This window comes from Apaloderma vittatum, unplaced genomic scaffold (assembly GCF_000703405.1).
Source record: "Apaloderma vittatum isolate BGI_N311 unplaced genomic scaffold, ASM70340v1 scaffold33379, whole genome shotgun sequence".
NCBI lineage: Eukaryota > Metazoa > Chordata > Aves > Trogoniformes > Trogonidae > Apaloderma > Apaloderma vittatum.
The window spans coordinates 1-69,409 of record NW_009735204.1 but is presented as its reverse complement, the minus strand read 5'-3'; the positions used below and the strand labels follow the sequence as shown (position 1 = coordinate 69,409).

Here is a 69,409-nt window from a genome sequence, read left to right as displayed (position 1 = left end):
GGTTCGGGTGTAACACAGGTGTTCGTCCTGGTGTTCCCACCGCTTGTTTGTTTGGGGCTCGTTATTGCAAAACAAAAGATTTTGCTGGGCAAGAAATACGAAGGTAAATTTTCGCTGTAAAACCTTTATTGTGCTTGTGATCGAAACATTCCCCTAATAAACTTTGGTTTTCTTCTTCATCCTGGAGCTGCTGATAGTTATACTGGTTTTTTTAATTCTCTCTAGTTCTACCTTTACAGATAAGATGAAACCAAGATTTCTTTCATTATGAGCATCCCTTTGCCCTCTCGCCCTTTTTTTTAATTGTTAACAAACTTTTTTTTCTTGGAGTACAATATGCCGTAAATTATGATTTAATGTGGTATGTGTTATACGTAAATCATGGGTTTCCCATATTGGGTTTTGCCTCATTCAAGTTCTGTTTGAGTGGTTAGTGGAAAATAAATAATTCAAAGCACTTATTCCATTCTGGTGGTTCCATAATAAATTTAGTTCTTTGCTGCAGAGGTTTTGCATGCAATGCCTATCTTGCGTGCAGTACCGAGTGGTGCTATTTCAAATTGTAAAATATCCAGCTTAGTCAGGTTGAAAATTAATTAATATTAAAAAAATATTTTTTTCAACTATCTTAGATATGTTTATAAAAGCATCACATGACTTAGAGCCACAGTGTTCATCCTGAGGTTTTCATAAGAAAATATTTGCCATATTACAGCAATGATGAGCAAACTCCAGAGTCCCTGTTAAGGCCCTTCAGGAGCTATTCTGTTACAATCTTTAAACAAACCACCCAAGCCCTGACTTCATTACATTCAAGTTCAGGGATGAAACTTTGTTTCTTGGAGCCCAGCTACACCATGTGATTTATGAAGGTTGTATGTTTGCAGTAGTCGTAAAACTGCATAATAACTAGTAGGGTTTGCCAGTTGCTTATTGAGGAGTAGAGTGTTATTTTCTCCTCATTATCCTAAAGGGACCCTGATTAAGGTGCCTTGCCAGTCATAACACTTTGGAAAAGAGAGGGTGCTCTGGTGGAGCCTGTAGAGCATTGACTAGTGTGCGTATCACTTTCCCAAACATCTCATATGTGGTGTGATGTGTGCTAAATCCACCTGAAAGAGTTTGGTGTCCTGTTTTTCTAAACCGACAGCCTTTAGAGATGGAGGGAGGAAAGCACGAAAACATGCACAAAAGGCGGCAGAGAAACTGAGCAAATGTAAATCATACTAATAAATAATCGTCTAATCATGAGATATTTAAAAGAAGCTGAGAATCTGGCACTCTCAAGTTCATAGGCACTGCTCTCAGCAACAGAGGGCATCGTGTCATTTTGTGTAGTTGTTTTAAAATTTGGTATATTTTTTATCATCGTCCTACTTTAAGATTTCAGTTACTGTAATTTCTAACTTACTTTAGCTGAGATTTTGCCTAAATGCGCTGTTGGTTTTCTAACTGCTCACAAAACAGTGCCCTAAATTCCCTTTTTTAAACAGAATCAGGGGTAATCTTCCTGAAATGGCCAACTGCCCATCACAGCTGTGCCTGGTATGCTTCACTTGCATTAAGACCAAGCTTCATTTCTTTGGAGGGATTGAAGGGCATTATTTTTATGTGGCTTCTCAATCATATCAGAAAGATACAAATCAGCAAAGATAATAGTTCCTGAAAGCAAACAGAAATTCTCTTTAACCTTTTTAGAAACAGAGCCTCTACCTGTTTCAGGTAACGTCATATTCAGACTTGCTTGCTGAAGAGAAGTGACTTTTAAGATGGGAGACAGAGCGGGCTAGAGAGCGTTTTATTTCTTCACCTGCTCTGAGCACTGTGTTCTAACTGAGAAGACAAGTAGTGGCTTTGGTACCAAAGCTTGAAAGAATAGAACCAAGTTCTTCAGTCTCTTGGGTGTCTAGGCATCTTCAAGAGGGAGGAGAAAAGAGAAGAAAAACATTTATATCCCAAGGATTTGTCTCTGATTAGAGTTTAGGTTTTCCCTTTTTTTCTTTTTCTTTCTTTTTTCTTTCTTGACAGAGTTGAGGGGGTGTTCACAGTAGGAGGCTGCCGTTATAATGTGCCGCCATGGTTTTGTCTTGCTCTCTGTTCAGATTGTGTATGCAGAGTGAAGCCCTCAGCTTTCAAAAGCTTCAGTTAGAGCTCAACGTAGTGTTATAAAAAGACACTGAGAGTTTTGAAAAAACAAATCTCATTCTTCTTCATCCCCACAAATTTTGTTCTACTTGTACCCGAAGGTATGCCTATCAAAAAGAGCATTGTCCTTGAGGTAGATTAATCTGTCTCTGCACAGTAGTGTGTTAGATCTGTTGAGCCATCTGTATAGTATTTTGTGGCTATTTTTAACCTCTGCTGTGACAGAAACTGCTTTTTCTGAAATTACCTTCCTCAGTAATTTTCTTAAAGATTTTTTTCTGCCTTTATACTTTTTAAGCTTTCAAAAGGTGAGGCAACCTATGGCCTCTGAAGCATTATGTCAGAGGGAAATGGAAGAAATGTTTCTTATTTACTGTTTTTTTTTCTCAACCATCCTTCAGACAAGAAAAATCTCTATCCTCAGACAAGAAAAATCTCTGTGCTCACACATTAATGTACAGTTTTGCTTAAAACTACTAAGTAATAAATAATTATTAAGGAGGGAGAAATAAGGATGAGATAATGTTGATGAGAACAAAGATAATTTCCATAGTTAATTTGTATCTTAGTAATTCCAGGGAATTACTATCATTGGGTTTTGGTTACTACCATTAGGATTTGGTGTTTGATCTCAACTACAGTTGAATAACGATCTTTTAAATGCAGGACATAGAAGTACATGGTAGTTTTATGGTAGACTTTGTGTTTTCTGTAGTGGGTAGGGGACTGCGGGCAAAGCAATTGCTTGTTTTAGCGGAGAGCTCTATTGAAAAAGTATATCCTTTGGAAGGAAAGGCAATCGAATTTGCATGAGGCTCTTCTTTTAACAGGTACTTTTGATGATGAGTAGGTTTGGTTGTTTCTGGCCTAACAGGAGGTAAAACCTGCATTTAGGGTGCAGGTCAAGGCAGTCATAATGCTTAATCTGGGGCTTTGGTCCTAGTGTACAGACTGCAATTTCCTGCATACTCTGCTGGATGCTTTGATTGACTATTGTTCTTTTTAATAAGCCTGTAGAAGCTTATTAATGAAAGAGTTCAGGGCTGGGAGAAGAGAAGGTGTTTGTGCCTCAGAATTGAGTTGCTTTTAGCATGGTATATGAGTTTTGAGAACATGGACTGGAGATGAAAATCCAGTGGCTAACTTGGGGTGCTTCTCATGCTTCAAGGTGTGTGACAGGACAGGAAGGAGTTCAGTATGCATTATGTCTTTGGGGGTGCTGCTTCAGCTTCTGAAGGAGTTTATCTTGAAATTGTGTGAGTTCTGAATAAATCAGATATCTCCATAGAAGACTTATTACTAGAGCAGAACAACTGATTAGTGCCAAATATTTTGTTTTGTTTTATGTATTAGCCATCTGAAGATGTAGTGCAATTTAAATGGATTGATGGTTGGGTTAAGAATCTCTAAAAAGCTACAGTTGTTCTCACTTCATGGGGGCACTTGTTACTTCATTAATTGATCTTGTTAAATCACTTTGAGCTACTCAGAGGACCATTGCTGCTGTATACGAGAGCTTTTTTGTTATTGTTGTTTTACTCTAATTTTAAGATCATCATGACCTGCATTCTTTATAAAACAACTTGTGAAATTAATTTGCATTTTAACTTGTGAATTTAAAGGAGGGTTCCTAAAGATCACATTTTTTTATATTGCTCCAGAGTTTTCAGTATTCAGAAACTTGGATTTGTAATTGAGATTCTCATGGAGAATTCTCCAAGGATGTTTGATACTTCAGTGGCACCAGTCAACCTAGTAAACTTAATAATCCAGAGAGACTGCTGAAATTACTGGAAGATGCAATTCTGTTTATGCAAAAATTATTGTGACTCTTTGCTGTTGATCTCCAAAGCATAAAGACCAGGTTTCCATGTTAGCATGAGTAAAGGGATTTTTCATCTTTCATTTGCATTCCAAGGAGCACTTGCATGTACAGAAAATTCCAACGCTATCCTCATCTTGACTCTGAAAGCTGAGAGCAATGCAGCTATTAATATACTCACTTAAAATGATGCTATATTTGAATAGTGTGATTTATAATGCTCTTCAGGACACTGAAAAGCAAGGCCCAACTTTGATGAGGTTTACCTGGCTGTATTTGCTCTTACTTTTGTTGCCTGTTACGACTGCAGAACTTGAGATGCGCTTCACCTTCTTCAATCAGACATCTTAGAAAGGCTCATAATATGTCTTTTTATTCCAGCTTGTACTGTTGGGCGTTGTAACTTCAGTAAAATATAGAGCTTCTTTGAAAATAATCATTAAATATGACATATTAAATGCTATTTTATGCAGGTGCATGAGTGCTGTAGAAGTAAGCTAAACATTGTTTCTATCATTTTTTCACTGAATGAATGTTTTAAATGAGAAAGCTAAGGAAATCGGGAGTTTTTGGTTTGTTGCATAACTCGGCTGACTACAGATGAAGATGCTGTGGTAAGATGTCTGGGCATTAGCTTCCTACGTTCTGATTTAGGTATAGCTTGATATAGTATTATCTGTGGGAAAACCTTGCGCCTATTCCAAAGCTTTTCAAAACTTCCTCAGTAAGGACCTGTTAAACTAGGCAACCCCTCCCAATGCTGATTTTCTTTAGAACTCTTGTTTTACCATTTATATTTCATTGAGTATCATCACAAAATTGCAAGTTCCAGTTCTGTCTTCATATTTTGGTTGGTTTATTCTGCTTTTTGTCATTTTTGAAATCAGCTAAATGAGGATGATAGATTAAACAACTCTGCCAGTGTAAATGCTGTTGAATGTTTGCAATAGTAGTTTCAATATACTGGGTTTTGTTTAAAAGTTTTGCAACAGAATTAGCTGTTGTCAGTGCATGAGTAAGGTATTTTAGAGTTCCAACAACTGTAAGAAATTGAAATATCACCTTAACTAACAGTGTTAAGAGCCATCTTTTCCTGGCAATACAGCCTGCTAGGTAGCAACTGGAAAAGTAATGATGCCTTTTTTTTTTTTTTTCTCCTCTGAAAAATGAGGAGAGAAATAGCCATTCATATTTTAGTGACAGCCGAAATCAGCTGTGCTAGATTCAGAAGCTTGCTGAGCAACATGAAGATATCTTGTTTTCTGCTTGGGCTTGTCTAAGCTGAAGAGAGTCTCTGTGCTGTCTTGAGCCAGACATGCAGTGAGGTTTCCAGAAAGCATCATGCTCGGGGTGACTCAGGTTGCAGATCTTAAATTCTCTTTAAGCAAGCCCGTTCTAGGATTTGCTCAGTTCTGTATCTCTTAAAGCATGTGTTACTGTACTCCAAGCGACGGCGTGCAGCAATATGTTTTAACAACTCTGAGCCTCAATGAATGCACATTCATCACTGTTTTCTCAGAATGAGATTCTGAGTCTGCCTCAATTTGGGTTATCATCCAGCATTTGTGAGGGCTTGAAGCCAGTGCGATTACTGAAGTGAGGAATTGTTCATTTGTCTGACTAGTGAGGTCACACTTGGCTTCCCAATCCCTTTGATTATTTTAAATGGGGCTTCCGAGAAGCTGGTATGTTAGTTATCCTTTTGAGTCAGGCAAATAGTAACATTTGCCTGCTGCAAATAGTAACATTTAGGCAAACTTCAGGCAACTAGAAACATTTCTGATACAATGCTTAGATCTGCTTAAGGTAGGGTCTCTTGAGGGACTAAAGCAGAAACCATGAAAGCATGCTGAATAAGATTCCATCTGTGCAACTCAGGAGAAGGAAGTGTAGTTTGAAGAGCATCCCACGTGAAGAGTATCTGCAGAAATCCCCTTGGAACTGCGTGTTGCCACTGTTCATACGGTTTTGGTTTGTTTCGGTAGCAACAGCATAGGAGAACATGACCCATGGGTTTTTCTTGCTCTTTGCTGTGATTCTTACTGGATTTCTGTGTAGTGCTAGTAGCTCAAGAAGGATACACAAACAAAGGAAACTAGAGCTCTCTCAAATCTATGTTGAAAAATTCATAAGTACATCGCAGTTACTGAAGAGCTGTAGCTAATCACGTATGCTCCAGATAACTACAGTGATGATGGCAAGCTCTGGAGTCAGAAAATGTTTGAAATGCCGTATTCTATTCATCGCTGGTCTGATTCAGTAGAATTACTCTTGCTTAAAAAAAACTCCTTACTCCTCACTGTGTGTTTGTTTAGTAACTACCAATAGTACGCCTTTCTAAGCAAGAAAGTCTGGTGTATAGTATCTGCACTGTTATCTTTCTATTTCATTAAACTGGACTGTTATTCATTTTTTTTTTTTTTTGGCAGGGGAACACCCTTTTTATTTTTGGACTATTTTGTGGCAGTCCATTAGCTTCCTTTTCTGTGTGGTTATTCTAGAAGTAACTTCATAGTATGAGAAAATAACAACAAAGGAGTAAAGGGGATTAGACAGTGAGGAGAAGAAGGCAATCCTAAGAATTTCCAAAACCTATGAATGAGTTGAGGGAAGAATTTCTGAAAGGAGTTAAAAACCAGTATAGAAAGGTGAGTATTGTTGCAGAGACACCGAAATGGTAGGTGAGTGGGGAGACAGAGAAAAGTAGTGAAAGCAGATGGAGCATGTTGAGCAGTCTGTCTGTGTGAGCAGTGCTCCTGAGCTGGGTGTGCTGAAGTAGGGCTGTGCTCCGGGGATTTGCAGATATCTCACACAGAAGCCTCTCCACATAAAGCTGTGTCAGCAGCACCAGCTTCAGCACTGAGTATTGATTTCAAAGTCACTTGCTAAGAGAAAGGGGACAAAGTAACTTGTAGAGACAGATAATATTCACATTTCAAAGGAAGTGGCACTGGGAGCGCGTGAAAAATAACGCACATAAATGTGCACAGAGCCAAATGCTTCAGAAGAGAAATTCAGGTGCCACCTGAATGCAAAATCTGTATCCGAATACTCTGCAGAGGCTGGATCTTTCAGCCTAGAGGAAAACGTAAGACCTATGCACTACCATTTACTCTCACATAAAAAGTTTATTGTTTTGTATAGACATCTTACTGGGACCTGAAACAGGGTAAAATGCTTTGCTGGATTTTTGAATTATCTCAAGTGAGAGGCCTGGAGGCCTAAATTCCTTTTGTGTGGAAAACTTCTCTTTTGTTGATAATTTAAACATAGATATGAGATATACATATTTATATGTTTTAAAAAATAATTCTGATATACATTAAGCATTCAATAAACACATATACATCTCTGAAGATTGGTCTTCTGCAGAGAAAGGTTGTAATTTTAAAGCCGTTTAGGTGAAATTCTGCTGCACACTGTCACACCTGAGGGGCTTTGAATCACAATGAGATTTTTTTTTTTTTTTAAGATTTTTCAAAGATGCAGGCAGGTTACTCTGTCACGGTTTTTAATAGCGCTTGGATACCTGACAGTGCAGTAATTGTTAGGAGTTATTCACGTACTGCTGTTTGCAAGGTGTTGGAATTCAATGCACTCCAATACTTAAAAAAGCCAACCCTAAACCTCCAAAACTTTTTTTAAACAAATCTATGTTGACCAGAAAACTCAATTCCTTCTTAAATATGAATTTGGACATGAATTGCTGTTCCTGGTAGCTCTTCTATAGATGCGTTCATTATGGTGTAGCTACAGCTACACCCAGCGTGAGCCTGGAATTCTGACTTAGGCTCCACCATGAGTGGTCCGGCCTGCTGAGTACAACTGGTAGCTCGTGTGTGTGTGACATTGAAACGACTGCAAACTAAAGAAGGTGTAAAAGCCCTGGATCCCTGGCAGCAGCTCCCTGCAGCACATCGCAGGCTGAGGAGCCCCTGCCTAGGGATATGGGAGACATCGTGGGACGCAGGGGGAGAGCATTTGAGGACTGTACAAGGTTTGTTAGGGCAGGAACCAAAGCAAGGAAAGAGGAATCAACATGCTTTAGGACTGACATTTTGCAATCCCTACAAAACCTTTTTCTAATATGTGAAAACAAGTATTTTTCAGACAAAATGTTTTGTGCTGCAGTTTGCTTATATTACAATATTATAAGCAGGTGCTGTTATCTATTCAGCGGCCACTAATGCATTTCTCTTGGTATTGTGAAGTGCCTTGGTTTATGGGGTTCAGTGAAAAGGAGGAGAAAGGATTTTCAGAAACACAAATATTCTGTAGGAATAAATGAATAATGCACAGGAGCTTCACCATGTTGCTATTAATAATTCACACTATAAAGAAATGTAGGACTTTGAAGTTGCCGTTTTAGAAATCCAGCATCTAAATAAAAAGGGAAAACTGAGTGCAATAACAACCTGTCATAAGAAAATGATTATTACTGCTATCCTTCCTGAAACATGATTGGGCTCAAAGGTATTTCATGATGATTGATTTGGTAATTATCCCAAGCATACTTGAACATAAATAAAACTTTGCTTTATGGATGCAGTCAATACAGAAGCCTCATATACTCTCAGGGATAACAATGGGATTTCAGTGGCTGTACCTGAGATTTTGATTGGATTTGCTTGTATAGGTTTAGCTATGCGTAAAAAGTGGTGTGTCCTGTGTCTCAGTATCTCGCATAAGTAGTGGATGAAGAGGAATGAAGAAGATTATAAAAATTATAAGAACAACAGGCTAATGAGGCAAGAACAATACTTCAGATTTTGTCCTCATTTAAAGAGGAGTTCCCTGATCTTTATGTCCTGGACTGTTAGAGGCTTTTCCATGTCTAAGGCATGAAGCAATTTCTTTTTAGTATATTACTCTGAATTAAATATAATGTCCTCTTAGGGAAAGTCTCCAAGTTTCTATTATTTTATATCATAGGAAATGTGGAAATAAACATGAGATTGACTTGTATTCAATCTGAGGAATAAACAAAGTATTTTGAAATTGGCATTCACAACTGCTTGTATTTTAAGGGAAAGATTTTCTTCAGAGAGAAAAATGATGCTTCATACCGTGATGAAAAGCCTTTGAATCTGTTTGTCAGTCTGACTGGGCTGGTATTTTACCTACTAGTTGTTTTTTTGCCTACTAGTGCCATCATCTAGTTCATATATAATCTCTTAAAAATTATTAATTTCATACCTCTAGCCATCCACAGGTATTTGCTGTCAGACTTTTTTGCCTATGCAGGAGGAATCCAAGTTTCTTGATGGGCTGGAATAAGAACGAGGCAAGCCATCAAGAAATTGATTAAACTCACTATTCAGCATTTTTTTTTCCCCTTTAACAAGGAAAAAAGAGAAGGAGACAAATGCCTTCAAAACAACTATTCCTTTGGCTTACAAAAGCATTTTTACCAGTGCTGAATTCTGGCTGAGGTTAACAAACACCACTCCAATCCTGCCGTTGTTTTAAATTTTTTTGAGAGTAACCTTGGGTCACTCTGAAAGCCTTGTAATGTGAGCAAAAGAAGAATGAATGTCTTTAGTATGGATGTTAATGAAAACTAGAGTCAGTAAAAGTATTAGACATGACTTCTTGACAAAATCTTATGTATAAGTACAGGAAAAAGAGATTTGGGAAAAGAGAATCACCTGGAAACCAGGTGTTTTAAGATGAATATTACAAGTAGTTTGTTCTCTGCTCACCAGATTTGATGTTACAAATGTATAATGACTGTGTCCCCTTAAAATGGACAGTCTTCTTCATAGTACACTAAGCAGTATAGAAAATATTTTTTCCAAACATTGAATTTTTTTTTTTATGTGTCAGTGCTTTTTTTTGTTCAGTTCTTTACTGTCTCCAGGCAGGTGTTCCCATATGCACATAAGTTTCAAAAAAAAAAAAAAAAAAAAAAAAAAGAGCACTGGGATGCTTCAGAGCACATCAATGGGACATGCTTCTCCCCTCCCCACATTCTGTGAAAAAAAAAAAAAGAGGAAATAACACTTCTTTCTTTTCCAACTTTTAATTGTGAACACTTTTCTGTTCACTCAGAGGCTCCCAGGAGAAATGAATTTTAAGACATCAACTCAAAGTGCTGTGCAGAGGTGGAATAATTAGAATAGCATGATTTTAATTCTTCTTTTTTTTTTGTAATTATTCACTTGTTTCTACTGTCAGTCACTTTCTTTTTACTGGAATTTTAATAGGCTGTTTTGAAAGCTTCATTAGTATGACTGGTTAGAAGAGTTGATAAAATTTCAAGAAAATTCTGGCTGGACTTGATGTTCTAGAGTTCCTGTTTTGAGCTTTTCTGGTCAGTTCTGTTGGTTGGTATTACCAGCTTGTGACGAGGTAGCTAAAAAGAGCGAAGTTACAGGAGGATCACAAGGTTACCTCACTTTGCGTCTTATGAACTGAAGGTTTAAGAAGTCCTCTCGCTCTTGGTCTCTGAATGCTTGGACAATCTAATCTCGTAACACTGGAGGTGTTGAGAGAAATACCAGATACAACATATAGAGAAGAGTCAAGAGAAAATTAGTGGGTTTATTCTGCTACCTCTACTGAGGCCCAAAATGGGTCGGTGTTTGAAGCGATAGAACGTGCTACACCACTCCACCCAGGGTGAGACTTCATTGATAGATTTCCCTACTGGGCAAATAGCTGGTTTTGCGTTTTTGTAATTAGGTCATTCTTTGTCAGCACAGCCTTCATGTATAATTTGTTCTTTTGTAAGAGCTCAAGCCATGCCCTTCCTCCCTTCCTATTCCAGCTTTCGGGTAGTAGAGGACAAAAGGCTTTCCAGTTTCTCTTTCAACTTTCCAGTACTTTGTGTAGAAGACTATGCTATTAGGAAGAATGTATGAGAGGTATCTGTTATGCTGTGCTTCTCAGAGCCCTTTAATGGCTTCTAGAGAGACAGGGAGAGAATAAGCTGCTGGAAAGAAGCTGAAGCTTTGGTAGCTCGCGGTTGAATATCTAAAGCTGTTTCTTCCTCTGCACTCATCTGGGGATCCTTGAGTGACATTGGGGCCTTGGAATAGCCCATTTCTACATGGTTATGAGATTTGAGTTCATTTCCAGCATGCTTGTTAAGCTGCCAAATGTACATTTATATTTTATATGTCCGGTGTATATGTCCATACCTCAGAGAAAGGAAGCAGCTCTCAGTGAGATGCCAGCCTCTTAAGCCATCACTCTTACATTAATTATGTGAGCATTAGTACACCACGAGGAAGCAAACGATGACAGCTGAGTTCAAACCAGCAGCATCTCTGGCCAGAAGGTTTCGTAGATTTTGTCAAGAATATCCTCAAAATGTATACTCTCATGTAAAATATATTTTAATTTAGAGATTTTAGCCTTTTAGTCTACTTTAGCTTCTTTTAGCTTCATTAGGGTATTTTTGTCTTTCTTCCTCTCTTCATCTGAAGTTTGCTGTTTTCAGTAGATGAAGAGCTGGAGGGGAAAGGAGCAACACTCCATTTTTTTGTTGCTGCTACTAAGTTTTTAGTCCTCTTGTTTTTTAGATGTTTATTTAATACAGTTTGCACTAGAAAGCACACATTAATGTGGTTTTGATTTTGTGTTTTCTTTCCCATGCTGTTTCACTTTTCATTTCGTGTGTTTGTTTTTCTTGTAGTGATCTGTCTTTTGGAAACACAAGGTTTTCCTCACTTGTTCTATTGAAATTTGATTTCATACTTGCTAAATACCTGAGTGCTGCGACCACTCTAAAATGCTCCAGCCTATATTTTATATTACACAGTAATTGCTGGGTTACCAACTTCGTGATTTTTTTTTTGTTTATTTAAATTTGTTTTAATGCTTACTGAAACTCAGGTGGCAGATGCACATCTACGTTTGCAAGCTTTCTCACAAGTAATTCTGGCTGATGCTGGACGCATGAGGTTCTAGATGTAAATAAGCAGTTAAGACTTCATTTTAATTTTTTTATTTCTTGCCTAAGAACTGGCATTTAGATGCTAAAAAGATTCTAACTGTGTATGACATCCTTCTATGCTATGAAGCGAACCAAAGGAATAAATTTGACGAGAACTGCATCTATCAACAGCACAGTATAGCTCTAGGGTGCTGATAGCAGATTGCCTGTTGTTTTGCTTGCAGATTGTCTGAGTTTTATAATAACACAGCACCGATGGTCCCATTTTCTTCAGATTTGTAGATATGGTTTTATTTTTCATTTTCTCAGGAAAACATAGCTAAGAACTTGACCAAAAATTACAAATCATTCATTGATAGTGCTAAAAAAAAAAGTCTAAAGATACTTATTAATCTCTGCTTTGTAAACTTCTTATAAAATTGTGCTGGACGTTAGGTTTTACATGAATTTTAGTTCATGAAAAGGGGATCTTGAGGACAGTAGCAGGAAATGTGTGGCGACTGCTGAAGGAGTAGAGCTGTTTCACAGTCTCAGAATTGTAGGCGCTTAAGGAATATATGATGCGAAGTCAATTTTTCACAAATAGTATTTTTCTCAATTCAGGAAGTCATGCAAAAACTCCTTCTGTAATAGTGGGAAACTGGCTGTCCGGAATTACAGCTTAACTATGTCTTCTCTTTCTGGGTAAGCAGATGGATTTTACACAGAGTTGTCATCTTGCTCTCTTTGGAAGCTGTTGTTTCATTGAGAAGAGTTGCACCTAGAGTATTGCAGGCTTCTGTAACTACAGAGTTTAGGCAACTTTGGCTATGGCCAAGTTCTCAAAAATCTGTATTTTTAATGAAAAAGTGCACGAAAAACACCACAGTTATCAACAGATCACTTAGGTAAGCCTAGGATTATAGAGAAAGTACTCAGAATGTCCACTTCTTTGATTTTACAAAATCTTTATATTTTTGGCAGTGCTCTAAACAAAACATGGTAAAATGGCATGCTTATCTTTAAAATACATTTGCACAAATACTACAAAAGTCAAGAATGAGATAATTGAACAGTATAATAACCCTTACAAACATCAGTATAAAGACATGTAGTTTGGTGGGTCCATATCACCCTGAAGTATTAATCTTACAGATACAGGAAGTAAAGCTTTGTATTTTGATAGATGAATGTTGATAGCCACTTTGAATTTTCTGGATGTCTGACTAAGAAACACAAGTTCCTTTCAGGAAATTCTTTAAAAGTGGATAGAGTTGTGTCAATAGACATCTCTACTCTTTTGCATCTATTTCTTGCCTTATTCCTTTCTCTGTTAGTTTGCAGAACTCCAAAGATTCTTCTTAACTGGCTGGTTTCAACTTCTTATTGCCTCTTCTGTTACTATATTTTGAACCCTCATCAGTTCCACTTACAAAAATTTAAAATCTTTTGTCTTCATTCTTCTATAGTTGCTCTATTAACTCTTTCTGCAGGCTTTTTTTTTTTCTTTGCTCTGAGGAAAAGCATCCAGAACTGTATGAGAAATTAGGTCAGAAGCTGTCTCTGGAGGCATCTAGTCTAAAACTCCTGCTCCGAGCATCCTGACTTCAAAGCTAGGTCAGGTTGCTCAGAGCCTCATCCGGTGAGGGTTAGAAAATCTTCCACAGCCTGCTCCCTCTCGCTCTTGCTGGGATGAATTGTTTCCTTATGACCAATTACAATTTTCAATATCTCATGGCTGATCTCTTGTCTTTTTGCTGGGCACCTCTGTCTGTCTATCTTCTCTCTGCAACTCCCATTTTTATATGCAAAGAGTGGCCTGGATGCACAGGTAAGCTGCCCCTTACACTTCTCTGGGGAAGGATTGTTTCACCAGCTGCTCTTCCTGTGCCTTCGGCACTCCGGCTTCATCACTGTCTTAGTAACCCTCGATTGGACTGTCTCCGTCACGCTGAGGTCTCCTGTACACAAAGGCCCCAAAATGGGGCACCATTCAAGATGTGGCCTCAGGATGGTCAACTACAGCAGAATGATCCTCCTGGCTTCACACTTGTCAAAGTAGCTCAACAAGGAATCAGCCTTCGGTTCTGCAAGAGCTCTCTGCTGGCTCCACTGGGAGTCAATGTTTTGAGAGCTGCACTGCCCATTGTTACAGCCACTAGTCACGACCACGAATTTCTAAATTAAATTGTTTTGTTCATTTCAGCTACCATTAGGCTTTCACCAACAAAGGGAGCAGGAAAGTATTCTAAAGAATCATGCATGGCTCTGTCGTTTGATGTGAATGAGGAATGATTTGGCTGCTGGAGTGGCTGATGTTTGTCTTGAGAAGTAGAAGCTTGTGAAGTATTTGAATAAGTAGCAGGTCATATATAAAACTTTGATTTCAAGGTTCCAAATACTGAATGCCTTCTCATTTAAAGTCCAGGCTGTAGCTGGAAGCTCTCACAGGCATTAATGACTCATGGAAGGGCAGGTCACCAACTATAGACGAGCTCTGCTATTTTTATTTACTTTTGCCCAATGCACCAAATGGATTTGGCCTCAAAAGCTGCCATCAAAAAGATAGCTGTAATAAAGTTGTATCATACCAGTAGCAAAACAAAAAGTGCAAAAACCCCTCGCCGTCCCCAAAACAACCCTTGTGGGATTTTTTGTGAAAAGTGAAGAAAAGCCCCATTAATTGGGAGACTTCCCATCAGTTTGTCAATTTGCCAGTCAGAAATAAGACTCTAGCAGCAATCTGAGTACTTAAGAAAACTTGAGTTCTTTCGGAAAGCGATCCACCCTTCTGGAGGAAAATGCAGAAGTGCACACCGTTTACCCGTAGAGCTTTGCAAAAAATTGAAGGCAATTGAATGCACTTAAGAGAGATATACCCCATATGTAACATTTTTACCATTATGCAGAAGCCACTTCTATATGGCTTTAGAACAGAAAGCTGATATTTTTCTGTCAGCCTCACTAATTTTTTTTATGAATATTAAAGGAAAGCATCATGCTTTTAGTTTGCTTCAAGAAGATATTCCTTGAAGCTTTATTTTTCAGAAAAAACAGGTAATATTTATTTTCATTATCATCAATATGTCTCTGTGCTTCAGTAACTAGTCCAGCAAGTACAAAAATGCAGAGCTGTAGTGCTAAATTGCTTCTAATGATAATGTGCAAAGGTTTTCTATCAACAAAATGTATTTCCTGTAGTATCTGGAAGCAACTTTTGAAATCAAAGGCTGAAGGACTGTGGAGTCAGACAGCTGGAGTCACTGCATCAGAAAATGTTTAATCTTTTGACTTTCCTGCAAATACCGAGTAACATGATTTTTCATTTTATCTGAAATTGAATCTAAGCAGTTGGTCAGGTATAGTATTACGGTATTAATTCCACAGAAAGGCTGAAAATCCTTTTGGTGAATCTGGTTCATTTGGGAAATTTTGGTTTTCTTTTTATTGTAGAAGTAGAAATGTAGTTCTAGTGAGAACTAATGAGAAGCCAGTTTTACTTTTGTAAAGGCTGGCCAGATTTCATATAGTAAGGCAAAATAATTGCTCTTACGTAAAAGCAAAAAAGAGAATAGAGTTGAGATTCCACTTTTTCTTTTTTTAGAATGTATTAGTATTTTGTTTGCTATTTAACCTGGGGGAATATAAAAGCAGAATACAGGGTACAGCTGCAGAGCTTTCAGTCGAAGCCAAGGAAGAATACAGAAAATTTACTGTATTAAAGGAAAGTTTCTGTTGAATTGCTCCAGAACAAAAATTGTATAAGAAGGTGATTTTGCTCTTGTTTATGGCAGTTAAAATCCAAACCAGTTTTTAAAACAGTGAATACGTAAAAGTTACTCCCTAAACCTCTGTCTTTTGTCATCCTTTTATTTCTCCCTTGTCTCTTTTTTCCCCCCCACCTGTTTTCTTTAGGCAAGGAGTAAAACTTAACCAAATGTCTTAGGCATAAAAAATAATCACTCCTTAAAACCATTTGCTGAATGATGTTTTCTTTTTTAATTGACTGCCATTTGATTTTGGCTTATTGATATGTGGCTCTCGTTATCTTTTATGTTAAAAGTTTCCCTTATGTCCTTTCCATTGTTTTATTCATGCAACACTAGTTGAAATTCTCTTTTACAACTGAAGCCCTGAAATCATCATTATGTGTCCTTGTCTCCCTCTTCACCATTCAGAAACAGAGTCAAATCTTTGCGATGTTCAGAGAAGTTGTATTCTATTTGTGTTTAGCAAATCATTAGTGCAATTCCAAGTGTGTGAGGATTTTGTTTACTCAAATTTATTGTGTGTATTTGTTAGGGCAAATAAATAGAAAAAAGGATTTGTTGTCTCACGTTTCTTCACACTGTTCCCAAATGTTATGACTATAGATCAAAATATTAGTTCTGGACAATGTGGCTAAAAAATGAAAGGAAATCTTAGCAGAATTTTATTCATTTATGAGAAGGAGCTGCTTTCTCATCTGACACTTTCATTATCAGAAACTCTGAGCAATTTCATAAAGATGCCTTAATTTGTGGATACTCCTTCCTAGTGAAATCCTCTTTATAGGTTGCTTCTAGAAAATAAAATACATCCTGTCCCTATACATAATTTTTTGGTTCCACGTAAACTTACTTGTATTGAAACAGTACAAAGATGCTTCACACAGAGAGAAGGGTTTAATTTTCTCAAAGGTGAAGCTGTGCTATGCCCCAGTAATGAAATCTATATGCCCTGCCTGAACCATGCTAGGTCATGACTCCTCTGTACCTTTCTCTAAGTTTGGTTTAGTTCAGAGACACATTCAGAATTATCAGTGATTATAAAATTTTATTAGTGTGATATTACATGTTTCATTTGATACCTCTAATAAGTGGGATCATTTGGGATGTACATCTTAAAATTCTCAGTCAAAACAGGACGATGACAAATTTCTTTACTGGGAGAATGGTCAAACAGTGGAAGAGGCTTCCTAGAGAGGTCTGTGCACTGAGCCTGGCTGTGTTTAAAAGGCATTTGGACAGTGCCCTCAACAGCAGGCTTGAACTGGTGGTCAGGCAGTTGGACTGGATGGTCGTTGGAAGTCCCTTCCAACTGCAGTTCATCAATTCTTCTGTTGCAAATTTCTTTTTCTTCTAATGAGACTAGAAAGCTCTTCCCTGCCTGTTTCTTTCTGTCAGTGACAGTCGTCTAGGTGTTAAAGCTTATAATGTGAACCAGTTTCCATAATCCCCAGGGCATTTCACTTGCTCCTAATACAGAAGCAGAGTGTGCAAATGAGCTGTCATCTTTAAACTGCTTTTACTTCGCTGGAGTCCTGGGCAGCCCCAGGGCTCGAGGTTCCCACGTGGTACTTTTGACAGCCTTGGAAAATCACTGGCTCATGCAAAGACCCAGCTCTGCAGCTGCCTTCTTGTTAGTCTTCCTTTTGCCTTCCTCTCCCTGAAAATGCCTCTGTCCCCTGTGAAAGGCCTTGGAAGGATACAGGCTTGGTGCCTTCTGTAATGACCTGACTGGGACAGTTTTTCAGAATGGGACATGGAAACCTGTTCAAAGGCAGGCTGCTGCTGCTGTGGGTGGCAGGACAGAAGAAGCAGGAGGGTCCATAGCTACCTTTTTAGTAGCCTAGCCAGGACTGTGTCCTGACAATTAATTAAAAAAAAATCTTCCACGTATGAAAAAAATTTGAGGGTGACTTCACTGGTTTTTTTGGAAGATAGTTGCTTTCTTACATTTGAAATGTTCTGCCTGGCACATGAAGTGAAAGGAGGCATCTATAAATATAACTTATTAGAAAATAATTTTCAGGTTTGGTAAACCAGGGTTTGTCATTGCTTTGTGTGCTGATGCTTAGAAATGGCTGTCAGCTGAACATTGCTGCCTTCACAATTAACATATCATCCAGCTTTTTGTTGAAGTGCTCTTGAAAAGAGCCTTTGTGCATTTTTGCTCTTTCTCTTTCTTTAGGGATATGTTTCTTTCAAACAGATTATCAGCCCTGGCAGTTTATTTGGGAGTTCTGTTTCTGTTCCTTCTATTTTCTTTATTTTACACTAATCTATTATTTGTGACAGGAAACAAGGCTGCACAGAAAGAGGAGGCACTGGGACATGGTCTTTCTACTTATGTTAATTTCATAGTAATTTCCTTTCTGTATAAAACTATAAACTATATATTATAACCTCCAGAAGAACAAGAGGAGTTTTTAAGTGAACCTCAAATGCCCAGTAAATTGTGTGCATGTGTATATATATATAACATAACTATTTTCATATCTTACATAAGGTTTTGTGAAAGTATTTTGGACAAAATATACTTAAATTTAGAGGTGTTCAGCCCCTTTATCTTCAAGGAAGATAACTAATTTGTTATGGTGATATCAGTAGGAGCTATGATTATTTAGCCTAGGTGGGGAACTAAGCAATATAAATTCAGAAGAGATAAAATTTTGGACTCAATTTTATTGTCTTAGCAAGTTGTGATAGAAAGGCAGGATTTGGCCGTCAGGTTGATGAAGGAAAGAGCGAACAGTGAGCAATGGAGTCCTGTTAGCGCTCCATCTCCTCATGTCTTCTGCATCGTGACCCCTTCTTATGGATAGCTGTCAGGGTGGCAGCTTGCTGGCTGGGATGGCTGGAATTATAGGAATATGAAGTAGAGTTCTATGCTGGACGTTTTGGCTGAGGATTGATATTCAGCAAAAAAATAAGGGAAACAAAACCTTTAGGCAGCAAATCTCAAGGACTGAAGTATCCTCACTTTTGAAGTTCTGTTACGGTTGATCCATCTACTGCATGTAAATATCTTGACTAGTCTGATGTTTAGTGAAGAATTTCTTGTCAGCATCGTTCTTCCACCTTTTGGTTTTGGTCCCTGGGTCCACATGCCGTGCGGGGTTCTTTGAATGGGCTTTTTAGTCACATTTCTCTCTTCTGAACTCTGCTTCAGCCAAATTGGCTGGCATTCATGTTGATTTATACTAACAAAATGAGAAAATCTTGAAGATGGTGGAAGTTAATTCCCCTCTTACTGCAAGACTCCTAATTTCATGCTGTGATCCATGGCTGCATGTAACGCCAAGGAAATTGCCGCGTTGTTTGCCGGGAGCACACCACGAGCTTTTCTGGATAGGCTTAGGATCATTCTTCTTGGTGGGTCTGAGCTACAGGGACAATATTATGTTAAACAAATATCATTTTTTATGATATAATTGCATATCTTATTTCCAACTCTGTCTTTAACACAAGTAGGAAAAATTGAAAAAAATAAACTCCAGTATGTATATGAGTCTTCATGTTGAGTAAAATGAGTTAATTGTGATGTGTGAATTTTGCAGTCTCACTAGTGCCAGCTGCTCATACTATTACAGTCACCTTTTTTCACTTACTTAAATATTAAAGCATTTTTTCCTTCTTTTTTTTTGCACTGAGATATATAGAAATGGTTTCCAAATCCCCAAATGGAAGGAGCAATTTTTAAAAAGCCAATAATTACCCAGAGAAAAACTTTCCATGGATTTAACTTACACTCTGGGTTTGTGCTGAATATGACTTCTCTGCATTTAATTGCACAGAATACATAATAATATTAATAATTCTAAAGGCAGTGCTCTAATGAGGCGAGTTTTGCAGTGGTAGAGAAAATATCTTTTATTAGCTAGCATAATTAAAAAAGTTAGCCAAGCTTCTAAGCATGTAAGAACTTTTTGTAAGTCTGAAATGAAGCCTGCAAACATCACATGTAAATTAAGCAATTATTAATAGATGAATAGCATCTATTAAGGATAATCCACTGTCTTTTCTTTCAGGTGATCTAATTGATTTAACTGAATTTTGAATTATTCAGGGTTGTCTTGGTATTTGATAACTGTTATTCCACTGTGGTGAGAAATAGTTACAATTTTACACTGTGATATTACAGAGCTAGACATGCACACTTGTTTTATTATAGGAAAATTTGATGTTAATGAGCGTAATTTACTCAATATTGGTTGGATACCTCTTGAATGTCTCTTAACTTTGAGCAAATGAGTGGTCCTCTCAGATCCTGCGTGGGACTACATGTTACTGTGTTGAGTGCCTGTGCGTTGCCCTGTAAGAGTTACTGTGATAAATGCCAACCTTAAAGTTAGGTTGAAACTCTTTGAGGTTGTGTCTCTCCATTTCTAGCTACGAAATCAAACAGTTGTGGGCTAGTGAAAGTATTGACTTATGATTTGAATGGTTTCAAAGTATGTTTCTCTTTCAGAATATCTTCTGTTAGATTGACTGGAACTCTAACTGCAGTGTCTGCTGAGAGCTGTTCCTTGAACAGTGCACAGAAACTACTTGTTGATGCATTTTTGAATTTAATATCTGTGAATTATTCTGCCTATCCTGTACTCCAGGATGTTCCCAGAGGCAACTTCTCTTTCTTGTTAAAAGTCATTTTTCCCTTCTCTGCCCTACCATCATCTTCACCTGTTGTAAATTAATGTGTTCTCCGTTATTGAATATTTTAACTAATAGATAAATAGTATAGTAGCATCAACTGTGATTATTTTTTTCTTTTAGTCTTAGGTAATTTTATAGCCACAGGGCAAAAAAAAAAGCTTATTTCCTCAGGTATTTGGCATGGTGTGACATTTCAGCCATTTTGCCGTGCTCTCATCTTGTTATAAACCAGTTTCAGTGACAGCAATATACTCCATTTAAATGCGTTTAATTCAAAAATTGCCAAGCAATGAGAGGAACATAAACTTTTATTTTTAGACTGTACTCCAAATTCTTTTCAGGAGTCAAATGTATTTTCTTGGTCTTTCTGATGTCTTCACTATCCATAGGCTCCTGATCTTTAGCTATTATCTTTTTTTTTTCTATCTTTAACTTTATCCTGATCCTGTACTGTTAAATTTTTTGTGGGATGCTAAAAATACAGAACTTTGAAAGTATGTTGAGACTAAATTTTGAGTGCTTTCCTGGTCCCCAATTTGTATATGACTCTGTATTAATAAGATGATTAAATACAGTCTGTGATACTGATTCTTGTGAGATTCTGCAATCTACTTGAAAAATACATCTATGTTTAACTTGATGGTATTTGTATCTCCAAGTTAAAAAAATAATTGCAAGTTCTCCAGGTGTTCGAAATTGGATAATGAGGCAAGTCCTTACTGAAACATTGTGTTTAGTAAGAGAAACTGCACATTTATTTTGAATTTATGCTTTGTAGTGGCCATAATTTTAGTTTATGTAATGTAAAATCAATGAAGCTAATACTCTTCAGCCGGTAGTGATTGTGGAAAGCATGTTTTAAGAGACATTTTCCAGCCCTTCTTCCTATAATAAATGAGCTTGTGGCATACTTCAAACCAGCCTTGCTGCCCTGCAGACTGTAGTGACTCCCATCTCTGTGGCTTTCAAGGTGATCCTTTAGCTTCTTGCTGTGCAACTTCTTTGCTGCCCAGCAAGGGTGGAATTCATTTGTGTGACCGGTTATATGACCTGTGCTAAGTGGGAGGTCAGACTGTGGCCTTTTCTAACGAAGAACAAAATCTGTGTCTTGGTATGCTCGATGGGTTCAGCAAGGTGCTTCATTTGCAGTTAGAACACGGCAGCAGAGATCCCTCTTTCCAGCTGGATCCAGTTATGATGTTTCCGATGGAAAGGCTTTATCATAAGAGACCTTTTTTTGTTCTGATTTACGTGTGTGTGTCCTAAGACACATATACTGCAGGATGCACAGCTCTGCAGCCTCTCCTGAACCTGTTACAAATTACATCTTCTACCACGGACACCGAGTGGGTTGGATGGATGTTCCAGTTTTCAATAAGAGGGGATGCAGTGAGTATTGTGAGAAGTAACAAGATAATGGTTAAAATGTAATTGCATTTGGATTTGAAAAAGAAAAATAAAAACTATGTTCTATGTGAGCAATTCTGCACTTTCATAAAGTTATAAAATATTAATAAAAGACATTATTCTTGATCTGTTGAAGGAGAGGATACATGAAAAGAAAAAAATACCTTGCAGTAATATTGAAATCTAAATCAGGTGCAAAGATGAATATAGAAGAGTTGCACAGTTCTGTACATTTTGCTTAATTATGTTTGTTGAAAGGATATCATTTTCTTTTTGAATCGTAGGCTTTGAAAGAGCACTGGTAATTTTTTTCAGATATTTAACCTTTAGAGTTTTTAAGTGCTTTAGTACGGATCTCAACTTTTCCCCTGTAATTTAGGAAAATTATAAAATTATGGCTTTTTAAAATAGCTCTGTACACCTCCACAGCATGTCTCAAGACACACTGAGCTGTCTACGTGGGCCTAATGTGCAGGTAGCTGACTTCAGTTTCATACACAGGTTGCTGCAGGAGGCTCAAGAAAGCCATCTAATTAACAGGCTTCTCATTGTACCTTGCTCTGAGCACCCTTCGTCACATTCTAAATCTCATCAGGCACTGAAAGCTAACGGAGCTATACTGCAGTTGGGAGAGAAAAAAAAAATCAGCATCACCAACTGTGGTGATCCGCAGAGAAATTCCAGGCGAGCCATAATTGCCCAGCGAGGAACTGCCAACACATGATGAATATGGATTTCGTGTGGCCTATGAGCATCAAAATCGCATCTCAGTTTGTTTCAGTGTGTGCAAACAAATGTGTGAGAATAAAAACTGAATTTCACTTTGACAGGGGCAAACCAGCAGCTGGTTAAGGAGAATATTCTTCTGGGTGTCGCATCTCGTTGATTCGTCTGGTTCTCTTACCCACTTACTGTGTGCCACTGGTCAGCCTTTTTGTGTTCGTCAGTCTGTAACCCCAGGCACGAAGACATCCATTTCTGTATCTAATCCAAAAGCATTTAGGAGAGAAATGTGTGTAACTGCTTTTAAATAGTGCGATATTCGCTTTTGGTTCGGTTATCAGTGTTGACTTTATGCAACTAATGTGTCATTTATGAAGGTTCCATTTTGAAGATCTTGGGAGTTACACTAAATTTTCACAATGAAAAGTAGACCTGTTTAATAAGGAAATGAAAAAAAAAATCTCAGGGCTTCTGAGCTTGCTTCATCCTGTAAAGATTTAGAACAATCAAAAGTCTTCATCTCGGTCCATATGGAGCTACAGTCTATTTAGTGTAACACAGACAGTGTGTTTAGCACTATCGAGCTGGAATTTCTGTTCCTTTTCTTTTTCAAAGCAGTTCATACATGACAGTGGTGTTACCCATACTGAATGGAGAAGAGATTTGTCTTCTGACTGCAGAAGTATTGCACTTAAGACACAGTAATTGGAGTCAGAAACTTTATTGTCTTCCTGAAATGCCAAAGGTTGTAACTTTTTTCCCAGAATTTTTAAAACTATTAATGATTTTGAGCATTCAGGAATGCAAGTGCTATGTAAATATCAGCATTCCAGTGTCCAAACATAATATTCTTTTAAACAATAGCATTAGTAGTCAGTATTGCTTTGGTTTAAATGCTTGTGAAATTAAATGGTGATGATCCTGTCACGCAGAAGGGCTATATTGTGGGTGTTAGTTGCTCACGCAGAAAAGCTGAGCAGTGCTGTTTGTTTCTTGTTTGTTTTTTTTTATTTATATTGTATCATGTGGATGATTATCTCAGCTCCCTGCATGCAGAGAGTACATTTCAAAGTGAGAGATGCTATGATAATGCTGCAGGGATCCTGGCTATTTTCTTTTTGTATGCTGGATTTGAGAAAATGTGGCTCTTCCTTGCAAGCGTATGGGCAAGCTTCCGTATTTCTTCAGCGCCTCGTAGTATTTGGAAGTCACTGCTGCAGTTCTGCAGCTTTTCCTTTCTTCTCACACTGTGATGTTGACGTGAGCCTCGGGTGCCTGATGAGAGTACTACCTTCCATGGCAATGTGTACATGGTATATAAGACACCAAATGCAGGTTGCAGTCAAATACATTTATTTTAAAATTCTTGTTCCAATCTAGCTAATGTTTAATGAAATGTTGTAGTAGTACTGTATCCCCTAAACAGATAATAGCAATAATTTATAATACCTCATTACACATCTCATGCATGACATATTTTATCTAATTTCTTGCAAAAACCATGTACCAGCAAAGTAGGAAGTGTCAATGATTTAGTTTTGAGCACCATCTAATATGGCATCTGAGACAGATGTATCTTATTTTACTCAGAAGTGTGCTTTGCATACAAAGTATTCCTTCCCAGACATCAGGCAGCAGTCTGTCACTGCTTTAAATCTAAGTACATATGGGAATTATATGGGAGGGCAGGTATAATCATTTGTACAGGTACTGAGGAATCTGAACAGAACTGCTTCAATCTAAGATACAAGAAAATGCAAGAGGAGAATGAGTTACATAATAGCAGCTATAAGTCAGAGTAAAGGAAAAGTCTCCTCAGGGGTGATGTTAACGTTTACAAGACTAAGAGCAGAGTTTAAAGACACTCAGGCAGAGTGCCAGTCACCAGCTCCCATTGTCTTTCTCAGAAAGCATGGGCACAGACCTGTGTTCCAAACAAGAGAACTTGAAAAATGCTTGTATAATTGATTTTAAAAGCCATCCAGAATATATTTCCTTTCCACGTGGAAATGGAGACACGGTGGAGTAAATGAGATAAAGGGATATATCCAGCCTTTAAAATTTAACCCAGACATTTCTCCTTTCTGAGTATTCTTCTGGGCATACTCTTCCTCCATCTATCACCTCAGCAGTAATAAAACAAAAATAATAATGCTGGAACTCACTGAACCTGGAAATTCATGAATAATAAGAAATGTTTGCTTAAACAATTGCGTTGGCTTCTCTTGCAATTGTGCGTTTTTCCCAGTGAACGCCCCGTTATAGTGTAGTCTTCACCCTCAGTGCCAACAGCTGAAGACAGCTGTATGCTGAGACTTCTTCAGGTTTTGAATTGCTTTTTCCAGTCCTTTTCTGACTGCACACTGCAGTACTAATGCTGTCATGCCTTCAGCGTGCATTTGACTGAGCAGAGTGATGGTGGTGGTACTGGACTGCAAATATAACCAGTATCTGGCACTTCAGTTTTTGACTTGCAGAAATTCTCAGAAAATGAGCAGAACTCAAACTGTGAAAGCTTATTGCTTTCGGGAACATGAAAATATTCTTTTTTTCTTCCTAAAAAAAAAATGTTTGGAATCTGTTTTGATGGTTCAACTGTTGACTGAGTAATCTTAAGTGGTCCAGAAAAATACAGCCAGTTTCTTATTAAAAAAGAAAAAGTGAGCCATGTTGCTAAGCGTATGCTCTAGTCGTCTTTAACAGGTTTTACCTCTAAATATTTTATAAAGGACATTGCAGATTGCCTTCCTCCTGCACAGCACTTAGATTCTAAATTATTATAAATCGCTTATAGTGTATCTAGGCTTTAAGATTACTAATTCCAATCAGAACTAAATTCAAACATCATCTGTTAAGATAACCTTAATCAGAATTTATGAAGGTGAAATTGACAGCTTTAAGTATATGTGCCTTAGACAACAAAAAAGACATGTTATATGAATGTGGGAGTAGAGTTGTAGTATTTTACTTGTGCTATATACTCAGATTCTGGGTGGTTTTCAAACCATGAGCTAAGCCTTCCTATACCCAAAGGAGAACAATATAGGATGAGTGAAGGTTTAATCTTTAGTTCATTGAGTGCACAACTAAATTCACAGTGACCTTTATTTTTCCCTGGTAAATATTTCTCAGTGTATGTAGATTTTAAATCAGTTTTTCATGCAGGAGGACTGTAATATTTCTGTATTCATCAGAGATTGTCTATCAAGCCAGTGACAGATATGCAATCTAGTTTTTCCTATCCTGTACCCTTATCTTCACATATCTGAACCCGAGTCATGGGTAATATAATTTCATCTTAGGTGTTTATTTAAAATATTAAGAGTGATTTCAATATGATTCACTGCTTTTTGTTCTCCTTTAACAGATATAAATTGATTTCCTTTAGTTGAGTTTACTCTTCATACACTTGAGGGGTTTTTCTTCCATCAGCAAATAAATCATGGTGATTCCTGGTCTGGGCTTTATATAGATTTTTTTGTACTTTTATTGTGTGTTCATTATCATAGCAGTATTTAGAAGCATTTTGAATTGCATATGACCATATAAATACGTATTAACAGTCTGCACAAAGAGCTTTGAAGCCATTAGTGTCACTTTTGTAGATAAGTACTTAGGGATTCTTCAGTTCAGGGATTATTTGACTGCTTCACATGTTGAGCCATTAAATCCTCATGAGAAATGTAGTATGAAATTTTTGGTGATTGTGGATTAGTTTATCAAAGGACTTAGCAGCAAGCTCATTTGTCCTCACTGAAAGTAGAAGAGAAGCAAACAAGAAGCACTCAAAAAAATGAAGAAAGAACAAACCCCTCCAGACACTGAATTTCTGTCATGTCTTAAAGGTCTTCTGAGAGGTTGATCCACGGCTTCTGTCTGAAAGAGTCAAAGCCTCTGGCACAGTTTTGGTTGCTGAGATAAGGCCTTCGAGGCCGAGTCCTAATGGAACTATTGTAAGAAGTAGGACATCTGCAGGAATGACTTTGCTTGTATCAAATCCTTAAAAGCACCATGTGAGCACATCTGCAGGGATGGCTTCCTCAGTCCTTTGTATTCCTCCAAATTGCATTGACTAATGTATATTTTTGTAGTTTTGAGTACCAGAGGCTGGAGAAGAACTTTTCCGAGTTATCTGTGGAAGACAACTTAAGTAACAGGATTTTAGCTTAACAGGGTAAGGTACAGGGAAATTAGATGTGATCTCAGTGCATTGAACTGAAACCAAGAAGTTTGTGGTCTTAACTTGGAAACAGCTCTGACAAGATTATAACATTTGATAGTGAAGTTACTATGAACATGAATTGCAAATAGCTGATATTTCTTGTATTTTATTTAATATAATGCCGTGCTAAGTCTTATTTGTTCAATTATTACTGGAATTCTTCTCATATATCATTACTATTTTTTTTTTTATATACTGTAGAGTGCTACTTACTTCAGAAATGCCCGAACATAGATGGCTTCTGCAGCCTTGATTGCAGATATCGTATAGCACATCCTGTTGCATTTAATCAACTCTCTTGTGGCTGGCTGCACAAGAACCTGCAAACTCAGAGGATGGTGGTGCAAGTGCTGCTGAAGGATGCTCAACGAAGCCGATAAGCCTCAAGCCTCTTAACAGAACTGCAGCGTCAGGAGATGCTCATCATAGCACAGGGCTGAAAGGGTCCTCTGGAGATTACTAAGCCATTCCTCATCTGCAAACTGGGGTTGCTGTAATGTTTCTAGCAGATTTGTTTTTAAACAAGAAAACAAGAATTTTATTAAAAAAATAAATTATGCATTCTATTTTAGGGATAAGTAGCCTTACCTGTTAAGAAGTTTTTCTTAGTGTTTAACTTGGTTGTCTTGTGACCTGAGCTCATTACTCTTTTCCCTGACTGCTGTGGACAGGGCCAACAGTTGGATTCACTCTCAGATACATAGCTCCTTATGTATGGGAAGACAATTACCATGTCTTTCTTCATTCTTCTCTTGACTAACCAATCCCAGTTTGCTCAATGTCTCTTAATCGGACATATGTTCTGGCTCTGATTTCATCCCTTATGCTTCCTTGAAGACTAGATGATCCGTTTTTCCTTTCTAAAATGAGATGCTAAATATTTAGATATCTTTATCGTGTCATACTTTTTTTGAGAAAACAGGCTACTTTTTTAACTACTGTTCACAGTAGAGGCCACCTGCTTTTGAATCCATGCTGTTACAGTTTTGCATAGTCTCTGAAATCAAAATTCCATATGAAATACAATCAAAAGATTTTCTCATACAAGGCAGAGGATATGCAATAGCTTCTATGCATCCATGAGGCCTGTTATTCTATTTCAGAAAGATACAGGAGTAGCATAATCAGATTTGCCTGTGGAGAGTCTGTACTGATGTCTGTTTGTCTTTCTGTGTTCTTTACACAACTGGCCACCTATAGATCCCTGCCCTCTGAAGAGGTTATGGAAAAAAAACTAGTGTAAGCAAGCTTTCTCTCAGCAAATTATAGTCTTTGCGAGCAGTATTTATGTCCATGACTTCAGTGATATTTCCAGGATATTTTAATCAGGATTCCTTTTCAGGCAGTTGCATATGACTGTGATCGTATGCCTTTTGCCCCCTGCATTCTTCCTGGGTGCCAGCACGGTGGTTTCAGCTTCTTATCACAAGAGATCTCCAGCACGTGTATCCATAAAGCTGGACAAAAGGGCTGCAGCGTGCCTGAATTAGCAGGGTGCGAGTTTAAAAATGTGGAGGTTGAAGTGGATGAAGCACATGGCTTTAGAACAAATTATCTAACATATCCTAGAGATTTCTTAGAGTTTATACTTTGACCAAATGTGGGTGTATTTTTCTGCACATTTAAAAAGCAAGGCTTTTTGCAAATTCATATATCCCATTCTAAAACATGTGGGCAAGATAGCTATTCAGTGAAAATGTCAGAATTCTTTTTAGCATTAGCAAATACTTTTTTTTTTTCCCAATGACTTTGAAACAGCTAAAGCACTGATTTTTATTTTTTTTTTTAATCGAAACTAGCAAAAGTTTAAAAAAAGCCTGGGGCACAAAATGGATGGAGTTAGTCAAAATTCTGAAACTTAGAAATGGAAATTCTTGGCTGTTAAAATATAGGAGGTTTTAGGCATTGATTGATTTTTGTATTGGTGCATTTTGTAATTTATCTCTGGTGTTAGAATATTTTGGAAAAATATACATACCGTTACTGCTGTTGACTGCAAGCTATGAGAGGAGCAACTACATAACAATGCAAGGAAGAGGAGAGGGTGTTTATTATTCTGCGGTATTCAGCAGCACAGCTCTCACCCAGAGTTGTCACTGCTTTCTGCAGGACAGGGCAGTGGTGTGGGATGATCTAGCCACCGCCTCAGGAAACATTTCGAGTTCAATTTGCTGTTGCGGTAGAGCTTCAGTGTCTTGGAGGGACCTGTAAGGTCCTACTTAGCAAAGAGTATCAATCTTCTTTTCAGTATGTGAGTAATGCATATAAAACCTTGTCGTGTTTTGCTGCCTTGCTGCTGATGTTGAGGAGCATCTTTCGATTTATGTAACCAAGTTCTGACCCTAAAGTCTTGACTAAGAAAAGCACTTGCACCATAACTACATGTGTGGTTGAACAGCAAAGAGTGTGTCCCTGTTTAGTTCCTACAATTTCAAAATATTTAAGACTGATAGTGATGTGCTCTTTTGTTTGACTAGCAAGTAAATATTATAACCTGGCTGAAATCCCTTGATAGCTATTTATTTTATGCTTGCTGCATTTAAGCCCTAGCTTGCTCTATTAAAAAGCAATAATGCACTTTGTTCTTTTTCCATAACCTCATTATATTGTTGCTAAATCAACACAATTATACCAGTGCTTTCTCCTGAGGCTGCTATGAGAAAACATTTTTCTGAAGAACTCCAAGAATAAGGCCCGGGAATAGGCTACTTTGATAAGGACATACAGCCTTCCAGAGATTTACCTTGTTATTGGGTTTAGGGGAGAAAATGTAATATTTTGTTGGATTTCTGGCAGGTATGTTTATAACAACTTTGGAGATCTTCCAGATTAGTAAGCAGACTTATGAAGCCTTTTAATTCCCATGTTCAATTAAGCACAAAAGTATTTTGCTTTGTTTGCATGCAAGTATTATTGATTAGTCAGGAACCAGTTTCATTCTGTTGAAGTTTTAATTATGTAAGACCAAGTATTCATGGAGATTACCTTTATAGAAGCTATTGTGTAAAACTTCAGAATGAAATCACTATTTGAAGCTGTTAACTGTGTAAACTAAAATCTGTTTCATTAAAAGTAACGTCTGTGTGGAGAAGATGAGAAAATGAAGTCTTACAGAAGTTCTGAATCGGATCTAAAGAAAGAACAGATTTAGGGCCTTAGATGATCAAGAAAATAGGATGAAGTAGTAAAAGTTGAGGATGTGAATAAACTGCTATTTTCAAAGGTTAGCTGGGTCATATTGATTCTGAAGTAGATAATGTGGTTATACTTAAGTCAGAATACCATATGTGTATGCCTGGCAATCCAGTCTATACAGAGGCTCGAAAGATTTTAAGTAAGAGCTGTTGGGGCCAACATACAGCTGTCTGTAATAGACACTTCCATTTTTTCATAATTCTGTGAGCATAAAGTGTAACAGGACTGCTTAGAGATTTCATGAAGTAAATGTCTTTATTTCCCCCAAACCCACAAAATAGAATCCTAATCATGTTTCAATACAGTGACATTTAAGTATTGGCATCTTATTGGCTTCTTCTGTAAATCTTGCAATTTGCGACAACTTTTCTGCATTTTGTAGAATATATACTTTCAAAGTACAAATGAAAATATGTTTCTGTTTCCCTTTTTTAAATTTTATTTCTCTATCCTGTGGCTTTATGATGTAATTTTTATCAAGGTAAAGCCATTTGAAGCAGTAGACCTCATTTTAATTTTACAGCTGATCATTACAGGGATTATCCTGATAGATACCATGTGAGAGCAAGGCAAGGAAGAGAGGTTGCAAACAGTTCTTTAATTCTGGCACTGAATTTCATGCTGCTTCCACAAGGAAATAAGTCTTTGCTTCAGTGGCCTGAGTGCAAGAGGTATATAATAGAAGAAACATAATTTTTCATCCTCTGTGAAAGTGCCGTAGTAGGTCTGTGCTTGGGGTGGGGGTTTTTTGGTGTCTGTTTTCTGTTGTTTACTCTTCATTTGGTGTAGTTATAAGAAAAATAAGGCCAGGACTGTTTGAAAAGTGTTAGCCATCCAAGTTGCAGAAACAGAGAATCATGTTTGCAAACATACCTTAAGTGGGAGGAATGTCTTCGATGTCTTCTGTAAATCCTTTGATTTCTTTGCACTGTTGGTTTGCTTCCCCTGCGACGAAGGGAGAATGCCAAGATGAAGAAGATGCTGCTGGGGAGTAAAGAGAGTTCCATAGAAATGCACATAGCACATGCCAACCCAAACACAACTATAAAACTTTAAAATAGCAAAACAGTTATTCAAGAGTTTTCCAGTGGAGTCCTCTAGGGATCAGTTTTAACCCTAGCTGGTATTTTTAGTAGTGACCTGGAAGTATATGTAAAATCATCACTGCACTAGCATGCAAGGGTCATGAGGACTGAATCTCTTACTCAGTTGAGTGCAGGCCAACAATAAGCATTTCAGTACAGAAGTTGGAGACTTTTCATGGGAAACAGTGTTTCAGAAAGGGATTATTATTTCTGTAAGGAACAGTTATTCATAAAAGAAAACTATTGTCCATGGAAAGCCTAAAGGACTAGTGTGACTTTTAAGCCTTTGTGTTAGCTGTTGTAACAGTGCTATAGGAAAGTTGAGTGCTTCTCTATTGTCAAGTCAAAAAACCAAAACCTGAAATATTGACAGGGTTCTATTAAACCTTCCCAGTTCTATTAAGCCTTCCTTACAACACTGTGCTTAAATAACTCATCAGAAAAATAATTATTTTTTTAAAAGAGAAGGGTGATCTGGTACAAAAATCTATGGCTATCTAAATAAGTAGTAGCTTTCTATTTCTTAATCTAATGGATAAAGTACTGTAAAAACTTAAAAAGAGGAGCTTGCACAAAATCTTGATACTGTGTATAAGATCTATGGGGAAAAATTCTCTGAAAATGGTTATACCGGGATTCACTAACTGAACGAGCCATAGATTTTTTTAAGTCCTCTTATCTGTGTTTTCTTGGAGAACTTTCAGACAACTCAGCCATTTATTTTCATTAGCTATGCTTCTGGATTGAAGGTTATTTCTCACATGGCTAACTTGAGAGGAAAAGAGCTAGTACGAGTATAGGTTATTTAGAATTTACTTAATTGTTTACGTTCCTCTTTTCACAATATTTACAGCTGCAAAAGGTTGAAGTAAAATATGGTATTTAATGGAAACAGTCTTCAAAGATGTGATTGATGATATCATTAAACCTCATATTATTTCTTAAACACCTTCATAAATCAATGTTACTTGTGTAGTAGGATGAAATTGAAAAATGCCACTACAATGACCTAGCAATTAAAAAGGTGTTTTTCTCAAGCTAACTTGTGATGATGTGAGTAGTTGGTAAGACCATCATCATGTTGATATTGACTGTAGACATTGATTATACAGCATATATCTGAAGCTGATGCCATCGATTCAACTTACATAGTAGCTACTCCTGTTTTATGCTGGGTTATATGGGCACTAGTTACTGAGCTCTTCTTTTTGAAATTAGCACTGATCCAGCCTTCTTAAGAGTGCTTCCAGAACTGGGTTAGCGATATATGTGGATTAGTTAACAAACTTTCTTCATGTAAAATTAAGAGCAAATGAAATGCCTTTTTTTTCTTTCTTTCTTTCCCCTTCTCATAATATTAAAGAAAATATGTATTTGTATCTCACAGAATGAGACAGAAGAGTTTATTTCTTTTGTGTTTCTAATGGCCAAAACCTGAAGATACCTGAGAGCTCACTTTTATTTAGAGTCTTTCCAGATCGCAGTAACATGCATTGAGATGTGCGCACTGATTTAACAATCAGAAAAGCTCATCATACTCTAGCTCCACTTTTCCTGCCTGCTCTGCCAGGAGGCTATGAGAAGATCTAGTGCAGCTGGCTATTCTGGCTTTGAGCCATGTGGGGATTTGCCTGCAAAGCAGGAATCCCCAGCTTCCCCTCGGAGAGAACACTTTCCAAGGCAGAAGTGCCAAAATAAAAGGCAGGATCTGACTAAGCCATAAACTTTAACCACCTTTTTCTCCAACATGAGAGATTTCTATGGTTATGCTATGCTCATTTCCATACTTATGCCAAGTTCCAGAGGAATATTTTTCTTGGAAAAGAACAAATAAATGCAGTTGGAATAGAAAAACAAATGCCTATGTGTCTTTTATTGCAGATCCTAATATCCCTGAACAGGTGAGGTCTGTATGGCAGAGTTCTAGTTGGAAAGGTACAGATTCTAGAAAACACCCCTACAGAGAAGAGAGGAAGGAATAAAAATAATTTCATTAAATCAATTTAGTGACCCAGTTGATGATGTCAACCACAAGCTGTTTGTGTGTCGGAGCATGGTAAGCATTGGCATGCAACAGCAAATGCCACCAGAACTAGCATATCGCAGAACTGGGCTCTGACATGCTAGCAGAGAATGAATTAATTTGTGAAATTTGAATCATGAAGGTAGATCATACTATTAGCGTAACAGCAAATGTGCTCTGAGGTTACTTTGCTGTGACTCACTCTCTCCAGGCAGAAGCAGCATGGTATTAAGGAATCTGTTTGAAATGACACAGAGGAATTTACGGTGAGAGAGAGCAAAAGGGAGTAATTTTCTTTTAAATTGAGACAGTGCCTCATAAAAGAGTGATACTCTTTTTTATATGTATCATTTGAATTGTTGTTAAAATTGAATGACTGTGTGTGTTATTTGCATTTCTGTAAATTTATTTGGAAATAAAGTGATTCATCTTGCTACACACAGTGACTCCAGTACAGGTAGAAGAAATGTTCTTTTTTGGCAACAGCAGTAATTATGCGGTAGGGTCCATAATTACTGACAGCATATCACTGCCTCCAAATTGGTCAGTAAAGCCATCTGGAACAATTATGAAATGTATCTGTTCATATGTTATTGTATATTACTCATGGCTATGCCTAACTAGACTATAGGCTTTGGTGCAGTAAACATGTCCATTCAGGAAGAGCTGCCGGGAATGCTTTGTGGACACCTTGCAGAAGTACCCGGCAGGGGTGTTAGGTAGCGCTGCTCTGCTCTGACCAGAGCGTCATCACTGCCATCTCCCAGTGCCACTGCATGCGCCGCTGACACACAACGTCCCTTTCAGAATCATTGAGAAGCAAAGTCTTTTTGCTCATACCTATTTAAAGACCTGTGGCACCTTCTGAGGCAGCAGAAGCTTAGCTCTATCTACCTTACTGTCCTACTGAATTAATACTTGATCTGTCTGACCAAGAACAGTTGCGCTCTGCTGCAGATCTGGAGGAACTGTCCTGGTGGACCAATGAAGTTCTGCATTTCTTGATAGAGCAACATTTACATTGAAGAGAAGCATGTTCTGTGAGCTTGGGCAAGTTTTTAAACAAAAGGTCTTTTTAAAACCTTAGTTAAATGTGAGAAGTATCTTGCTGATCAAAAAGACCTTCTTCGTGGACTCTTATGTTGAGATTTAGATAAGAGAGAGACTTGCTGAGTGTAACATCATTTTTGGAGAGCCACAGATTTTGGCGGGGAAAGTTGCTGGGAAGTTCATGGCACTTTGAGCAGCAGAAATGTTTAGATTACTTTTTGTCTTTCTGGCACAGTCAGAGAGAGGTAGTATATGTCACTAAGAGGCTAAGATTTATAAGAACATACTGCGGAGTAAATTGTGCTGTCAAGCAGAGAACTAGTGTAGTAAAACAGACTCTTTACACTAATCTTCTGAGAATCTTTGATACTGTGTACAGCAATCACGAAAGATCTGCTGATCCTGTATGCACAGGAGGCTTTGGCAATCTTCATAGCAAACCCTGTGTACATCCTTGGCATTGAAGATGTAGACATTTTGTATTTTTCTTCCTCTATCTTTTTACATTTGGTAGAGGTGAATAATCATGTATATTTGCAATCCTCATTTATATGAATATCTGTGTTCATAAAGACTTTGCAGATATTTTAGGGGCTCTAGTTTTTGTTCTGTGGTGTTTCCAGATAGTTCGCTTTGGCAGGAAAGGCAGTTGTCTCTCAGAGGTCACGTTGTGCTGTGCTTGGTGGAACAACTTGAGGCATTTGAACAGGAGAGCATCAACAGTTTTTGGCATTAACTTCTGAATGTGTCTACTAGGTCTGACTGGGATGGAGTTCATGTTCTTCACAGCAGCCCGTATGGTGTGCTGAGTTTTGGATCTGTGGCTAAAAGTGTTGATAAGACCCTGGTGTTTTAGTTATTGCCAAGCAGTGCTCATGCAGCCTTGTGGCCTTTTTTTTTTTTTTCCTAACTTGCTCTGCCATGCAGTGAGCAGACTCAGAGGGGGCAAGAGACTGGGAGGGGACACAGCCCAAAGAGCTGACCCCAAGTGACCAGAGGGGACATCCCATCCCAGACCATAAAGCATCTCACTCAGCAGTAGGATCTGAGAGGTCATTGCTGGGGGACTGGCTGGATATCGGTCTGCTTGCGGGAGGCAGCGAGTGACTGCCACTGCACCATTGGTTTGTTTTTTCCTTCTTTCCTTCATGTATCAAACTTTCTCTACCTCAGCTAATGAGTTTTACTCCCTCTTGCTCTTCCCTTTCTCTCTCCCCATCCTGATGTGGTGGGGTCAGCGAGCGGCTGCGTTGGCCGGGGTCAACCCACTCCAATGCATCATGCGTTTGTCTTCAAAAACGTGTTTCTAATTTTGTGAACAGTTTAAAGCTTCATGAAATATTAAGAATTGCTATGAATCATGCAAGTAGCTGCTGAATTAGTGAGGGCATTATGAGACCTTGGCAAGTATGTACAGATCTGTTTGCTTTTTTACAATTTTAAGTTGCAGCAAGCAATTGCCCAGTGGCAGTTGACTTGCATGACTGTTCTTCATGTATTCCTTCCACTCTGCCTGCTTGCTGCCTGCTTTACACCCTGGTTCCTGGTCCATACAAGCAGCATGTCCCTGATGCGATGTGGCTCTCTTGCTCCCTGGCTTTCAGGCACGCTCCATTAGTCCCCAGCTTGTGGGATGCCTCTGAGCTCCAGCATGTTCTTTCTGCCTGACCTGCTGGTTCCTGAGGTACAGCGTGTCTGTAAGCAAAATCAGGAGAAACAAACCCATCGTGCAGTAGATTAGCTCTTTAATGCACTTAGATTTTGCTCAGTGTTGAATTACTCAATTTTCAGAAGGATGGTGTGCATCAAGGCCCTAGATTGAGTCAGAAGGTGCATAATACTGAGTTTACTTTCCACGTAATCTTAGAAAAGCTGCTTAATTTCCTTGTATCTCAGGAAAAAAGTTGAGCTTTTTCCAAATAATTTCCAATCATTCCAACTGTTTTGTTCTAACTGATTTTGAAATGTGGGGAGTTTTGCCGCTACTTGTTCCTTTAAATATTTTAAATGTTTTGTGCTTAGTGGGAGAGTTGCATGTTAAGTGGATGAATTGCCTTGAGCTTTCTTAATTAGCCGTTTTTCTTTGTTGTTGCCTAATACAGTTGAGCTTATGTTCTTTTTATTTTGGCTTTTTCAGGTATGAATACAAGCAAGAGTGAGACAGTGAAAGAGCATCCATTAAAACCCTCTAGAAGATCTATGCCATGTCTAGCCCAGAGCCAAACACATCCTCAGAGTCTGAGCAAGCATTCGTCCTTTCTGCAGCCAAATCAGGTGCAGCCACAGCCCCGGCCTCAGCCTTTAAGTGCGGGGACATCTACAGCTGCAGTGGATGTAGTGTCAGAACGAGGTAGGAGGTTTTTCTCTTTCAGGAGCTTGTTCCAACACTGGGAAAGGAGCCATGAGAACATCGTATTAAGTCATGTGGTGTCTTAGATGTAATTTTTTAACATCTTTCATTGAATTATAGGGGCACCTGATAAGCTTTGATTTGTTTAGATATCTACAGTTTGTGGGAGAGACGTTTTTGCACAAAAGTGGTGCAAAGTTCTGGAGTGAATCTATAGTTTTTGAAGTGAGGCTTTAAACTAGGTTTTATTTTTCTGAATTGCAAGTTTATTTCCTTCTCACTGAAAATAAGAGAAGAAAGTGGTCCTCTATGCTGGGGAAGAGCATGAATGGTTCTGTACTCTGTTCTAGGAGAGAAAGAGAAAATAAATATTAGGGTTTTGGCAAGAAATGTCTTTAAGTATGAACAGGTAAGAGCAGATACATTTATTCATGGGTAGCAGAATCAGGGAAGAGTGGTAGGGAGAAAATGAGAGAAAAGGGAGAAAATTCCTATGAATTTTAGCTTATGTGTGGAGAATGAACTACTTCACAGAATCACAGAATGTCAGGGGTTGGAAGGGACCCCAAAAGATCATCTAGTCCAGCCCCCCTGCCAGAGCAGGATCACCTACAGTAGATTGCACGGGAACACGTCCGGGCAGGTTTTGAACGTCTCCAAGGAAGGAGACGCCACAACCTCCCTGGGCAGCCTGTGCCAGGGCTCTGGCACCCTCACAGTGAAAAAGTTTTTTCTAGTAGTTTTGTGGAACCTCCTCTGTTCCAGGTTTTACCCATTGCCCCTTGTCCTGTCATTGGACGTCACTGAAAAGAGCCTGGCTCCGTCCTCCTGACACTCCCCCTTGACGTGCTATAAACATTTACTTGTTTTTAAGATTTCTATTTTAACAGATAAACATGCCATAACAGAGAGACTAGTCTAGTTGGAGATCCCAGTCACAGTGTGTATTACTTTTTGCCAGTTATAGCCAATGGTGTGTGAACATTTATAGAATAAATTAATTCATCTGACTTCTGCTGCTAAATTTTGCTAAGTCCTTCCTTAATGTTGTTAGGCACCAATTATTAGTGTGGTAGGTTATTTCACTGAGGAATAGAGTGAAAGTCTTCATTAAGATGATCTTGTTCTTTTTTCTACCAGTGCAAAGTGCTCTTCAAAATTTCAGCTTAAAGTTTTACTTTTGAGTCACTGACCGCTTTAAAAAGGTATTTTGGTATCTTTCACTTAAAAATATATGTGAACACTGATCCAAGTATTACATTTATTCCAGCTAAAGTGATGGAGACTTTGGAAAACAACTTGCTTAAGCTCTCTAATACAGAATACAGTGATCCGTTTTTAGGTAAGTGTGTGTCTGAAAGGAAATGAAAATAAATTAATGATTCTTTGATTACACTTACAGTATTTAAGTGTGGAAAGACTACACTTACCGTGAACTGCCAGGTTTTTTTAGAGGAGATTGGGACTAAAGAAATACGTCATAAATTCCCTGATGATTAATCACCTTTTAGGCTAACAGTAAATAGGAACTAAAGACAGAGGTTTTGGGTTTTTTTTGCATTTAGTGTAACTTTTTCCCATTACAATCCTTTATAATACAATCACTTGGAAGCACGTATTCAAAATTGCTTTGGAATAGTTATTATTATTCCTGCATAGTCATGTCATTCAGTATTGCCATGCCAGCAGTTACTGTGTTGTTGGTTTTGTTTTAGATATTCATGTGTATTTGGTTTAGATATTCATGTACAAAAGGTGTTCCAATCTGTCAAAAACCAAACCAAACCAAAAGAGTAGTATAGAAAAACAGTTATAATTATACCTGTATTAGTACTGTTTTAATTAAGTCAAAGAAAGTAGGAAAGGATTTATTCTTAGAATAATCCCATCCTTGAAACTGCAAAATGAGTCTGTATATACACAAGAGTAGTAATTTGCGAATTCTAAAATTAATTAATTTTGAAATTCCCTAGCCATGTGTTACCCATCCGAAGTACACATAGACATTGCCGCACCTTGAACAACTACTGTGAAAGATCTTTTTGTTCACAATCACTGTAACATCAGACTGGAAGTTGTATCTGCATGCTGAAGCAGAGAGATCTGCTTTCAGAAAGCTATTTCTGCTCATCTCCCAACGTGGTTTAGCACTGATTTTTCCAGATGCCTAAAATATATGATACATAAGAGTCTCTTCAAGATCTCCTGAAGAGGCAGCTACTGGAAATTTGAGTGAAATTGATTCCTCCAATACAAAATCAAAATGTTCCAAAATCATGACAAAGACCAAATATGTGGTATAAATATTGTATAAGAAAATCATGTGTGTCAGTAAGGTTCAGGCTGAAGCGACTGCACTTTTTTAATGTAGCTGGTTTTATTGGGTAGGCAGGTGTGGGCACTAGAAGATTTCACTGTAACAATTTTTTTTTTAACCTCTTTTCTTTTTCTTACTAATTGCTTAAATGTATATGTGTTGGTATCGTTGCACATTTATGAATGGCAGCTGTAATTCTTTCTCACAGTAAGTGATGTACTGTTTTTCATTCACATCACCAAATTTTGACAATAAAAGAAACATGGAGGGCTGAGTGATTGAGGAAAGGATAGATTGAGTCTCATCAGCTCAAAATTGTATTAAACGTTGATGTGGATGTTTCTCCTCTTCTGACTACAGCTCTGCTCTTTGAATAGTAGCGCTCTGCTAACTTGGTTAATTTGCCTGCATTAGTTGAGTCAATCCCAAATAAGATCACTGAAATCCCTGAAGTTCTGTATTTGTACAACTGTAATTGAGTAGGATGGTCAGCTACAAGCAAGAAAGGAAACAGTATTTATAAATAGATCCCAGAAGTCGGTAGTGAGAATTGCCTTAGATAAAAAAAAAGCATTGTCATCTAAGTTCATGAAGACTGATTAGTGACAGTTAAAGGTGGATTTTAAAAAAATAGCCTTTCTGGAAGCCTTCAGATTACAATTTGAGGATTGTATTTATGTGGTTAAGAAATTGTCTCCAAGACTAAAATTTTTTATTTTATTTTTATTTTTAATTTTTATTTTATTTTTTATTTTATCCTGAATCTGGGTGGGGGGCAGGGAAAGAAATATTGCTGCTAGAAGTGCGATGACCAGATGGGTGAAAACGGTGCAGCAGCGCTGCATGCTTTAATCGGCACTCTGGCACTTTTAATGGAATTTGTAAAATAGGCTGATTAATGGGTCTCATCTTCATAGTGAACCTTTTCAAACTACTCTCCTGAGAATATGAAAGAATGCTGAATTAAGTGAATGTGAATTTTTAATTCAGCGGCATCATGGAACTGTACATAAAATAGGCCAAATGGCTTTTTCGTCTTCCAGAATTGTGTCCACAGACAAACTATCTTGTGACAAAGGGATTAACAGGCATCAGATGAAAGACTTCGGAGAAAAGGTTTTCTTTTGTGTTGAACTTGTTTAGTTAGTGATGTCAGTGGATTTATAAAGTAAGAAGATAATGTATTACACCTTTGTAACTGCTGACACAGACAAATGGGATCAAAGACATTACAGTTTTATGTTGTTTTTCCTCTGTCAGTTTTACGTGGCAAGTAGTGGTTTTAGTTTGAGGAATCAGTAAATCGAAGCAAAGTAATAGACATTGGGCTTCTGTAACGTATGACGTGAACTATGGGGTTTCAGATGCACTGGAATGCTCAGTGCTTGGCCAAAGCTTCATGGAAGTTCCCACTCAAGGAAAGTTTTCACCAGGGCTTTTGGATCTTACCAAGGTGGAAATCACCAACTGCTTGGATCTGGACATCAAGTAAAATGTCACACCTTGCATTTCTCAAAACGTGGTTGCAGGATTTGGTATTTAATCCAGAGTTCCCACTTCACCAAAGAGCATTAATCCCTCCAGCTCCACTGCAGCTTCTAAGATTTTTACTCATCAAATCAGTGAAAGCTTCCTGCTTTTTATCTGTTCACAAAATGCCTTTTTACCTAAGAATGTTTCAAGGAGACATATATGCCTCTTAACCACTGTAATGTAGTTAGTGAAAAACTAATTACAGTAAATTTTTTCTCAACAAGATACATTCATTTTTGTCAACTCATTTATCTGCAAGTAGCTAGTCAAAGCCTGTAACCACAGACACGGGGGAATTTTCTGAATAAGCTTTCTGATGAGAACATTCCAATTTGTCAAGACTTCTTCAGAAATATTTATACAAGGTTAGGAGAGGGTAGGATTTCTTGCCACGGAGGAGGCCACTGCAGACTAACCATTACCCCGCTGCTGAAGCTGTGTGTCAGGGAAGTGGAAGAACTAAGGTTCCAGTTAGTGAATTGTGCAGGAAAAAACAACTTTGTAACATTAAATTACAGACTGTTTTGAGGTAATACTTTAAATTTTCCCTAAACACTGGTTAAAATTTTTGTTCTAGTATGAAACATGAAGACTTCAGAGTAACTTTTACAGAGGCAAGAGAAGTATTTACTGCCTAGGGTATATTAATCTTTGATGGCAGACACACGAGAGATGCTTGTGTGAGGTGATAGCAGTCATCACATCTAGGCATGAGTCAAATCTGCAAAGTTGCTCAAGTATCCTGTTTCCTGCTTTATGCAGGAAAAACCTTCTTCACAGTCTTCTTACTAAATTCGTTTTTTCTTGACTGGAGAGTAACCTGTGTATTAGGTTAAAACATAGTTTAAAATAAATAAAATCTCCTAGTTTCGTGCTCCAACGATTGAAATGGGCTATTTCATACGTTAAGAAGTCCCTTCACAGATTTACTGAGGTTAATATCAATATCAGAAATTACCGACGGCCCATTTTATGTAGTCATTATGTAAGTAGTTAAACTGCAGAAAAAACAGGCCTTGGTAAATGTTCCAGTTTATTATTCCATCTCAGAAATGGTTAGGCTGCATGAGATAATTGTGGTTTTGGTTTTTTTCTGTAGTACTTACTGTGGAGAATTTAACTGCACAACGTAATGAAGAATTCTTTGTTGTTGCAGATGAGCTTTTATGAATATAAAATTCAGGAAACTCAAGATCGTGGTTTCCACAGCAACCATGATTTGTTTCTTGGCTTCTATTTAGGGTTTAGAATTACTGGGCTAAACGCTGTTTCCAGTCCCCCTGACTTTTCCCATGTTGATGTGAAAGCTGTGATGAGAACTTGGCTCAGGGTTTGTGGGTAACTTTTCTGTCTGAATATGTTTCTATTTCCAATTTGCCCAAGACATAATTGTGTGGGAATAATTATTCTATCTTCATAATCTTTAAAATCTTTTTTCAAGACTAACCATTTTTCCAACATTCATTAAAACTTACACACTCTGACGTTCTGCAGACATTACCCCTCATTTTACTCACGCTGGATTTTTATGGTAAGTATTGTAATGATTTTTTGATGGAGAACGTGCAAGGAAATTAAATCTCTGGAAAAAGTCTTCCTTCTGATAGAGGATGTAGAGTGGCTCAGAAACTTGAGTCCTTCTAACTTGCAGGAGGAAATTTGACCTGTGAGAATGGGTCTTAATAAACTTTGAGAAACATCCTCAGTCACCTCCAGCTATCTTAGGATACTATTTTTTTATAAAAACCTTTATTGAGCAATTAAAAACAAATCCAATGAAAAGAAAAACAGTTGGTCAGCTATCTTCTACCACCAACAGGTACACCTGTGCTCACTGCAATACCTTAAAATGCAAATTTTCAGATACTGCATCTGATGATGAGCAGCTTGTGTGCAGAGGACACCTGCCTGTTTGAGTCTTGACAATTGTAAGCCAAGCTCAAGAGCATCTGAATATTTACTTTATATCACTTTGTGGGTTTTTGACCTTTTATGTACTACTGTACATAATTGAATTATTTGAATCATTTGAATAGTCCTTTTACTAAAAATAGAAGTCACTTCTAGCTTAGACCCAACATGATAAAGTTTCAAGTAAAAATTTTTTGCAGGAAAGTATAGAATATAAGCTATTGAAAAGTGTATTCTTAAAAGGAGTATTCAACTTAGCTGTAACAATACTGTTAGTTTCACTATAACCTAAAATGAGCCCACTGTTTTCTTTTGTTTTTTTCTGCAGATGTAGGAAAGGACAAAGACACATACACAGATGATTCAGAACATGGAAATTATGATGCTCGTACAGATCAGTCATTGCTTATTCAAAACAAGCTAACCAGACAGAAAACAGAACCTCGGACTAAATCGTCTTTAAAGGTAACAGACACAATACTTTATTAAATTGTATCAGTTGTTAAAATGTGCTTAAATATTTTTAAATATAATTTTTGAGGGATTAAATAAGTTGAATCTTAAATAAATAGCATCTCATGGTAAGAAATTTAGGTGGTGCCCATGTAGTTTGCTCTACAGAATCAGTGAATGGAATTCTCTGCACCAAAAGCCACAAAAGTTAGATACAATCAAGGATTCGTATCAACTGGTCTAAGAGGCAGCAGCCTTGTTTCAAAAAAAATTGATTGCAAAGAATTTGGGACATAGGATTCCCAGCATGGAGTGAAATTAGTTTCAGCTGAGATGCCTTAAGAAATTATGAGAGTACAGAAGAACTAAGTTCATGCAGTAAGTGATCAACCAAGAGTAATCTAAAGTGTAAATTCTCTTTCTGAGCAAAATCCAAATGATAGCTAGACACATTGATTGAAAAATATAATTCACTTATGTATAGGAGTGTGCAGCAGTATTTTCAGAAATCTCAGCTGAAGCACTGGGAAAGCCAACTCACCAGATAGAACTGACATGTTATCTTGCTTAGTAATTACCTAATCACAGTATCACAGCGCATTTTGTAGGACTTTTCATCCTTTATAATGCTAAACAATTATGATGGATTTTCCATTCAAAACATGCATTATTTTTATTTTGTTTTCACCGTGGACCTGGAGACCCTTAAATTGCTGTAAGGTTCTGTACGTTACATACAGGATACTCTTCAGGAGGCCATTGTGCGCTTCTGTCACCCATTGTGCCTGTGGCACTTCGTGATGTTAGCTTTGAATTCGTGTTTCACAAGAGTCATGTAACTGTTGCGAAGCTTGTTCTCGCAGTCACACTTAGCATCGTAATTACAGGATTGTGAAATGCAGGTAGCAGGGTGATGTGATCTCTGAGACTTTGTTTCATGAGGTGCTCTTAGAAAAAAACTTTGATAACAATAGCTATCTGATAACTTTTATATAGGTTTACAGGTAATTGTGTTTACAGATCGGAAATCTGGGACATGAGAATGAAACGGGTAATGACAGAGAAGGGTTGTATTTTGCAATGAGAACCTTGTGTTCACAGATTTGTAGACAAAGCTTTTTCTATTAAATGTGCCCTAAAAGACAGAAAAAGAATGCAGAATATGCAAAATTCAGATTTTATAAAGCACTAAAGATCTCTAATAACAGGTAGACTGCTACCAAAAAAGCCCCAGGCATTTCATTGTGCTAAAGCAAATTATATTTTGTGTTTTCGTGTGAAAAGGACTAGCTGTGTTTTCTCCGAGCCCTGCATTAGGGACTGATAAAAAGTAAGCTAACTTTCAAAGTTTAAAGAGGAGCCCTGTATTTATATGAAGTTTAAACAAAAATGCACTTTTTATGTCTCAATCTTCATATGTCCTGACCTACTGAACAAAGTGCCTCAGAGTCTAAAAACAGTCTTCTGAAGCCACATCTGGCTTTTAGCCTTGACAGCTCCTTTCCTTACAGCAATTACTTTGGAAACTTCCTTCTGCTTTTATGCTCTTTTTGCAAATGAGGCAACCAAGCAAGATTCTTCTCCTGTTTACTGTTTGCCTGCCCCCACAGGAAAGAGACAGAGGGAATTTAGATCAGTCTCATATTAGAAAAGAAGATTGCTATTCTGCCTTTGGATTATTGTACATGTCTTTGTGGCAATTAGTGGAAGATGTCTAAGGGAAACTTCTTCCCAAAATGTATATAATACTAGGAAAAGGAGGTTTCTAATTCTTTTTGAGACTGTTGAAAGCACAGAAGACTGCTGTACAGCTTTACAGCTGGTAAGTACTCTCATATACTTGGAAAAGAAGCCTAGCTATCATGATAAAATCTCTTCAGTCTGACCAGAGAATGAAAATGAGAAACACTGCATTGGCAAACTGTACAAGGGAGTAAAAGCTTATTCTTATTCTCTGCTTGTTCAGGATTCTAATTTGGGCTTGTTTTGCAGGGGTTGTTTTACACCTGAGAGACTCGGGGAAAAACTGCTTTAATAGTTATTTGCAGTTAATGCCTGGCATTGTTGTCTGTCTCGGTGATGAGCTATTTGAATACTTCAGCAATAAGGAACTTGTCTTGCTGACAATAAGCCAATACACGTACTTTTTTCAGGAATTGTTTAGTGTTTCAGATCACATATATGGTGTGGCACTTTCTATAAATCTGACTTGTATTGCTGCAGTTTTAAAGCTTTAGTAAAATCAGATAACTTTGCTGGAGCATCTGGATGCCAACATTCATCTTGATAGTCATCTACTTCTCTCATTTCCTTGATTATGATTTATAACTCATAATCTGCTTTAGTGTAGGTTGGTATCATTTGAGAATCCACAGATTTAATATTGAAAAATTATGAGTCTTTCAGACCCACGAAAAAGCTGTCTTCATTATCCATCTCTGCTGTCTTTTCATCACCAACTGCTGTTGAGATTGTGTAGAAAATATGACTTTGTGTATGTGATTCTGCCAAGGGATCTCAGGCCGAGGAGTGATGCCAGTGAGTGGCTGCTGAGCAAAGTATGGAATGAGTAGTATCTGCTATTGGAAGGGAAAGGTAGGAAGTGGGAAGATCCCTGACTTGAAGGTTGATACTTGAAATATTCTAGTTTCACTAAAAAAGAAAAACAGGCAAAACAATCTTTATCACTTGAATGGAAGGTAACATTTGTCCAGAGAAGTGAAGGAAGTCAGTACCAATTACTACTGTGTGTATAGTGGCAAGACAGGAATATTTATTTGAGAAATTATGCTTCCATTACTTTTCATTTACTACATAACAAATTCATTGGATCAAAAAGAGTAACAGTAATCAGATGAATTTTTTTATCTATATGGCAAGGTGAAGAAAGGATTTTAAGAACAAAGTTCACATATTATCACTATTGCTTCAGTAACTGTAACAAAATGCTGCCTATACAGTAGCCTAGTTTACTGCTTTTTTTCTGGTATTCTTTGATCTTCACTCTAATACTATGTGACCAGACTAGCTTTGTGTTGGACAGGATCAAAAACAATTTCTCTTTCAGTCTCCGGAAATGTGACATAACTACTAAGAAGTTTTAAATAAGATCTTAAATAAGCAACTGGCTGAAACATGTGGAGAACTGTGCCTAATCAGCTGGACATGCTGCTGAGAGTTCATTCTACGTTGAGCACAACTCAATACATTTGGTGTAGATCAGTACAGTGATTATTAAAGGATGGATGTACCTGTGAAAACCTTAAATACATTGTATAGGCATTTTATTGGATTCCTTGTGATTTTGAACATAGTTATTTCTTTCTCTCCTGCTAAACAAATATTTTGCTTAGGGAATTTTGTGTAGGTGGTTTTAAAAAATGGAATAAATTAAATGTAAAATAAGCAGAATAAAAGCGTTCTGCACATTTGCAGGAATTATTTTCTGTTTTCAATTTTTTCCTATTTAAGCCCATGACTTTCAGAGATGCACAGGTTTGTGCTTGTAGGTTCTACTCCTATCAATTTATCACTAGTCTCACATACATTATTTCTCCCATAATCCTGCTCCTGTGTTTAGTGGAAGTCAGGCATCCATGCTGGAAGGGAAGGCTTGGCAAGAAAAATGTTTTAGTGTATAAATAAGAAGAACATGTCAGCTGACAAGTGTACTGGAAAGGAGAATGGCAAAGGGAGTCTAATCGATAAGGAGTAGTCCATAAATGTAGTCTAATACCATGAAAGTGGAAGTTTTAAAAGAATGTTAACAGATAAAATCATTATCCCAGAATAGAATGACATGGTGAAGTGCAACAGAAGTTTACTTCATGTTTATGCTTCTGGTGCATGACTCTCATCTGCTGCGAGGTTTTGTTTAAAAACAAAGGGGAAAAAAGCTGAGAAAATATTTCAGGAAATGTAGGAAAGGCAGTGAGTAATTTTATCATGAAGATGAAAGCTTTAAAAAATAAACATGTAAAGAAAAAATTTCATTGATCATGTCAGTGTGCTGCTTATGAAGGCCTCCCTGTTAGGCTTAAAGAGCAAATAGGAGTGGTTAAGTATTAAAAATGGGAAGCCTCCTCCTGTCTCCAAACATTCTCTACTGCTGCTCCTTCACACAGTAACGTTGAACAAACTTCCTCTCAGAATTTTGCATAAGATCACGTAGACCTATGCCTTTCCTGAAACAAAAAGTGTTTTTCACATTCCATACAAATGTGTTTTTCGTGCTTCCTCTGTAAGCCTGAATAGAACAAAAACGGGAAAAAAGTCCTCTGTGAAGAAGCTAAGATGATTAGTAAGTCTTTAGTTTACTCCTAAAAAGTTAAACTGCAGTTTAATTAGGAAGGTCAGATACTTCTGGAAGTCTTCCTCTCTGTTCAGAAAACATGTCGGTTCTGCGCAGTACAGTGTAGTATTCCCAGAAATACATCAGCATGGGTAATTACGGCAGCCTGTCGCGTTAACCAGGCTGTGTTGTCTTTGATGCCCAAGATAGTCTGGATATCTTTGCATATGCAAATATGTCCCCAGTTTTCTTTCTGAGGTTAGTATGCTCATGATTATTTGCAAAAGGAAGAAAAAAAACACAAACCACTGACAAAACAATATACAGTTCAAATCAGTCAATCAATTTTTTTTTAATTAAGGGTGAATATAATAAATATATTTCTGACATCCATTCTAAAACCCTTCAAACACAAAAAGATGATTGCTAACTTTAGTCATATACTTAGAAAAGTTCTCATAAAGCACACCTTAAATTACTCTTAATTAGAGTATGATTTTTTTAAATGAAAAAAAATAGTCTAGTAGTATTTTAAAATCTTATTTTTTCAAGATTTTCACAGCTAATTCTGTGTAAATTAAGCAGTCTGTAACCTTGTTGGGGTCCCAGGTTTGATTTTTAAACATCCTGAAATAAAGCAAGATTTAGTTAGGTATCTCACTTTTGCTCATGGAAACAAGCCCGTTGCAGTTAGCATCAGAAATGTGTTTCTTTCCAGAAAATAATTAGAGGCAAGAGGTGAGTCATAAGCTCTGAATGTGGACACTAATCCCTGAAATGGTGGTATCTTTCAATGTGAATATTACTGAAGATGTTAATACAAGTTCATGGTACCAGTATTGGGGAGAATTAGTAACTAAAATAAGTGAGGTGGTTTTAATGAATCAGCCAGTAATTGCTCTACTTAATAGGATCTTATGAAGCTCTAAGAACAATAATAAACTATGCTGGAAGAAAGGTTTTGGTGGTTTGTGGTGTGTTTTTTTTTTATTTTGTGTTTTTTTTATTGTTGTTTGGTTTTGGTTTTGTTATATTTTGTCTCTTTTTTTTTAATGATAAGTAACCATTCTACTCAGAACAGGAAAGCTATTTGTACAGATTTTTCAGTTTTAGGTAGTTACCATGCCTAAGAATTTCACACATGAGACTTTACCTCTGTCAGAATTCCTGCCCTGGTTCCTCAGATTGTTTCCATGACTACTTGTCTTACACATGATTTAATAGCCCTGAACTCATCCATTATTATCTCTAAAACATCTCTTAAAAACCAAAACATGAGGAGCTACAGAAGGCTGCTTTGCCCTGCCCCAGTGCGTTTGGCATTGCAGGCTTCACTCCCCACCTCTTACTCCTCCGTTCCAGGCTGATTCTCCTTGCAAGTGTAAAAAGTGATTTTATAGGGAAAGGATGTTCCATGCAATCCTATTTCGGCTGTAAGGCTCTGTGCCAATAAACTTTATGGTGATGTTTACAAAAGTCTTATGTGTCAGCAGTAGTCAGTGAACGTGTTGTTGTTTCCATGTGGAAGCAAATACCTTTCAAATTCTATTTGCTCGTCTTTCATTCTTCCTCCAATGTTTTCTGGTTTTACAAAGTGACAATACTGAGATTCAGAGCTTCCTTCTTTTTTTCCTAGTGGATTCTTCTCTTCCTTCCTCTTCTTATGGTCTCCCTGGGAGAAAAAAACAAAAAACCAACCAACCAAACAAAAAACTCGAAGACATTTGAATAAGTCTCTCCTCAGTATATTGCTTCATTTTAACAAGAGTTTATAAAAATTATTTTTCTCTATCACATTTAGCTGTCAGAGTTCACAAACTGTCTTAGGAAGAAAATTAATTTCATTCTAAACTTATTACCATGAGATGAAAAGATTTTGGGGAGAGAAATTCAGCAAATTTGGGTGCAAATCGAAATGGAAGAATCCTGAAGCCCGGTTGTGCACATCCACTTATCTTTTGGATCCCAAATACTAGTCTGTTGGTATATTTACTTTCCTTTACATAATTTTACAAATCTAAATCCAAATTACACCACCCACACAGAGGAAAGCTGAACTTCATCCTGTCTGCTGTAGAGGCAAATTAAACATATCATGCTGTGGGCGCTTAATTTTTGTGTACCGTATCAGTCAGCACTTATGTAAGTGAATGCTCCTGTTGTTGATTATGGCTGAGAATTTATGTTCTCTACATGTTCATATAAATGTGAAACTTCCTTACATTTTTTAATTAAATAAACAACACCCCTTGAAGTCAGAAATTATATACAGACTCAACTTGGGGAAATTAGTTTAATTTATTATCAATCAAATCAGAGTATGATAATGAAAAATAAAACTAATTCTTAAAAACACCTTTTCCATACCCCTGCCTTCTTCTCAGGCACAATTTCATGCCTGTTTTCTTCTCTACCTCCACCCTCGAGCAGCACAGGGGATGGGGAATGGGGTTGGAGGTCAGTTCATCACACATTGTCTTCACTGCTTCTTCCTTCTCGGGGGGAGGATTCCTCACTCTCTTTCACTGCTCCAGCACTATCCCCTTGTGAACCTCAAGGCCAAGAACTGTAAGAAAGGGAGGATCCACAGCGCTGCTAGGCACTCGCTCTGCACCTTAGATACCTCCTGGTCATGCCTGTGTCTGAGAGCAGTGTACTCTTTAAATCACACATCCACGAGGAAATAAATAATCATTTAAAAAATATAAAAATGCATACACCTGTAGAGATTTTGCCACCCTCCTAGCACTTGCAGTTTTGTTAGACTTGTTGAGACTTGTCAAAGGTTGAGCGAAGGTGAAAGAGTCGTTGTGATAGATATGTTGGTTCTTTTAACATCTGAATTTAGCTAGCTAGTGCATATTATTCAATAACAAACTTTTCACTGGTATAAGGTGGAAATAAAAGAAAGTATACTGATGCATTATGCTATGGGGCATAACAAGCCATTTACTCTTGCATGAATCTAGGATTTACTTACTGTTTTGGTAATATTTGTTTCTATGTATGGGGTGAAAAAATGTTAAAATTTAATCTACAGAGCAGAACAGTAAACTGAAATCAGTGGAGTTGAAATAGCTATAATTTCTGTGAATTGTGCTATTTAAATTATTTGGGGAGAGAAAGAGCCCATAAAACAGCTGTTCCAACTGTGTAAAGAGGGCTTTGCTTATTAACTAGAATCTGAAAAATAGTTTCTTGAAAAACCCCTCCATACTGGCTAAATTTAAGGAAATTCTTCTTGTACTCTTTTTATTTCAGAACTTTGCTAAATATTTGCATTATGCTGTTATTTCCTTATTTTGCTTGACCAAAAGCTTCCTTTTCTAGGTTGAATTGATCAACTTGTCTTGTGTAAACTGTAAGCTTCAGTTGAATGATACTGTCATTATTTTGAATTTTGCAGTGTTTCAAACTTCAAAGCAATGTTTTATTTGTTATAATACAAGCTGTGAATCAACCAAAAAAATATAGAGAGGATAAAGAGGACCAGAGAGAAAAACAGAGACTGTTCAGTCCTTTTCATAACACATTTTTCAGGTGGAACAGGGAATGTTACAAAGAATAGAGGAGAGTAAGGACTTTGCACAAAGTGCTATTTCTGATGCTTTTCCCCTCCATTGTGTCGAGTAAAAGGTGAAAGAATGTATCAGAGACTTATTGGTCCAAACCAGCAGATAAATATAAATGTGCTTTGCCTGAATGCCCATTGTACTCCCAGACCGATTTCACGGTGCTGGGTGTAGGTAGTGGCCAATATACCTTATATATACCAATAGAGTTTTAGCTAAAATTACTGCTCCCTGCTCTCCAATAAGCATTGTGGAGCTCCTTCAGATCAACTGAAAAATCAACTACATTGCCAGATAGATTCTTCTACTGGCACAGATATTCCTGCTAATATAGGCAGACCGTACTGCCTGAGATTTGCGCTGAAGTGAAACCCACGGTGCCAGTAGCATTAAAATGAATCAGTCCTAAAATGCTAGAGTGTAGGTCAGGCTCACGGCACAACTGTGGTGACTTCACTCTTGAACATCTCAACCCCCGGTGGTAGTTCTCTGCAAGTCATCCGAGATAAACGAAGGAAAATTTCTCTGCTGTCCGTGCAGCTCATTATTTATTGAACATTGCCCCTAAAGAACTGAATTTGGTGCAGATGAATCTGAGGGCATATCTGTATGCTCTTGTCAATCTGAGAAAGAAAATATGTTTTTCCAAGACTGAAAAGATTCAGATGTCTCTGAAAAGAGGAAAGAACAGCTAGAAGTAATAATCCAAAGAAAGATAGAAGTACATTAAAAAAAGATAGATTTAATTTGCAAAATGTCTGTACAGAAATTGCATGAGCAAAAATTGTATAAGAGTATTTTCAGATCTCCCCTTTGGTATCCAGTATTTATACTGCTGATACCATGCACTAACTGCTGGCTCTGTTTATCAGTAGACTGTGTAAGTACAGGATCTAACAGAGTATTATAAAAACAATCCAAATAGGTTGGATTTCTAAGACTAGAATCCCCTTGGCTAAAAGCTGTAGTATGTATAGACTTCTGGTCCCATGTCTATGGGTGTGACTAATCTTACTTCAAACTAACACACTTGTTCTGGATAGTTTGTGTTAAAATGAGTGCTGCCTTCTCCAGATGATGATGACACTTTCTCAGTTTACCTTTTCAGATTTCCAAGTCTTCATAGTCTGACACCAGTTGATACAGTCACTGTCTGTTCTGAATCATGCAAAACACTGAATGCAAAAATAGCTTTCGGCAGCGGCATGTAAAGCAGGGTTTTCCATATCAAGGTCAGAGAATCCCTGGTGTTTGCAAGCGTGGTCGGAAGGAACTAGGCAAGATTTAAGCGTTAACATGACTAAAAATTAAGAAGCACTTCAACAGGAATATCCAGGAAAATATTCCAATCAATAGTGCTTTTTAAAAAAATTTTTTAGACCTGTTTTCTCGTGGAGAAAATATAAGTGTGTTTGTGCTATAAAATTTGCCCAAGCATAAAGCTGAGAAACTTGGTTTAATCTGCTTGTCTTTATATTTTATAAATTTCTACTGCAAAGTAAGGATTTATAGAAGTTTTTATCTGTATATACAGAACAATAATTCTGAAGTTTTCCACAGCTGAAAGAAACAGCTCGGATACAGGGTTTGTAGAACTATTTTGTTTTGGTTTGTTCTAATTTGGAAATCCTGAGTGAATATGCATATGAACTGCGTGTTCTTGTGACTTGTTCTTTACATACTCATCCTGTGGATATATGGACATTTCCGCGCTTTAGAAGATGCAGACTTCATTACGGGGCTCATCATCTTTATGAATGCCACATTTAACATCTTTTTATTTTTTCTTCTCCAGACTGATGCCATGGCATCGTCAGGCCTCTTCTTCAAAGATGGCAAAAAACGCATTGATTACATCTTGGTCTACAAAAAATCAAGTCCACAGGTAGAAAAAAGAAGCACATTTGAGAAGAATTTGAGAGCAGAAGGGTTGATGTTAGAACGAGAGGTGAGTCTTACAGCTTATGTGATGTAAAAAGACCTTTACAATGTCATACTTTATTGGAGTTATAAATGATTCCTGTCAATCTTACAAGCCTTTCCAGTTAGGCTTTGTTTAATGCTATTAGATTAATCGTAGCAACTGTTTAATAGATCGTGTTTAACTTGTTTTGGGGGTGCGCTTTTTTACACATATACACACACACATAGTGAGCTTTTAACTGTTTTGAAGTCCTTGCAAGTTCTAGATGACAATGGAGCATGTTGAATATTCATAAATAACAGACCTGACAGTAGTTTAAAATTTGTTTTAAGCCTTTTAAAAATTGTTGGGTGGCTAGTAGAAAAGATTACTGGATTTTGGGATATTGATTGAAAATAGAGGCAGCTCAGCTGGAGTTAATTCAGAATTACTGACACTTCAGGAGAACCATGTTTTTGTAAGGTCATAATACTAGATACCAAGTGGTTTAAATTGTCTTTGAGTAGTATTTTTTCCACATATTTTGAGAAAAAGAAAATCGTGAAAGTAGTATTATTGAACTGTGATATGACTTAATGAAACTGATAGTAGAATTGTGAAAATAAAATTTTATTAACCCTTTAACTAAATCTTATTTTACTTCTACTTACCAAATATTGCATTACTCGAGTTTTTGGGACTCAACTCTTATCAAAGTATTTACTCATAAACAGTCAAGCAAATACATCTGTGAGAAGGGTATGGAACTGAAGTGCTTTTTAGAAAAGATAAATATGGGAACCTATGATGTTGAAACTCCTTTTTATGTACAAATAAATTAGTAATGAAAAACATTTGTGTAGAATATTCCTTGTCATTTTACAAAATAAAATCTCAATTCATACAGAGATTATAAGTTCACAGCAGATATTGCAGTTACTTAACCATTCCCAGGAGTTCTGAGTTTGGCAGAGTGGTACCTGCAGCCTTCTCTCAGCTGTTCTTCTGTCTCTAGCAGCTGAGCACTAGTCTCCTTAAATGGGAAACACACAGAATGGTCTTCACACTGCTCATCTAGGATGATTTTGAGGGGGTTTAAAATTAATTCATATATTCCATGTCAAAAAATGCTACATAAAGCCTGTCTCTACTTCTGCTGTGTTTATGAGTGAAGATCTGTCCTACAGATTCCTTGTGACTGTTACAGGATTTGGGAGGAAAAAACCCAGTTATTAATTTTCCTTTGTCTAGCTGAGAGCACTTAGTGTTTTCAGACTTGCATGGCCGCTTCAGACCTAAAAACAGAATTTGACCCTGGAGAATGCTTTTAGAAAGGTGAATGCCATAGAGGCTTGAATTATTCATACGTATTTATTTGTTCCTGCTCTTTACAGCCGGCTGTTACAAACAGTGATATCATGTTTGTTAAAATTCACTGTCCATGGGAGACATTGTGCAAATATGCAGAAAGAATGAACATCAGGATGCCTTTCAGGTATTTTAGAATCTATTTTAAGACGTGTCATTTAATACTTAATATGAAAACTTCATTCTATACCTTTAGGCTAAAATACAGTCTGCATTGTGGCCAGGCATGCTTATTTTGAATTTAATGAGATAATATGGAGAGAGGAGAGGAGGAACAAATGATAGACATTGTTCTTTTCACATTTACCTGTAGTACTTTTTTTCCACCTTATCTTCTGAATCAAACTGAGCATATGTCTTCCCAAAATATTATTAATAGTTCACACTTTTTTTTTTTTATGTCCTTGGCAGATTTTCAGGTATTCTTCATCTGGGAACAAGTATTCTGCATGATTTTAGGGTATTTCTGAAGTCTTACCCAAAGGCAAGCGAAATGACAAAAATATCTGGTGTCTTCTGTGTCTCCAGTATAACACACATTGCAATAGTTTGGAGTGCCTTAAATTCCTGGTCCTCTAGCTTTCCTTTGGCAGAATAATGAACTAAACTGAGCTCCTTGTCTACGTCCTAAACAAATTCTATCATATGTTTTTGCAGCAAATATTTATTATTTATTTGTAGGATGAGTTAATATCTCCTGCAATAATGCACAAGTTTTTAAAGGAGAATAAGTCCCTTTTCAAATCAATTAATAACGTTCTTCCAGGGAGAGAAGCGCCCGTAGTGTGCCGTAAACCTCACCAGGAGTTAAAGTGGTAGCTGGGTGCCAAAGCTGTTTCTCCTGGAAAATACCCTTACAGCACTGCTTTCTCACTTGAATTGCCAAGTGCTCTATCTTTCATGTCCCCGCTGATTTCAGCTATCACAGCGTGTCTCTCTTGCATTGGTCCTAAGCCAGAAACAGTCATTGTGAAGCATCTTTTGCTCAAAACATGCTTCAAATAGCCAGTTCTATACATTAAGCTTTCAAAGTCCTCTCCTTAAAAAGAAAAAAGGAAGAAAAAAAAGATGTTCTGTAACAGTCATCTCCGATATGTTTGAGAATATTATTACAGTGCCATTGAGCTTGTCTAGTTTGAATAATACTTGTCAATATTTTCAATTTAGAAGTTTTTGCCTGTATGTACACATAAACAATCTAAATTCCAATTCAAAAATAGTTCTTTCTTGCGCTTGATACTTGAAGTGACAAAATGAAGTTAGGTGTTAGCAATGGTTTGAAGGTTTCTGGGATGTTGTTTTGACTTCCTTTTATCCCACTTAGTGCAGTACACCACAAGTACATAAAATTCTAAATTTTGCCACTTCGCTTTGTTGGCAGATTGACTGTAGGATTAAACACATTTGTTTGGTAAGAAAAATGCCTGCTGTCCACCTCTACCTCCATAATAGTACTGTGAGAAATATTAAATTAATCATTTGTTTTCTCTTTAAAAAGATTACAATAGGAATTTAAATTAAATTGCAGTCTAAAACTTGTGTGAATATTTCAAATAGCCTATTTCCTTTATTTCTGTACTTTTCAAAAAATAAAAATGAACACAGTTCTATTGGGAACACAAAGTCGATGTAGCAGAATAGAACATGTCTGGTTTGCTCCGCACATTGAGGCAGAGTTCATGTTTTCATCTTTGCTTAGAATAGCCCCTGATGGCTTTTCGTGGATGCAAAAATAGCCATTTACTACAACATCCTCTCGCCACGCATTGTGTAATTTAATTACGTGTTCTGTCAAAAGCACTTTTTAAAAAGTCTTGAGCCTACTTATTTAAACTAAACTTTTCTTAACTGGATGACATATATTGTTTTCCTGAGGTAACTGTTTTCTCCATTCGGTGTGCAGAGCAAGCTCAAATCCTACAGTCCTCCCACAACTACAGTGACCTGGAGTCGTTCCCTCCCAAGAAGTTTTACATAGTCCTGCGAGGAGCAGGGAGTTGGACTTGATGATCCTTATGGGTCTCTTGCAACTTGAGATATTCTATGATTCTTAGAACAGATTATGTCTCTTAGCCTTTATCTGTTTTATCAGTGGCTTCTGACTGTCCATTTTAAACACTAGCATGACACATGGAGTGAATTATTGATTAGCTATTAGGAGTAGTAGTAGCTACCAGTCTGAAATTTCATTTTGACTAAGGAACAAATTTTAACATTGAAAATATGTGAAATCACAGTATTTTAATGACTTTATTTCAGTTGCCTTTTTTTAAGTGTTTTTCACCTTTCTGCCTATGAAAATGCATGTTTTAAAATGTCAAGTGTTCTTTTATAATGTGTATGTCCTTTTCAACTGTCTCCTGCTTGGTTATTCTCAGCTGATTTTTGCTGTTCTTTCAGGAAAAAATGTTATTACACTGACTGGAGGAGCAAAACCATGGGCAGGTTGGTGGGTGATGTGTAGCTTCTAATTTTGTCAGATAGTCACCCTGCTAAAGAAAATCAATTCGCAGTTGTAAATTTATCCAGGAAACTTGGAAAATTATATTATTTTCCTGAAAACTCAAAATATGTTAGCTCAAAGTGTTAAAATATTCATCTGTAAGGAGATGCAGTACTTTAAAGCTTTGCCAATTCTCATTTTAGAAACGCAGAAGTGTTTATGCCAGGAATAATAAAAATAAAAAAACCCTCATCCTGGCAGCTAAGATTTAATATTGGAGCTATCCCTGCAGTTATGTCTGCTGTTACCAAGGCGTATTTCTTTAGTACAAAAGATTGAGTGTACGTCTTGGATTCTGATAGTCACCTATTTCCATAGACACGCAAACGTAACTTGTGTCTTACGCGTGTCCTGGTGATCAGGGCTAACTCGACACCACGGACTAAAGGCTGTTCTGAATTTTTATTGGGTAGCTGAAAGAATAACTTGTACGCTGCAGGAGAAGCTGTTTTGCTCTCTGGGAGGCAGAGACATGGGAACCTCCCCTACGGCTGCTGCTGTTGCTGCTCCTGTCAGCCAGGAGAAGGGTACGAGAGGCCATGGCAGCGGGCGAGAGCAGCCTGGGGGACACGGTGACCTGTCAGCACGCCCCCTTGCTCTGGTCACACATAATGATGACTTGTAAATCTGAATTACCTACAGAAAAGATAGGATTATTCTTTATTATTCATGAGGGAAAACTCCTAAAGGAGTTTTCTGTCATGAGTTTTCTCCAGATGGATCCTGAGATGAGATTACTTTTGATTTAGGTTAGTTTCGATGATGAGGACCTCTCATTATTTCTCAGGAACAATTGAAGTTGGCTATGATATCAGTTGGCAGGATGATCAGCTGACAAAAATAGACACAGCACTGTTGAGCGCTTAAGTGAGGAAACTTTAAAAACCTAAGAAGATAAAATACATTGAAATAAAACAATATAACATAAATTTACAACTGTGTTTTTTCCTCTTCCCAGTCATTCACATGCTTGCTCCATTTTCGTGTGCATTATGAAAATTCTAGGTGATGTGCTTCGTAACGCAAAGGCAAAATCAACAAGCTTTACTGCAAAATTGTCTCATTTAATCAGTAGTCCGTCTGGTGAGTCCTAGATATTAAATAAATTTATTTTCCTTATTTAAGAGGACAGATGTCTGAAAACCGCAACTGAAGTTGCACAATACCTGTAAACCAAGTAATAACCACTTTTTGTGCCAGATTGTTTGAGACAAATTCTTTTACTGGCGATTTACTTTGCAATAATTTGAGGGTGAATAATTTTCTGAATATTTCTTCTGGCACTTTATATAATCCAGTGCACAAAGGAACAGCATGGGAGGAAAAAAGTAAAGCTACATCTAAAAATGTGAGCTAACTTTAAAATTGCTGACATACACATCTCATGATTTTCACTTCTACTGCTGTCATTGTTTCTTTGCATTTTACAACTTTTCAAACCTAACTGCTTCTCTGTAATTTATCAAATACGTACCTTAAATGAAACATTCAACATTGTGCTTGATCCTATGAAACTTTGAATTCTGTTCAGAGGCCACACCACAGAAATAATTTTCTCATACTCCTTAAGAGCAATATTTAGAAAGCCTTCAACAAATCTTTTCAAAGTAAAGGAAGTGGCTAGAAGTGGGATATGCAAGTAAATAATGTAGGTGTCAAAAATCGTCTGAACTGAGATTTAGGACTGAATAGTGTAATGAATCAGTCTTGTATCTGCCGTAACAGACACACCAATTTCCTGCTGGTTAAGAATGACATTGAGAAAAAGGAAGTTAAAAGTTAGTTGTCTTTGTATACAGCTCCACTCCGCCCAATGAAATGTTGAAATAAATTTTTACGTCTGAGGACAGAGAACCAAAAATTACTTTCTTTACCAACTGAACCACAATAAATTTGCTTTGTAGAAGGACCTTTTGGATTTCAATCTGCACACTGAAATGAAATTGTTAATATCACTCCACTGAACAAATATAGTGTCATTTTTTTCCTTTTTGGTGACAGTTGAGTCCGCATGGTGAATCTGTCAACCCTAACGTGTTTCCCATTACAAAATATGGGAACATACCACACATATGTTTGACATTTCTGGCCAGTCTTAAGATGCGCAAACGGTGAGCAAACTACTGGGTGCTTGCTGTCAAAAATACGTAATGTGACCAGTGCAGTTGCTTAATTCTGGTATCTCGTTCCATGAGTCTCCTCAGATCATTCCAAATTCGCCTATTCTGTGTTTCTTTGCAGTGCAGTCTGCTGAGTAAACGTAATCTGCAAGGATTTGTGGCCTAACTAGTTCTGCAAAAAAAGAATACCCAAGGAAATAGAATGGAATAGTACAGATTCTATGCTATCTGCAAGCACTAAGTTTGGGAGTGATCAGCCTTAGGTGATGTGGTGAAAAAGCAGTCACACTTTGGGAAAAAAAGCCTTTTGGGCTCAGAAGAGAAATTGCAAATGTAATGTGGATGTAATTTTTAATTTATCCCATGCTGTATTTTGGGTTTTAAAAGGAGCAGATATGAATTTTAAACAAGAGATGATTTCTTTAACGTAACAATTACATGCTATTTTTTTAGATTTTTGGAGGGAGAAAATGATCAAGACTTTTCATGTAACCAATTTTAAAACATTTTCAGAAGAAAAAATCTGAAATCAGATGCATTGTTTTCCTATTCATCTTCCTGATGCATCTGCACATTTTCCTCATCAGAGAAAAGCCTGGGTTTTGACTAAAAAAAAAATCAGTGTGTGTACAACAGAAAAAAGACGAAGAAAATAAAGGGAAAACCATACTGATATACACTGCGTATAACTTTTTACTGAGAGAACTTCCACTGGAACCAGTAAAGATAATTAGCTGACACAGTAAGGTATTATTTGAGTAAAGGAGACACTTAAGTGATGTACCCGCCTGGGAACTGTGCTCTGTGTTTCAACTTCATGACATAATTCTGTTCTTTGGCTCACAGTGCCCCGTGTCAAACAGAGCTACTGCTCACGTGCAGAACCAGTTACCTACAGAGTGGGCACCAATGCCTCAGCAATATATAGCAAGAAGAATATTTTGAGAATTTAAAGTGTAAATGTAAAATTTTGATCCTATGTTTGGCTTAGATTTCTGTCTGACACTGGGTCAAATAGAGGTAGAACTTTTTATTTTTCTTGTGTTGAAAAGCAGGTACGTTTTCACAAAGGTTGCTTTGCTGCCTGAGAGCGACTTACTGTGTCATCACTTATTGGTCTTAATTACAAAATGGATAGCTGTCTTTCTGCTGTAGCACAGGCAATTAAGTGTTCCCCTCAGATAAACAAAACCTGAGACTTAGTTTTACAAGATTTATGGATATGAGATATACATGCTTTATATATCATGTATACACATGCACTGAGTAAGGCCCAAATCCCACTGAAAAAGACAATTTAGGGAATGTTCTTATAAAATTTAGACTTCTGATAGGCTTTTAGTGTAATACTGTAGCACTCATTTGATATGAGACCTACTCTTTAAATACCCATATTTCGTTGCAACCGAGTACGAAAAAAAGGTAGGTCAGCAAGGGGAGAGAAATTGGAGTGATAAGGAGGTCACTTCTGGCATTTGCTTGAAAATTATCTGCACTTCACTAGATTTATCCCTGTATAAACAATGTCCTGAGACACTACTTAGGTAGCTTAGCAGTTCCCACCAGGTAATCTAATCGGGGATACAAAAATTAGCTTCTGGTTTTTTTATAATGTCAATTTTTAGGAAACTTCAGGAAGCCACACCTAGGTTTTGGGGTTTATTTTCTAAACACTATATAACCATGCCTGTATAATGTATCCTTTAGTTTATTTGATGTTTAGGTATACTGTTTTGTTCAGCAATATCGGCCCTTGGATTTTCAGAAAATTTTTTCAGGGGCAGACTTAATTAAAATCAGAAATCTATAAAAATTTTATCCTGAGCAGTCTCATGCTTACTTTCTAATTTTATGAATTTTAGTGTCTGAATTGACAGGTGAGGGAGGGAGGAGGAGTTACACTTACCTTGTCCAGTGGGGCTAGAGAAAGAAATGTGTTCTCAAATAGTACATAAGCATGCATAGTTCTGCCAGATGAACTACCTTGGAAAATTATTTTCCCCAGGCTCAGTACAGCAGTCCCATCTCAAACCATAATCCTACCACTTCTAGGATGAGTTGTGCTCAAGTCAAGTGTGCAGGATAGATCACAAAAAAATACTGTTCATTTTGCCCTTTAATTCCTCATTTTGTTTTAGTTACTTAATGTGGAAATTTCCTGCTTTCATTTCATTTCATTTCTACTATGATATCACTACATATGCCACGCTGGAGATAGAAATAGCAATCAGGCGAGAGCATGTAAATCTGATTTCTTACTGTCTCAGTTTGCAGAGGAACATGAGAGAACTGAAAAGTTGGTTGCCCAGGAATCCGATGAAGCTTGATAAGGAGGCCCTACCTGATCTAGAAGAAACAGATTGCTACACAGCACCCTTTAGCCGTGCACGCATACACCAGTAAGTGCCGGGACTGGAAAGACAGCGCCAGAGACCACAAGGATTTTTTTTTTTTAATTTTCTCGCTTCTAAGGAAGTGCCATAGAAGCAGCCATTAGCAGATGGTCACTGGCAAATACTTGGTATCATATTTGCTATTTTCTAAGGGTTTTCTCTTAAAGCCAAAATCTGCTCTCTGTTACTTGCTGTTTGATGGTCACTCGATAGTATAGGCAGAAATTTGACTGAAGGATGAAAGCTGCCTTTTTGGTTTCAAAATTTTTCTTTGCATTATGTTACAAAATGCAAATACTTGCTTGAGTTTGCTTTGCTGAACTACATATTTTACTTAGGCAAACCCTGAGAGAGCTGCTAAAATTTGGAACACCTGGAGACAAGCTAAAACCAGTGATATTTTCTTTCTTATCAGATCTGCATTTGAAAAATGTTTTTATCTCTGAAAGGATAAATATATAGAGATGAAGTAAAAACTGCATGTGTTCAAATCAACATGTTGATGGTGATGTAGTTAAACTGTGCTGTAAGTTTTTCTAGGACTTACAAAGTTAGATTTTAAAATTCTGTCTGTTCCTTCATTTTTCAAGTATTCTGTGACAATTTGTTTAGGAGAGAAGTGTTCGTTTAAAGTAGAAGTAAAAATTAAGCTAAATAGGAATTTTCTGGCTTTAGTAAAGAAGCTGTGTACTAGTGGACTGGCCCTAGAAAGAGAGAGAAATTGCGATATAGTCTCAATTTTTTTTTTTCAGTAATTGACTATATTCAATTACATCAGTCACCTGGTTTTAATGTTATTTCTCAGCTGTAACAGTGTCACTTTTTGGCACAGCTAAGGAGGCACAAGCTCCTGCATGTCAAATTTCTGGTGTTGGGAGTCCAGAGCCATCCGGGAAAGGATCCTTTATTTGGTTCCATCCTAGGAATTGCTAAGGGAAAGTGGTTGTGGAGCTGCTACTCCTACTCAGTGGTCCAAAACATTTCTTTTTTTTTTTTTTTCCTAAATAGTAGTCCTGGTAGTTCCATGACACAGATATCTGCCAATGAAAAAGTAACTTGAACTTAAGAGCAACCACTGCTTCTGAGGGTCTTTATTTTTAAAATTAATTATATCCAGAACAGAAATTACCTAGACAGTAGGATATTTCAGGGTTTAGACTTAGCTGCTCTGTTTTGCCATCAGTAATCTGTGATGAGGATAGATTTGTTGGACCTGAGAAAATACTCTAGAGATAAAAACCTTGTATCTTGTGCAGTAACCTAGGAAGGTTCAATAAATCACTGTAAGAAGAATACGCTTGAGCATCTATGTTTCAACACCTGTGCATTATTTTGAATATTAAAAGATTAATTATTTTAATAGTTTTACGATAAACAACAAAGACAGCTTCTTCAGCAATTCCACAAGAAGTAGAATTGTGCATCACATGCTACAGAGGACTAAATATGAAGATGGAAAATCCAAAATGGGTGAGAATGCTGTATTCTTTTCCTAACTTGAAGCTGTACTTTACTTGCCTGAAAACGTACCATTTGAGTAAACTCAATTAATTTTGCTGTTGGTTGAAATCTTTTTTTCACAGTACAGAGTGGAAGGAATTTTACATCAATTATTTTCTTAAATAGCTCAGTGAAAATTGGCAATGTTTTTCACTTAATTACTTGTTCCTTGAAATAAATTGGAGACATCAGGGTAACTTCAGGTGGTCAAGAGCCATGATAAAGATAACACACACCTCAGAAAACCACCAAGTATTTTCAAGAACTGGTCCTTGTGGTTCTTCAGCTACCTAGCAATTCCAGTCCAGCAGAATCAGTGTGAACTACACTTAATTTATTTGAGATCTCTGTGCAGCTCAGAGACAGTTGACCTGAAGACTAAATTCAGTTTAAATAAACATTCTTTTTACAGTGTTATTTTATAGAAATCTTAACTCTTCATTTTCATTTACAATGAATAGGAGATGTATGTATGATTTTCTATTTTCTTTGAGAAATTAATAATTAAATCGTTATACTAATGAATGCAATAGCAATTACAGAAAGCCATTGCTTGAGCATCTTAAGAAAGTCAGTGATAAAAAAACCATAGAAAACAAGAGTTCCAGTCTAGCATCTTTGAAGTTGACGATGCCAAATTTCATGATATGATTAGTTTAGCGTAATTCATATATTTGAATGGACAAATTCAAAATCCATCATAAGTGCTTATTTCTTGGGGAAACTGTTGACTATGGGTGTGCTCTCACAGGCTACTGAATCTTTTTATTATAATTCTTAATGGTTATTTATTTATTTTTTAGAATGCGCTTTTATAGTACAACAAATCTGGTTTTAGGAAGAGCCTCAGAACTGACCCAAACTGCTGTAGCCAGTACAGTGCGCAGCACGGCTCTGACACAAACTCCTTCAGCTGGCTTTTATTTAAACATAACAACAGGTTGACTTTTACCTCTGCGGGGGTTTTGGTGCCTCAAGGATTGTCTGTCCATACGGCTCTGCGTGTATGTCGCATCATCTGGTCACCCATCAAATCTGTTTCATATGCTCTGATGAATACAACATGAGTGCAACTATTTTCTCACACTTGATCTGGCACAAGCACCAACCCTGAGAGCAAAGTTGCAGATATTGACCCTCAGAAAGCTGCTGTAGTTTGACGAAGCCAGAACTCTGGAGGGATCAGCAAGAGCCGCCCACAGAGTTGGGGGGGTTATTGATTAGTGTAGTGTTTAGCAGCATCCTGAGCATCGAATGTTAAGTTACATTCTCAATATGCGACTTGAAAATTCACAGCGCTTGAAATAAATGTGTATAAAAAAATTATATCAGAACTAATGCTTTTCTTCTTTTTAGGTATTAATAGATTACTAAATAATGGAACATACGAAGCAGCATTTCCACCCCACGAGGTAACCTGGTTAATTTTGCGTTTGTATTTATATTGAGATTAAAGCTTGCACTAATGTTGAATTTTTTCCTGCAAACTTTTAATTTCACTGTGTACTCTGTGGAGACTTTTTTGTATTTGTAGCACTTGCTTTAATTTTTACTTTTAAAACTTTTCTTACATAACATTATAAAATTTCCAGTAGCACTTTCTTGCTGAACTAGAATATTAAAATTCTTTATTTTTATGAACTGGACATTGCCTGTGGAGTTCTTAGTGAGAATATCAGTTGTGCCAAATTGTTCTAGTTAGTTCTATTAAATTATTTTTGTCTGCCACCTACAAAATGTTCTGTTTTTCTGATAGCTTGTGCACTTGATCACAGTTAAGGAGAGTGGTTAATTATTTCTCATTTAGTCTTTTCTCCAATAGTTCTGCATAACTCCTTGACAACGTCTTTTTCAGTAGATTAAAGTCTACTGCAGTCTGTAAACCTGTGAAGTAAATGAAAAACTTGTGTTGGTCTTCAGAAGGTTTTCAGACAGTCTTTGTGTGTTGAAAAGAAAGAAGTGAGCTGCGCACCTCGCCTCGTTTGAAGTGCAGCTCAGTAGCTCTGTGGTAACTGGGGCTCTGAGCTCTGTGGTTGCTCGGGCTGAATATCACAGCTTGGGCTCGTGTTTCAGACCTGTGCTTTACAAATTGCTGAGAGTAATTTTTTTTATATGGTTTTAATAATTAAAAACTGGGAATATAGAGAAGGAGTATTTTAGATAAATAATTGAACATCATTCTTAACACTTCAGCTGCACGTTACTGACTTCAGGGAAAAGCTGACCATCCTGCCAGAAAAACCTGTGAAGTTTTCTCTGACTCTCAAAACCATCTGTCATATCCCTTTTATGTATATGTTTCTTTGTTATGGCAAGCTACTGTTCCAAAGGTTCAGCTAAGGTTGATGAAGTCATATTTCTGAGCTACTCTTACCTTAGTTGCTCCTTGACTGGTGCTAAGGGATGGTGGTTGAACACTTTCAATTTATTTATTTTTTTTTTAAGATTTGTGACATGAGCATATGAGCGTGAAAATTCAGTCCCAGTGGGAATGCTGAGACATGAACTCTGTTATGGATAAACACTGCAAAAAGAATGGGAGGAGGGCTGGAAATTAAAATATCCAGTGCTGGGTAATGCTTTATGCGTGGCAGTCATTCATCCAGGTTACTGTGGGAGTAAGTTGATGCTTTGTTCCTGGGTCTTCCTAGATGTTGCAAAGGTCGCATGCTCTGTTGACATTTTTGGTACGCTTCTTTGCTGCCTGTAGTAAGAAATGAGTTGTGCTCTTTGCTATGTTTAGCTCTGGTTTTAACTCATTCCTTAAACAGACGGCCAGCAGTTTGCAACAAGTAAATAGTATTCTTTCAAGTGTGGGGAATACTCAAGATGTCAAATAAATTATAAAAATCTAAATGGCTAAATTGCATGTTAGCTCCAGATAACATGTCCTCACAGTGTCCGTAATAAGGGAGCTATTTATTAAGAGTAGTGAACACCTCATTTAAAATTATATTCAAAAATACCCAAGAAATTTACAGATTTTTGTATGGTACCTAGTAATGTACTTTTATTTCTTTGTGTTTTTCAGGGAAGTCACAAAAGCAGACATCCCATCAAAACACACGGAGCTCAGAATCACAGACATCTCTTATATGAGCGTTGGGCTCGGTGGGGAATGTGGTACAAATACCAACCTCTCGATTTAATCAGGTATTAGTACTTTGAAGAGTAGGTTGTTTCTGTGACACAAACAGCCAGGTAACAGCGTGTTAACTGTGCTGCTAAATTCTTCGCATTTTCCTGTAATATTTAGCTATTCAGAATTGCCAGATGAGACTGGAATTCTCTAAATTGCTTTTTTTGAGTGATCTTTTGCGCAGGGCTGTTAATTTCAAACAAGACTGTGTAAAAGACACGTAGATCCCACTACCTGACACTTTGCAGTGAGAAATGTGAAATACAAACCTGTGATGTGGTCTGCTGATCAGAGACACTTACCCTTCATGAGAGCAAATTTGAGAGCAAAGTCTGTTAGCCAGATGAACAGTTAGAGTTACCAGATCCAGTGGAGTGAAAATGCAACCAACGTGGGAAGCTTCCATGTGGGTTTAAATAAACTTCTGTTTATATGTCTTATAATTAATGTCATCAATACCTGAATATAAAGCAGAGAAATATATATAATGGAAGTTAGATAATTATGATATTTAGGTTTTGTACTTTACCCACCCTTGACATTGAGTACCAATAGCTCATTTTTCTTTGCTGTCAGTTTTTATTCCTGATCTGACAGTCATAACCAATCACTGTGCCCAATATTGTTCCACTGACGGCTGCAGAGCTGAGCATGTGCCGTGGGACAATTCTGTGCTGATCAAATCATATCATCCTTGACTGACTCTCTGATCAGTGCTACTTCATCTCTTCTAGCAACTGATACCCAAGTTTTGAAAAATTAATGTTCAATCCTCAACCTGTGATTTCAGTCAATTGTTTTTTTGTAATAATAGTTTGAAATATGTCGTATTACATGAGTAACTATTATAAATGCTTATTATAATGGATTACTTAGGTCATACCAACTTACTTTGTTGCTTTCCATAATTATTTTGTGTGCATTTGTGCATATATGTGTGTGTGTGTGTGGAATTGTCCTACATTTAATAATATTGAAACTAGTACATCTACTTAGTCATTGCAAGGACGTGAAAATTAAAGAGCCCTTCAGTTATAACCTTATAAAATATGTGTTCTGGTAAGTCTGCAATTAACATCACTAGGATGTTGTGTTAGCCTGAAATAAAACATTTTGATAAACTGACAGTATTTTTACCATAAACTTATAATGACATTTCCTCACTAGTATTATTCTACTTTTGTGAAGTTAGACAGAAGTTGCCATAAGTTTTAACTTTAAACAATATATGTGTTTCTTTTTCATGTAGGCGATATTTTGGTGAAAAAATTGGACTGTATTTTGCCTGGCTGGGTTGGTATACCGGAATGCTTATTCCTGCTGCCCTGGTTGGGCTCTTTGTTTTCCTCTATGGATTATTTACAATGGATTCCAGCCAAGTAAGGTAAAATCCTATTTAATAACATATAATAGCCTGCTGAAAATTAACAATCTAGCACAACTTAGATCATTATATTTTTAAATGCTTCCCAGATATGGTAATCATGTAAAAATAATCAAATAGAACACTGAGTTCTTCAGTCTAGTCTATCCACTTTGTATATCTGTTTTGCATCAAGCTGGGCACATGCCATTTACAGGAAGTGTTCTTACCACTGCATGGGAAGTGATCCCTTTCTGTCTGTAAAGAAAAACAAGTACTGATTCTAAGGTCATGGGTGCTGCAAGAGTTGTCATGAAAAAACATCTCCACCTGCCTGTGACTTCTAGAGTGCAACAGTTGCTAAACTTATGCTTAGTTTTTCTATGCCTTTGTTTTAGTCCATGTTAATAGTGGCAAAGTTTGAGTCTAACAAAATTCTTAACTCTGTCAGAGTAAACTGCAGCCAGGAGACCCCACAATGTCATGAAATGAACCTAGTTTTCAAGTTTCCCACTGTTGTGATTTTGCTCTGAGAAGAGTTTATCTCAGTTTAGAAATAGTGATGAGGGTGCTCAAGTTAAGTGCTGACTGAAGTTTTAGGAAGCCTTTCAGAGGGCACACCCTTATTACAAAGTTTTCCATTAGATGTCATCAGACACAACAGTGTTGGTGCTCTTAGAATTGCAGCTGTTCCTCCAAGCACTTTGTATGCTTAGGCTGTAAGTATACTTAGAGTCAGATTTCATAGGAAATGCTGTTTCTTGGGCTTCAGCAGGACTCTTTTATGTTTTCTTTATGGAATTGTCTTTATCTTCTATTTCACAATGAATTGTTATATTCTGCAGTCCTGTAATTAAGGCTTTCTTAGGCTTGCTTTTGTACAGCAGGCTCCTGAGAGACTTTACAACTTCAAACTGCGATAAATGCAATTAAATGCAATAAATACACCAGCTAGGAAGCCAAACTGTCTTTAGGATCTTGTTCTCTGTATTAGGATTGGTTTGCATGCTAAATTTCTGTTGTGTTTAATGGATGTAATGTAAAGGAGCGGATCAGTCTGGTTTTGGAGCACAGGGAATAGAACTGTTGAACTGGGAATCCTGTATTCTTCACACGTATAATGGCACATGGACAAGAGGAGCAAAAGGCTATAATCTACTATTATCAGGGTATAGCTTAGTATTTCATGCACTCCTTGCAGAAGAGGAAGATACGGCATTGAGAGCCCCTGAGAGAAAGAACAGAATTTTAAAGAATTTATTTCTTCAAACTGCAAAATGTTATGTGTTTGTATTTGTGTCATACGCTTCTCCCAAGGAGACTTGATGATACTGCTCCTGCTTAGTTCTTTCAATAGGGAGATGCAGCTACCTTGCTTCCAGAAGATTGCAGGGCATAAATCGCAGGAGCGCAGAGGTAGGCTAGCTTTTGTATTTTCCTGTCTTAAGCTTTGCCCTTCGGCTGCTGTTGGGAAGCTGCAGATAGAACATGCAGGGTTTGGTTTGCTCCCCATGGAGGCTGGTTTTGTTGGGTCTCACCCTGAGATGCCTCGGTGTCACGCTGTGCCACACGGAGCACCAAGGTGCCTGTCAGGAGCTCTGGACTCTATTCCATGAGTAAGAGCCTGAAAGTTAGGTGATCCACTAAGCCCTAGATGCCTGCAAGGGGCGTGTTTATGTATTTGTTATAGCTAACATTACCCAGCTTTTCTTTCAAAATACTGACAGAAGGTGGGTTAATGCAGAAGCCCTAGCCGTGTGCTCTGTGGCAGCCCCACATCCATAATCTGATGTGTTAATTACAGGCAGGAGGTCTTCTCTGCCTTTGGTGGTGTAAATCTGTGCAGACCCTCTGGTTTTTCGTGGCTCAATGCTGCTGTATCAGTGCGTTGCTGTGACCGAATCAGTAAGACCTGCTGCGAGACATAGGCTCGGGAGGAGAGCTTACCTAACTCAGACTGATTGTGACTGACCTGGTAAAATGTGGGTGGATGTTTTCGCTTCACTTTGTGTGCTTAGCCAGTTCTAAAGGCCAGTGATAACAGATGCTATTCTTGACCATATTTGCTTACTTAGCCTGGAAGGCGTTAGTGAGGGCTAGACAGAAACTGCCTACCTGGAGCAGGCAGTAGTCATCCATTAGCAGGCAGACAGACTGCACAGCCTAAATGTTCTTATTCTTGCTGTATTCTGGGACCGTAACATTATTTATCTAGTGTTTCTACAGTCATTTAAAGAAAACTGCTAGATAAACATCTGTAACAGTTTGAAAATATATCATGATTTTGAGCACTGCAGCTACCACAGTATGCAAGTACATTATTCAGCCACCATCAGGAAGAAATGGAGTCGGGTACATTATTCCAACAAAATCTAGACACAGGAAACCCAATGGCTATTAACAATTTAAACCTAGTGCCAGGGCATTATGACAATGTCTTAACTGCCTCATTGCCCCAGATTCAATATTATTAAGTGTAGTACTACTTCATGTGAAACAGATTTCTATTAACATCTCTTATTAGGAATCAGTGGATGTTATGAAGTGTTGATTTACAGTGTGATAAATTCTGTCGAAGTGCCCTATTTTTCATCTATCCCGTGTACCACAAAATTTGAACTTACCGACTGATCACATCAGTTTTGACATGCAATAGTGCCTGTCTCTGCTCTGTGCTTGGAGTTAGTCCTGATACCAAGTGATTATTTTATATATAGATATATAT

At 37.4% G+C, this 69,409-nt stretch overlaps 1 protein-coding gene across 1 annotated transcript; it reads left to right on the top strand.

Moving 5' to 3' along the window:
- Window positions 1–33,566: 33,566 nt before the first annotated feature.
- Window positions 33,567–66,705, top strand: LOC104279295 (anoctamin-3-like; the record flags this gene model as incomplete). The annotated part of the gene is made up of 14 exons (XM_009876518.1): window positions 33,567–33,637; window positions 34,725–34,798; window positions 36,106–36,318; window positions 37,589–37,660; window positions 42,408–42,544; window positions 48,230–48,232; window positions 52,191–52,343; window positions 53,693–53,793; window positions 56,067–56,111; window positions 60,557–60,688; window positions 62,046–62,152; window positions 63,539–63,594; window positions 65,214–65,335; window positions 66,571–66,705. Coding segments are annotated over exons 1-14 (1,421 nt in total), but the record flags the coding sequence as incomplete, so codon positions are not given.
- Between the last annotated feature and the right edge of the window lie 2,704 nt (window positions 66,706–69,409).